The following is a 72,089-nucleotide window of genomic DNA, read 5'->3' as shown; positions in this document are numbered from 1 at the left end:
CATTGCCATCCATCCTGCACAAAGTTCGTCACCACTCAATGGCAACCAATCACCGAGCTCGTACTATTACCAGAATGGCAATAATGACGACGGTACCAACGGAATGATGATGAACAACGGTATTTCCTATTCTCCGCAAGGTACGCCCCCGATGCACTTGCCTCCGCATTCAGATCATAGCATGATAAGCAAGAATGGAGATCAGCAAGTCGGTAGTATTTGGTTAGATACCCCTACATCCAATTGTTCAAGTGACGACGGTACATCAGAAAATGCTTGTAAACGACAACGAGTCTCCCCAATCAGTTCAGGAGGTTCTTCACCGCTGATCAATTCTTCAGGAATGAGCGAAAGCCTTCAGACATCTGGAGATAGTGCTATGAATGTGTCGCCCACCTACCACTATCCAGGTTATATGCCACAGAATCAACATCATCAAGTGGCGATGCCAGATTTTCCATACTATGGTGACTTTATCCAGCCAGCCCAGGCACATGCATCGATGCCGGGAAGCTACCAACATATGCAAGGTCAGTCAACTCAGGCGTACAATGGCGTAAGTGCAAATGGACATGAATATCTTGAAAACTCAAAGTTAAGACAAGAAATATAGTTAATGATATGGCTTCTTTGGCTGTGCCAAATTGGTGTATTATTCACTGCAAGCATCAAGAAGACGATATAGGTGTCCAAAGGTGTTCACATTACAAAATACACTGTAATAAAAAGTATTCACATTTCTAATCTTTTTCAAGACTGATCTGTAACATTTACGTGTATGTACAGTTGTACATAATTTATAGCGATGTTTTACCAACTTTCAAACATATCGTGTGGTATTGCATGATCAAGCATTTGAAGAAAGTTATTTTTGGTACTTGTAAGTATAATTCTTGTAAGTTGTAGCTGTACATTATTCTGTTGACCAGTTGTAATAATGTTATAAAATACTTTTAAACATTCCATGTAAAGAAATGATGTACAAAAAAAGTGAATTGGAGAAAACAAAATTAATGTTCTTTTAATTATGAAAGAAAAACATTAGTCAAACATGTTAATAGCCTTCTATGTTTATAAACAAATAAATATCCTGTACAATTATAGATCAATGGTAGAGGAATGTCATTTTTAAATGCAGCATATTGTGTACTCTTTGCTGATTCTTGAAACAAGCTACAATCAAAGAAAAAACTAGTTGATATACGCTTTGAAAATGTTGGAACTCTCTGCACGTTCAGTGATATAGTATAACTCACAAGTAAGTACTCTACAAGATTCCTATTGGGCCGCCTGCACAGGTACACCGTCGACATACTGTGCAGTATACCAGGGGAGTACCAGTGCAGATACTGCCATTAATGGGTCCTGTGCAGTTGCAGCATTGGTACTACTAAGTACTTTGTGTGCACCAGTCAGATACTTTGGCGACGGTGTACCTGTGCAGGCGGCCACAATAAGAATCTTGTAGTGATACAAAATCGAGTTGAGAAGTAAAATCCTGCCCTCTGTCCCCTTCAATCAATGTTGGAGAGCCAAATGCCAAAGTGCTTTCGTCAACATTGAATTGGGGGATCGACTGGTGGCGATTTACATTTAGTGTGCCCAACATTTTCCTTGATTGTACAATGTAGTCCAGCTCGCCTGATGCGTCATAATGTAGCAACTTGGTGCTGTTGCTTTTTTATTTCAAAACTTCCGATAACCTAACCTACCTACACCAGTATGTACACATTATTAACCTCATTGACAAATGATGTAAAAATTTACTCAAGACCATGATGTGTTCACTATCATGACATTTTGTTTCTACCGATTATATAAGGATATGTTATTTGTGTCAGTACTGTAAGTTATCTTGCCTTGAAATTGCCTTGAAATAGAAACATTTCAAAAAGGTGCACAAAGAAATGTTTTATTCACCTTGTATTAAGTCTCAGGTTAATATAAACTGTAGTATTAGAAAAACGAAATAAACGTGTAAATAAGTATACATAATGTTATGTATGTACAAACATTTAAAAGACGCAAAAGAAATGCAATTCGCCTGCGAACTGAGGAAGGTGGGCATATATAAAGTGATAAGTAAGTTTGATATTGATGTACAAAATGTTTTTCAATGTGATGCATTTTCAGTGTTAAAATTAGTTTCAAAACCTCCCAGGATGGAGACCATACCTTTATACCATACCTTGTCGTACTCTTAACAAGAGCATAAAGATTCCACAATGTGAATGCCTATAATGAAAACAACATAAGGCTAAAGATAGTATTTACTATGTCGGAAATACTGAAAAAAGAATAGACTATGTAACCGGTTGTCAAAAATTCAAAATAGCTCGTATAAACAGGGCCTTATTGTTTAGAGCAGGATCGTCACGATCGTGCATAAAACTACATATTATGAGCACTCGTCGATTATTTATGTATATATTAAACAAGAGTAAGACGTGCAGGGACTGAAATGATATGCGAATATTTGCCCAATACACATTCCTCAAAAATTCAAAGCAAAAACGAAGCAAAATCTATAATACAATGTAAAACCATAGATTTGGGTAAAACACATTAATGCAAATATGCAAGGCGAATTCGAAGGTCGACTTGTCATTTTTTTAGGGTCTTATATACTGTTACCCAGCAAACACAAAAACGTTTTTAAAACGTTTTAAATTAATAAGTTATATTTTGGGTTTTGGTTTAGGTAAAAACGTTTTAATAACATTAAAATGTCGGGTTATATAAAGGTCATGAAATCGTTTGAAACGTTTTGTATGAAAACACACTACAACAATATTTTTAAAATGTTTTCGAAATGTCATTGTAAACTATTTTTGCAAACATTTTTGGCCAAATATTTTGTCAACACTTAAATAACATTATGGTAAAATATTTGAACCTAGCAAACACAGAAATGTTCTTAAAATGTTTTTTTACAAAACGTTTTAATAACATTTAAATGTCGGGTTATATAAAGGTCGTGAAAACATTTTAAAAACGTTATTGTAAATATTTTGGGCAAACATGTTTTGCAAAATATTTTTTCAACTCCAAAATAACATTCTGTTTAGAATGATTTGTACCAAGTTTTCAAAAATGTTTTTGGAATGTTATTAAAACGTTTTTATACCCTTTATATAACCCGACATTTAAATGTTTTCTGTAAAACATTTGTGTTTGCTGTGCAGTAAATTACCAACAAATGTTATTTAATGTTATGAACACGTTTTATACCATTCATGTACCCTTTATATAACCCGACATTTAAACGTTTTCTGACATCCTTTTATAACCTTTTGCGAATGATGTCGAAAACGTTTTGTGTTTGCTGGGTAATTACCTCAAAGTCAAAAGAGTTGCACTCAATTTAGGAAATTACACATTTGTTATATGCTGGTCTTAAGACTGACTCACTGGTATGATGGGAAGGAATGATTAATTAATTATATGCTGTGATACCATAATGCCGGATACATTGGAAGAATTGGATCTTGATGTTAATGGTGCTGGTCACGGAAAGCACAAACGTGTGTAAACATTATAGATTTAAGGTTATGTGATGTTTTATACATGATTTCGATACTTAAATTATTTGATTTCATTTGTGTTTGCTTTTTGTTCTTATTTACTATTTGTGATTTATATAATAAGATTATTTGCTTTTTGTTTTGTGAAGACATTACAACTCAAACGAGAGATAAAATTAAAAATTGTGAAAATGTCACATTTTGTTCAAACAAGTAGTGTTCCTTTGTTCTTTTATATTGTTGTCCGCTGAATTGGGAGTGCTACATCCGAGGTGCATTTTAGTCAGTTTCAGGGCGCAAAAGAATTAAAACGAAAAAGTGTATTTCGTTTTCTTCCTTGGGTTAATTCTCAACCAATTTCAACAAATGAGGTCTACAATCTGAGCTAAGGGGTAGGCCTACAGCTATTGGCTGTTGCTTAAATTTTGACATAGTTGTCTTTGTTTAGGATATACAGGGGTGAACATAACTGGTACCTTAATTCTTTTGCACACTGTTTTCCATTTACCCAACTTCTGAGATTCATAATATACTTTCATCTTCTCAAAACCAAATGTTATTTACTGACCTGGTTTTGACAAGATGACAGTGTATTATGAGTTTCTACAAACCTAAAATGAGCCTCTTCAAGAATAATTATCAGATTATTGACGTAAATGTAGAGGCCCCACGTTCTCGTCTTTTTCTAATAGCGTTTTTGGTAAGTGCTATATTGATGTATTAAAGCCATATTAAAACATTTGCGGAGGAGAACGCCCTCAAAAAAACTGCGCAGCTCCGGAAGACCCCTGAATTTGGTCAAAACAGCGCTGAAATCCCTCTGATTTTGATAATGACAGCTCTAAAAAGACCCCTAAATTGCACATTCTTCACATTTCTGTTTTTAGGCGATTTTCAACCATAAAGTCAAGAAAGGCCCTTAATCTATACTGCGCCAATAAAGTATCCTTACACTTGGAAAAATAATCACAATTTCAAAACTGAACAATATTGGGGTAAATTTGTTTTTTAATAGATGCACTATCTAATCCTGCACATTATGACACCACATTGAATCCAATGCGACCTCAAGAAGTAAAGTTACAAGCAATTGAATAGACGAAGGTCCAGTTTTAAAAGTGATTATTTTCAAGAAGTTGAACGAAGGACAACCCGTTTTTGAGTGGAAAACAATCGGAAAATGAAAGAAAGTACATTTTCTTAAGGCAATATTCACTCTTTTGAGAGTATACAGATTTCTATATATTTTCAATCCTTTTAGAGTTAAAAAATTCCACTCAAAAAGGGGTTGTCCTCACTCTTTCACTCCTTTTCCCCACTTTTTCTTTTGAGAGCCCTAACCAACCCTAGCCCTAACCATGAGAACTGGGTTTTCTGAGTGGCGGGTTGTCTGAATAGAGGGTGTGATTCGATTCTGCAAAGGGCCCGTTCAACTTACCAGCCTTCTGATTAACGGGTCTTCTGGTTACAGCGGGTCATTTTAAATGAAAGAAAACAAGCCCGAAAATCAGAATTCTGAATAGCGGACCATCTGGGTGACGGGTTTTCGGAATAGTGAGCCTTCTGAGAAACGGGTCTTCTGAATGACGGTAGCCCCACTATGTACACTGTCAGATCCAAATATCCACCATCTCCGAATTCTGGGAGAACATACCCACCAAAAAATTGATGACGTGCATGCACCCTCAACGCTCTTTCTGTATAAGGAATAAAAAAAGATTAAACTAACAAAGAGACATGTACTCGCGTGTGAACAGGAGTCATCCCCCGAGATCTGGGAAAAGGTGCTATAGAAAATCTGAAATTTATTAATTTATTTATTTTGTCTCCATTACATAATTATATCTTTCATTACACTACGGTTGAGTGCGTAGCATCATAGAGCTGTGTGAGATTCTAGCTGGAAAATAGGCCTCTGTGATTGGTTTGTCTAAAAACCTCAAGCGTTCCCTTCATCCAATCAGAATTTTTTTATATCGAACGAAAGCTAACACATCCCCCTAAAAACACTTTTATTCATAATTAGGTCAACAGATAACGCAATTCAATGTTTATAGCAAGACAAATGTGGTAAATTTTGAAAACGACCTTTCCAAGCACGATTTTTGACCAAAATGTAGGTTTTAAAAGTCAAAACCTCAAGTGTTCCTTACAAAAAAATTGATGATGTGCCCCCTCCAAGCACGCTCTTTCTGAATAAGGACCACAATAAAAAAGGATTAAATTAACAAAGAAACATGTGCTCACGTGTGAACAGGAGTCATCCCTTTAAAGGGATTTGCTTTCTGTTTTAAAAGCAAGAACTATCATATACTAGTAGAAGTGCACGTTGAATATATTGTATTGGGGTATAGCTCAGTGGTAGAGCATTCGACTGCAGATCGAGAGGTCCCTGGTTCAAATCCGGGTGCCCCCTCAGTTAATTTTTTCACTTGTGTAGGTTTTTTAATGTTCAATTTGCAGGAAACACCCTTCTCCCATGCAGGACATTCTGCGAAGCCCAGTTGTTTTTTGAAAACAATGATGTCGCCCGTGTTATGAGACAATAGATATGCACGACAGCGGCTAAAAACAATACATTTATTCTCATACTTAAACACTTCAATTCAAATAAAAATAGCGTAAGTAGGCCTATACCAAATTTTAATCAAATTAAATTAAATCTTACATTTTTCATGATTACCCAGCTGGGCTTGAAATCGATCAGTCCCGCTGTTGATATGCGCCTCCATTTGGTTCTAAGCGATTAGGCCTACGTGTTTAAGAATGAAGTATGTAAGTATGAATTCCTGATTTTCATTGCATTTTTTAAAATATTTAATCGCTTTCGTGTACTATATACTGCATTATTTTGTTTTATAATTGTATGAGGACCTCAGTAAAGAAAGATTAAACTATGAACAAAAGACATGTGCATAGTGCACTTACGTCCACGGCGAATTCACCGTGACCTTTCCAGCCATAAACCCGCTTATTGAAGATTCAACCGATATATGCAGTACTAAACCATTATATAGTAATCTATTGTCCAATGCAAATTTATAACCACCTGATAATATTGATCCAATGAGCGACCGAATTGTCCGCTACGGACGACTAATCCAATCGATAATGACTCTATTGACATGTACGAGCGGAGCTCCACTGACCGAGTTTTGGGATATTTTTCACTGGTTTGCAGCTGTTTGCTGTCATTTACTCATCAAGGTGGACCACCGTTATTATAAGACTATGCCAAATATTTAAAGATTGACATGTAGAGAATAAGCCATAATTGATTAACAGAAAGTACTAAATTACTTATACCTATGACGGTTTTATGACACCAATCTTCAAAATACGATCAAAAAATGGCTGTCCGGTGAAGTAAAATGTGCATTGGAATAACACGGCGAGTTTGGATAGATGGTAGGATTTCTTTTTAATAAAAATGTATGTTCCACCGTTATTAAAGCTTGTACCGGGTTGAAGATTCAGATATTTGGAAAAGAATAAGTAATTGAAACATAGAGAAAGTACTAAAATCATAGCTTTTACACTTTTTGATATATGATACTAACTAGTTCATCCCCAATAGCTACAACACAGCGCTACCAGTAGGGTTCAATTGCCTATTGTGAGTGGCCCTGTGTTGTGTGCATGCATGTAGTTAACAATAACTGCATGATGGCTCGCGTGTGAACAGGAGTCATCCTTTTTAAGGGATTTTGTTGTTGCTTTCTGTTCTAAAAGCAAGAACTATCGATTAATTGCTCGTTGAGTATACTGTATTGGGGGTATAGCTCAGTGGTAGAGCATTCGACTGCAGATCGAGAGGTCCCTGGTTCAAATCCGGGTGCCCCCTCAGTTTATTTTTCCACTTGTGTGGTTTTACAGGAAATACCACTCTCCCATGCATTCTGCTGTAGGCCAAATTATTTGATTTTTTTTTTGCAACTACTATCACAAGCCTATTTAAAATAAAATAATATACAAAAATGAAATAAACAAGGAATGTTCTCCTAAATAACTTTTTATGGGAAGCACCATTAGACTTCAAGGAGGAGGGGGGGGGGGGTAAGAAAATTGGGGTCGGGGCAATTTTTTTTTGTGTCAAACAACATCCCCCTTTCCACGGTAAGATTTTGGGGAACTAAAACCTTAAATTGTGTTATCATATAGAGGAATCCAAATCCACGCATTCCTACACCTGACTAGCAGCCTTTAGTTGGGTAGCCGCCGGCTACAATGCACCCAAAATGTGAAATGATTCGGCCTTGGCGGAAATTTTAAACTGCATTCCATTACTCGTTGACTGCCGATAAAACGCCCAATAAAGACTTAGTCACCGGACCGCGCCGGCCAGTTAAAGTACATGCCCTATCACACCACTCCACACCATACATAAATTCTCCCAGTCACATTTCCCAAATATGAAATTAAAAAAGTCAAATTTTAATTTACTTCTTTTAAAGTTTGGCAGAGGCGGGTTCGAACTCACGGCGCAACGCTTAGTACTCTATGAGCCTAGCGCCTTAGACCACTAGGCCACTTGTCTTCTTGTTATTCAGCTGAAACTTATTTAAAAATATAATCGCAACTTCAACATAGGCCTACCACGTGACAAGCAAAGGCAGAAAACGTATTATATTTTGGAATTTTATCTGCTTAAAACATTAATGTGTATTATAATAGAGCTACCATTATTTATATTGTTGAATTCTCAAGCGCATAGAGACAATTAATACGAGCGTCCTATGATACATACACAATACATAAAATCGATTTTGATCTTCGCTCGTTTTACACCTTCCGCGAAAACACAGGTGGACAAAAGAATGAATAAACAATACAGTTCCCTTTGTCAAAACACACAGCTTCTATATTCTCTGTTGAAGTGATATAATAATCGGATTAACTACACGCGGTATCTATGCATTGATATACTTGCGAACAAAAGGACTATGTATGAATAGATGCGACGGGATTACCTGGGGAATTATCTATATTGTATATATTATTCTATTAACCCCCCTCGTCCTTGCATCTTCTATAGGTGTTAGGCGGCTTTTATTTGCACAATTGAACGCTCAAAACACCAGGTTGGTGCTAGCGGCTACCCAAAGATGTCCGACCAAATCCTGACCATGACTTGGCTCGTATAGACGAATCCAAATCCACGCATTCCTACACCTGACTAGCAGCCTTTAGTTGGGTAGCCGTCGGCTACAATGCACCCAAAATGTGAAATGATTCGGCCTTGGCGGAAATTTTAAACTGCATTCCATCACCCGTTTTACACCTTCCGCGACAACACAAGTAGACAAAAGAATGATTAAAGTTTACAACACAATAGGCCCTATAGTTCCCTTCGGCAAAACACACAGCTTCTACATGGTCTATTCGCTGTTGAAGTGACATAATAATCGGACTAACCAAGGAGTTTATATAGGAAGGAGAGGAAATAGATTATGTAACGCTTATTGTTCCTTTGTGCCAATTGGAGTTCCCGACACGCTATTCATCGAGAGGTACCTTTTGTTCGAGACAAAGGGCTTCCGCCATTAAATCGGTAACTGACCTGACCAGCGTATTAACGCTATAATAGGCAGGCTACTGTCAATAAGTGATGAAACGAAAGTCACGTAAAAGCGCCTATACGAACGAGAGGTACCTTTTGTACTAGTCCATCCCAAGGGTGTGCGTGAGTTGTCGCATGCACACAAAACAGAGGTTCACCTACAATACAAACCTATTGCAGCGCCCAAATTGGTTTGGGCGCTCATTTGATTATACTCAGTGAACACGCTTTGCTCTACCATTTTGCTACGGACAGTTCAGCAGCATAGGCAAAGTGTGCGCTCTGTGTGGCGGATATAAGAATCTTCACAAGTAAGTTGTCTACATTGTTTGCCAATAGGTCTACATATAAGGATTTGAAGTAATTATGATATCATTCCTACTGTAGTATTTGTAAGGACATTAGCCGCGGTCCACATGGTGTTTTATTATGTATAGGCCTACCATAGTATTTTACATGAGCATCGCGTATTATAGGAGTCTACCCTGGACCTCAAATGTGATATATTTGCTGATAACTCGAGATGCATAGCCATACTATTTCTGAATTAATCAATAAAGCAAAGCAAATCATACTTGTAGGCCTATAATACTATATTAAATATAATTGCGGACCAACCGATACAGCTCGATACGCCCAATGTATGAATAAAAGCACCTAACAATAAAGTCACCCAATTGAACAGTTGTAGGTGTCGATCGCACGACTTCATTAATATTGATTGGCAACATTTTCCAATGTCATGTCAGCGCTCAAATCGGACACAATAGAACAATAGACTCGTCAGTGCGTTGTGACTAACTACACCAACGCACTGAATGGTCTATTGTTCTATTGTGTCCGATTTGAGCGCTGACATATTGGAAAATGTTGCCAATCAATATTCATGAGAGTGTACATTCAACGTCCAATTTCCAAATTGGGTGACTTGTGCTTGGCAGGTGTAAAATACATCTGACTAGGCGTTTTAAATACGTAACGCATAAAAGGCATTGGCATCATCGAATGGCTGCCTATAGTGCTGTTAGTGTTAGGCCTGTGTGTGTGTGTGTGTTTGTGGGCGGGGGGGCTGTGTTTAGTTTCTATAATAATTATTATAAGGCCTACATTTATTTGTCATTCAATTCTTTTCCTTTCTCAGTACTTGCTAAAGTATCACTCCCTCTTCTTATCTCCCTTCCCTTCTCCATCCCCTCTTACGTTTTGTCCCCTCTCATTCCTATCATTTTCCATACCTTTTTATTTATTTCCGTCTATTTATTTATTTCTCTTTATTTCTTCCTCTTTCTCTCTTCCTCCAGTCCCTCTCATTCTTCATATCCCTCCTTCAACCTCATCCCTCCCAAGACCTCTCACAGAAGACCTGCCCCCCCCTCCAGTACGCCACTGATTATGACATTCTCCTTCTTAAAATAAAATAAAATAGAATAAAATCTCAATTTGTAAAACAACTTTTATATAGGCCTATACCGGTATACTTATTATATGTTACATGTATACGTAGCTCCCGGGACGTAGCTATTTAATACCATTATAGACATGGCAGCCATGATGTGTAATCATTCAGCAGGCGCATTCAATTTATTTAAATGAAGCACCTAATGTCAGTGGGGTGACAACGAACTATGCATTAGTGGCTAATGTGTGCCTTTTGTGCTTACGGCTACTCAATCACACCCTTGGGTTTATGTATAACAATAGGTACTTTTCATTCCGTTAAGCGCTTTCACGCGACTTGCATTTGATCACTTATTGACAGTAGCCTCCTAGGTAAAGCGTTAATACACTGTCGGGTCAGCTTACCGATTTCATGGTGGAAGCCCTTTGTCCCAAACAAAAGGTACCTTTCGATGAATAGCTTGTCAGATTTCAAATCGGCACAAGGTTTCAATGCGTTACGTAATCTATTTCCTCTCCATCTTATAATAGCTCCATGAACTACACCATATCAAACGCTACAAATGGATGTACTTGCGAACAAAAGGATTACCTGCGGAATTATCTCTATTGTATATATTATTCTATTAACCCTCCTCGTCCTTGCATCTTCTCTAGGTGTTAGGCGGCTTTTATTTGCACAATGGGGCGCTCAAAACACCATTGAGGTTGGTGCTAGCGGCTACCCAAAGATGGCCGACCAAATCCTGACCATGACTTGGCTCGTTGGATTCGTCTATGGACCTAATGCGATCGTAGTGAGCAGGATATTTTGCATACCGTATTTGAACACGCTCCTAAAGTTTTCCTATCGTCTAATTTAGGGAGTAATATAGAAACGGTGCCCAAAAGCCTCATGCTGACCTGCAAAAATAGCCGTCCCCTCTTTCGACCGTGCCAAAATGGGCCCCTCTGTATAATTGCACCTCGGGGTACACATGATTTGCACCACCCGTTAATAATGATAAATAATTATTAAAATAATATTTTTAGACCAAAAGCGTGCAATGTTTTCGGGATAAATGGGACAAACTTGACAAAAAGTTGTTATTATCACAATTGTTGTGAACAGGAGGCGGCCCTTTTAAGAGATTTTGTTGTTGCGTTCTGTTCTAAAAGCAAGAACTATCGATTAAGTGCACGTTGAGAATATTGTATTGGGGGTATAGCTCAGTGGTAGAGCATTCGACTGCAGATCGAGAGGTCTCTGGTTCAAATCCGGGTGCCCCCTCAGTTTATTTTTCCACTTGTGTGATTTTACAGGAAATACCACTCTCCCATGCATACATTCTGCTGTAGGCCAAAGTATTTGATTTTTTTTTGCAACTACTATCACAAGCCTATTTAAAATAAAATAATATACAAAAATGAAATAAACAAGGAATGTTCTCCTAAATAACTTTTTATGGAAAGCACCATTAGACTTCAAGGAGTGGGGGGTAGAAAGTTGGGGTCAGGGCAATTTTTTTTCGTGTCAAACAACATCCCCCCTTTCCACGGTAAGATTTTGGGGAACTAAAACCTTAAATTGTGTCATCGTATAGACCTAATGCGATCTTAGCGAGCAGGACATTTTGCATACCGTATTTGAACACGCCCCTAACGTTTTCCTATCGTCTAATTTATGGAGTAATATAGAAACGGTGCCCAAAAGCCTCATTATGACCTGCAAAAATAGCTTCCCCTCTGCGACCGTGCCAAAATGGGCCCCTCTGTATAATGCACCTCGGGGTACACATGATTTGCACCACCCGTTAATAATGATACATAATTATTAAAATAATATTTTTAGACCAAAATGGTGTAATGTTTTCGGGATAAATGGGACAAACTTGACAAAAAGTTGTTATTATCACAATTGTTGTAACTTTTTGGGTTTCATGACTCGTTAGGGTTAGGATTAATAAAGCCCATTAGTACGAGGTCATTCAGGTAAATTAGGGTTTCATGGCATGTTAGGGTTAGGATTTATAAAGCCTATTAGTACGAGGTCATTTAGGTAAATTAGGGTTTCATGGCATGTTAGGGTTAGGATTTATAAAACACATTAGTACGAGGTCATTTGGGTAAAGTTAGGGTTTCATGGCATGTTCGGATTTATAAAGCCTATTAGTACCGTCGGAGGTCATTTGGGTAAAGCTATGGTTTCATGGCACGTTATTGTTATGATTTATACAGCCCATTATAGTACGAGGTTATTTGGGTAAAGTTAGGGTTTCATGGTATGTTTGGGTTAGGATTTATACTCAGCCCATTAGTCATTTGGGTAAAGTTAGGGTTTCATGGTATGTTTGGGTTAGGATTTATAAAGTCCATTAATACCGTCGAAGGTCATTTGGTAAAGTTAGGGTTTCATGGCATGTTAGGGTTAGGATTTATAAAGCCTATTAGCACGAGGTCATTTGGGCAAAGTTAGGGTTTCATGGCACGTTAGGGTTAGGATTTATAAAGCCTATTAGTACGAGGTCATTTGGGTAAATTAGGGTTTCATGGCATGTTAGGGTTAGGATTAATATTTATAAAGCCTATTAGTACGAGGTCATTTAGGTAACGTAGGGTTTCATGGCATGTTAGGGTAGGATTTATAAAGCCCATTAGTCCGAGGTTATTTGGGTAAAGTTAGGGTTTCATATGTTAGGGTTATGATTAAAGCTTATTAGTCCGAGGTCATTTAGGTAAGGGTTTCAGGGCATGCTAGGGTTAAGATTAATAGGGTTTAATGTTAGGGTTAAGATTAGAGTTAATCATATAATCGGGGTTACGGTCAGTGTTGATGGGATAAGGCTTAAGGTTTAAGTTATAGGTTAGGGAGTCAGTCCGAGTGTTGTCAAAAAATCCTGAAATGTCAAAAAAGAAATCCTAAAAAAATTTACTTTTGTCTACTACATTGATACAGGATCATCCGAGTAAAATTTCCTGAAACCAGGACATTTCCTGAAAAGTGTCTTCTTTGGTTTGGGTACGGAATACGGAGTAGGGTTCATAATTAACAACCCTTTTGTTTTGTTCTCGGACAAATGACCCTTCGGGCGAACAAACTGAACCAGGGAACTGCGGCAGGGACGTGATATACTCTGCCATTTCCCCTTTAAGACTAACTGCCATCACTAGCATCGACCATCCATTATTATTAATTACATAATCATACAAATCACTAACACTACCAGTAGCGTTAAAAAAATGAAGGAGAAAAGTGTCTTCTGACATCGACCAAAATGAAAGAGAAGGCAAAGGAAAAGAAAATGGGCAAGGAGCCCTGTGCCTCCCTGACAAAAAAATGAAAGAGAAAATTGGCAAGGCTAAGGAAACAAAAAGGGACAAGGAGCCCGTTTCCCTCCCCTTAAGTGCACCGATCATAGGCCAAAATAGTACCAAATTGTGATTTTCCAGATAATTTTTTTAGAAGGTTGGCTTTACTTGTATAGTCTCTCAAAAGAAACCCCTAAAAAACGAAAACAAAAACCGGTGTACAGGGTGTATCAAAATAAGGTATACAGTTTGAAAAATGGCACTAGATAAAAAAGTATGAGGTATTTGGTCAAACGAATCGACATCTTGTCCTTCCACATTGGCTTGTGACCATTAAGTCATTCAGTGGCCATTTTTTGAGCCGTGTAGAAAATGAAGAAATGAACATAACATGAAAATCACTGATTCACCACTTTCTTAACAGCACGTGACGGGACGCCTTGTAGAATATTGTTTGTGGCAATCGTGTGATTGTTTTGAAGCACCAAGTGAAACGGCTCCTAAGATATCCAGATCTCCCACCCTGGATTTATTCTTGTGGGGCTATCAGAAATCAAAGGCTTTTACAAGTCCTCCGGCTTCATACCTTGATGAATTTCAGAGACACAATTGCACAAGTTGACATCCCAAGGCATGGCACATATAAATGGTGGCCATGTGGAAGACTTGTTTGTTTGTTTGATCTTGTTCCAATGCATCCATGGTCAGGCACCTCTCTACTTGAGTGATCTAGTTGATGCTTTCACTCCGGATAAAGCTGGATTGAGATCAGCGGACAGTGGACGCCTGCTGGAGCTTCGCACAAGAACCCTATGGGGAGATAGATCCTTCGAAGTTGGTGCACCTAAACTATGGAACACACTGCCTGTAGCAGAACATGTGGCAATATCACAACTTTAAAATCTGCACTAGACCTATCTGTACAATGAGGCATTCAAAGAGTGACTCTTTTAGTCACTGTGACTGTTTTTCTTATGAACTGTGTCACCATGTTGATATACTTTTCTCAGATCTTTTGAACTTGTTGTGTCAAGCGCCATTGAGCGTCGAAAGGCAGGGCGCTATATCAAATCGTCATTATTATTATTATTATTATTAAGATTGTCAATTACTTTAAAGAAAGAAGTTAAACATGTGATTTTCATGTTGCTTTGATTTTAATTGACTTTGCGCAACTGCATTTTTTACTCGGCTCACAAAATTAGCCACTGAGTCCTTATTAATAGTCACACACCATTGATTTTACAGTTATGGGAGGGCAAGATGTTCATTCACCTATCAACTATGCCTGTTTTTTAATCTGCTGACATTTTTCAAACTGTATACTTTACTTTGCTATACCATGTATGTATTATCACACCGATAAAAGATGCAACCGGGAAATATTTTTGTCTTTGGAATTTTATTTTGCCCCCCCCCCCACCAAGAACGCTGGCTAAGCCCCTGCTAACAACAAAACAATGCTACCATCTTTGCATATTATTCGCATATTTTATTTCTATTTACTGATAATGTCATAGATATTAATAAAAATTACACATATTTTTACAAAGTTAGAATGTTTTGTAATATAAAACAAAATGATATTAATTAAATTGGCAAGGTTACTTTGTAACATGAAAGTCAGCAAGTTCAACATTAAACTACCATACATGCATTAAATCATTAAATAGAAGTTTGAAATAATGTTTTGCATTAAAAATTCAAAAACCTGTAATGTAGTACATAAGTGGTAATCAACCAACAATTGTATTTTCAAGCAGCATAAAGAACATAAATGTAATAATAATAATTATTAATTGATCTGTCTTTGACACTGCTATTTCCACTTTCGATAAAGTTCCTAAAACTGTCCAAAATTAACTTAACCCTCAATTCCACCTTAACCCAACCAACAATTTTACGTTGTTACAACGTCGTATAAAAGTCATCCAAGGCTTACATTAAGCAGGCACCCAGGCTTTTTTTACCCAATGGTTGCCCAATTTTACCTCCTGGTGTGTCCAATATTTTACACTGTCAACAATAGAGGTTATTCGTGTTCTATAAGTTACATATCCTATCAGCGACTCCTATACCTTGTTTAGGACTTTCACAAGAAGCACCTACATGTGCAACCATGACTGTTTCAAAATAGCCCACCAAAGTCATGCAGGTAACTCCAAGTCGTGCATTGAATTGGTTTGAATGAGGAATACTACGGAATCAGCACCTTTTGTTAGAAGTCACACATGACTAACACGGATAACCTCTATAGGACCAGGAGCCATCTTTGGGAACAGGACTAGGAGCCAAATACTTAATATAAGGCCTGAAGTCATCTATGTTATAAATACGTAAATTTGTGAACTTGTGTTGTGACAATGTTATTTCGGATGTTGATTTTTGGACATTGATATAACGTCATTATGACGTTGTTTCGACGTCAAGTTGTGAACGTATTATTCAAACGTCCCTATTAAGTCCGGTCAATTGTTGTTACAACATATGAATTTCAGAAAGTTAACCTCGTACGTGTTTAAGACGTAAATACCACGTCATTACCGAATGTTTCAAAAAGGCTTTTTAAAATCATGTCCAGGTACGTCAAAATAACTTTGTAAATACGTCACTCTGCAACGTTACCTTATGTACATGTACAACATCAGCAAACGTTGTGAAAACATAGTATGTTGGCTGGGAAGGGAGAGTGGGGGAGAGTAGTCAGGGTACTCGCCTCTGTGCATGAGGTGCTGGGTTCAATCCATGGCAGTGGCAATTCGCTAGAGTGTTGGCAAGAATTATTTGGTTTTTATATTCACAAACGTGCATGTCAGTCACACAATATGCAAAGTGCAGTTTGCGTAGGTGCTGCGCCCAGGTGTGTGTACGCCATTCTGTATCAATCCATGTTGTTTCGAGTCCAAACCTATTATAGGAGCTGATCAGAGTATAATAGAATCCATGATAGATTAGATTCAGACTTCTTCCGTTCTCCCCAACATGCATTTAGAATTGGGTAAATGAATTACGAGTCCATGAGGGCACTCCATCCTTAGGTAGGGATGTATAAGCCATCAGTCATGCATACACAGAGCCATGCCTGTTATAGCAGTCTTGCATTAAAATAACCACTGACTGTCCTCATACATGTACGTGCCAGTGCTGTTTGGATATACACAAATGTAATTATGTGCACCACATGCCAACGGTAGCACTCATTGAGAAAGTGAATTGATTTTCAATCCTGGCCCCCTTGATTTTATCTACAGTGGGGTTTTAAGATGTTTTTAACATAAAATGTGCGGAACAAACGAGCTATATAGTAATAAATACGAGAATGATTATCTCCTTTCTTGTGTATCAGGGCAGTACGAATGATGAAATAGAGTACCGAAGTGTGACGTCATAAAATTTTCTTTTTTGCATTTCAGCATTTTCATGACCATATTTCAGTAGAACATGATGAAAAACATCCACAGTCCAAATTTGGTGGGAATCGGATCATGATCCCATTATGATATGATCCCGAGATATGGCCGCATGAATACCTAATTAGCCCCATTGAAATCAGGTATTCATGCAGCCATATCTCGGGCCCTCATGATCCGATTCCCACCAAATTTGGACTGTGGATGTTTTTCATCATGCTCTACCGCTACATCATACATGGTATTCAAAACGCTGAAATGCAAAAAAGTTTTCTGTGACATCATCACTTCGGTACTCTATGTAATGTAATGGTTGTAATTAGCATTTTACAACATGTAAATTCACCAAAACACTAAATTCTCATCTCATTAATGATCAGTCAATTTAATGTGACCATTAATTATTTTAAACGTTGGAAAAGTGAAACAGAATAAGAAAATAATATGCTGTATGAAAAAATAACCAAGCATTCAGGGAAACAAACAATGACATAAACAGTGAATTATATGGTATTCACATTCAACAAAGTCACATGCCCTTACATTACATTTTACACTTGTATATTGAATTATACAATATTGAATACAATAACATTCAAATATTTACCAACAATAAAAATATGAGCATTATGAACATTTCAAATATCTAACATTAGACAAATTGTTTTTTCCACATAACAATAGATGTGATGGAGGAAATAAAAAAAGAACAAAATTCAACCTTCCGCCATTTACAGGCCTAAGTGCACTACCAACACCAGTGGCATAGGGTCATATATATATATCACTAGGAACCAATATAGTCAAGAAAAAGTTAAGAAACGGAAGTTTTGTTGATAAAAATGAACTAATATGGATTTTCTCTTGAGTTTTCCTAAACAGACCTCTGTGATTTGAAAGGTTACTATAATTAGTTCAGATCCATTCCACAAAAGTTAAGATTCTTGGTCCCAATGGTATGTTTTGAAATTCAACTGTAAATTGACCCAGAAAGTGGTTCACCTCAAAAGATGTTGGCAAACTGTGGTATGCTGTATGTGGGTGAAAAGGTCAAGCTGGATTGAACTGTGCACTGCTGTGCAGTACTTTATGGTTTACACAAGTTTGTCTTTATAGATTTAGTAGTAGTGCATAAACAGCAATATACTATTTATAGGCAAAAAAAAAAGTTGGTCTCAAAGCTCGTGCGCATTTGTAAAATCGTGATTTAAAAAAAAACCATTTTAAAATCATTTTTTCCGGAAAAATTCTGCGAAAATCAAAAGTCGTGAATGGAAAAAAATAAATCGCATTTCGCATTTGTTTTCAAACCACTCATGAGACAAACCTGTATTTTTTTGTGGCCTAACATGTGCAAACATCCCTTTTAATACATTCATTGCAACCGATGGATAAGTTAAATATTAATTCAGGTTAACTTTTTAATACAGATAGAACATACAAAGTAGATAATTTAAATTAGTATGATAATTATGGTGTTAACCAAATATAATGTTCTTTCAGTATTCTCACCTTTTTTCATAATTATTTTCTATTAAAGTTTCATTCCTATAATTTAGTAAACAGTTTTAAGTTTTATAGTTATTTTTACAAGTGAAGTCAAGTTGCATGTGGGTCATACAAAAGCTAACTAAATCAAATGTAAATTTGGGGGACAGTAATGTAAGTGATTTTCAGCCAGTATAGTATATGCATATTCTACTTTCACTTTCTGAAGAGAACTTAACTTTTCTGACTTTGTACTTTTCAAAAAATATGCATTTTACTTTTCAAGCAGCATAAAATAAACAGGTAAACAAACAGACAAACAAGCAAATAAAAATACACATAATTAAACAAACAGAAATCCATAGTAAATATACAAGTACTTCATCCTACAAAGATCTGTATTAATAAAAGTAAATGATATTTAATGTAAAATCTGATATGCCTGTGTAGTATGTGACCCAGTCATTGGGTCTACTGGGAGGCATTTGGGGTATCATTGCTGGGTCATTACCAGTGCACTGTCACATTTTGTGGTTTTTCTAACCAGCCCTGTCAAGTACACTAATATGTCTTTGACAGGTTAATGTATTTACAAGCTACTACAACCATAATAATTTGTCAATGAATGTTTCATAAAAGTTAAGAAATAGGTTTGAGTTGACCCTAGCAATTCCCATAGCAAGACTAGTTGTGATTAAGATTAGTTCATTTTTATCAAGATTTATCAAGATAAGTTCCGTTTCTTAACTTTTTCTGAACTATATTGGTTCCTAGTATACAGGCACAGGGATATATTCCCCTAATCCAATGGTGTAGCCAGTGGGGGATTGGTACCCCATCCAGAAATCATGGACTGTCGGCACATCACAGCTAGGCGGTGCCCGGGCAATGAATGTGTAACAACAGTCCAAGGGAATAACCAAACTACAAATTCAATTTGCCAAAATCTGCGATGTGTTGCTTCCCTTTCGCCTGTTTCAATCCAAAATTTTGGCACATTTAAGCATTTATTTAGTATTGTAATTGTTCGCATGCTCAGCTAACACTTGGCCCATAAAGTCATTTTGTCAGTACATTCACAAGTGTGTGCCCCCTCCCCTATTCCAAAAACCTGGCTATGCCACTGCCTCATGAGTCAATATTTCACAGAAACATTACCCTACCATCCTCTTTTCAGAAAACCACCCAATCTATAGTATTATTGGTATACAAGTCCACATAGCATTATATATATGTAATGATTCAATGGCATAATGAGTCATATACTGTTCGTTCATGCAATAATATTATATTCAACAAACTTGATAACCGTCAAAGTTTTCCATTTTTATAATAAACAATTGATGGTTTATTATCAATATTTCAGCAATTAAGGATAACTTTATCAATGCAAACTTACCATTTATTGTATAAATAATGATAAATCGACAGAGATTATACCTAAATACAGACTCAAAATTGCTGTGTTAACGCTGTGATAAATCCCCCTTTTGGTTTGTCACTCATGGAGTGCAAATAGTGTAACATCATGTATTTTTCAGCTAAGAGCCTGAAATCTGAACAATAATTTGTATTTGTATTTGGATGTTACAAATGCGAACAACAACGTACTTTGAATCACAAGTTTGCCAGGCACATGGCAAAATTTTCCAGTGGTACACTGTTCACCCACCATGAGTGACACACAAACATGGCAGCTAGAGTTAGTACTCTTTGGTTCTACCTCAGTGATAAACAGTGTCTTTTCTTATCAATATGTCTGCCCTATCAAGTGAAACTATATCATCTGCAAATAAATATCAAAGTAGATGCTATCCTTTTACTATACTGTGTCTCGTCTCAACTGAGAGCTGTTGAGAGTGGCTCAGAGTCCATCAGTGTGTGTACACGATTACTTCACCAGCATATGGACAATTCACTCATCTACATGTGTGTATACACCCTGTGGGATTAGGCTAACATGCACAATTTGAAACTGCCACTGATAAATCCATCATGGCATTACTCTTAACTTGAGACGAGACCACTATAAAGTATCAGTGTGTTTGCATTTATCTTGGAGGGCAGTAATGTTTAATACCAATCAGGTAAAATGAGAACAATGTTGGGGATTATAATTTGACATTCAAGATGTGATAGAATATTGGTCTTATCAACTGCAGCTTGATCTACATTGGGTTTCAGAGAAAAATGGCAGTCCCTTGCTCAGATTGACCCAAGCACCCTGTTAATGAGCAACCTATGTGGAACTTTGTGTTCCCTTCAAGAGCGCTGAACCTGGCCGACCAACGTTTTGGCGGGTAATCCGCCAATCAGATTATCGGTCTATCAATATTATTGTCAGACGATTGAATCAGCCAATCAGAACCCCACCTCTGTGTTTATGCTTTGCACGCTCTCAAAAAGTAAACAACTGCCGTTTTTCTCTGACAAAAACCGTAATGTCTATCATAATAACATTACATAATGGGCAAGTTACATTGCAGAATAGTACCATTTATTTCAGCATGTTAATTGTAGTGACATTATTTGTACAGTCCAACCTCTTTATCCGACCATGATATAATTTTGCATTCAATGTTCAAAGTGTTGAAATTGACAAGGAATTATATACAGTACATTATATGAGATAAATGACATTGCAGTATACACAAAATAGAAATGTCCTCCAATACTTCAGAGCATGAAAATATGTGTCAACAAGGCATTGAAAAACATGATTTGCTTTGAAGATCATTCTGTTGGACCACAGACGGATCTTGATAAGGGAGGTTGGACTGAAGCTCACACATATAGCAAAGGAAATAAATACAGCACTAAAAAGATTTAACAATCAACATGGTAAATATAAACACTATACAGGATGCGAACAAGCATAATGATCATTCTAGTATTATTCCAGTGTTGTAAAAATTGATTTTGAGATGCATACAAAACAAATATGCAACTCCTGTGGGCTTTTATCATAATTGTCAAACCTCATCAACAACTGACGACTGTTGTGGGAAAAAAACCCAAAACAATCAAACAACTCTATGAACAAAGTTTACTAAATATTTTTCATTTCTTCTAAACCTAATGAATCTATTCAACACATTATATAGTGTCTACAATGTGCACATTTTTTATAGATTTTTTATAGTTAAAATCAAATGTATTTGATGTCAAAATGATTTTCCTTGATCGCATCGCAAACATTTACATGATACAGACAAACATATGAAACACTGGTCACAAACAATAATGCAACGATCATATTAAACTTTGTTTGAAATGCTCTCCTGCAGACCAGCATGACCTGCTGAAATTTACCCAAACAAGTCAATCAGGATATTATCACTCTCGTCAGCTCTTTCTAAGACCCTGTTAACATTAGAAAATTTCTTCATTCAACAAAGATAAGTTAATCTTGATTAACTAATTAAGCATGCATACACATTGCGCTGAACGAAGATCGAACAAGACATTGCACCATACACATTTCATGAAAATTAACGAAGCTATTAATGCCCGACTTGTCTCATGATCACTTTCCTTTGTCGAACGAAAGCGAAAGCGTACACATTACAAAATTAGCCGTCGAACAAAGTATTCCTTCCTCGAAATAGCCTTTTTAGCTTCATTGAACAAAGCGATTTTTAATCTTTGTTCGAGGTTCGTCGAAAGAAGAAAATTTTCTAATGTGAACAGGGTCTAAAAGTCAGGCTCTATACCATTATCTGTTGTTAATCTGCAACCTTATATGTCACAACCTTGAGATCTGGCCAGCAAAAACAGACAAGAGCACATTGCATCTTGTGGCCCAAATGACCCTTTACCATTAACTTATTGCAGGCACACATCAGCATATAAACATATTTTAGTTTAGCTGCTAAGCTCCCAAAGTTGGTACAATTGTGCACTTTATAAAAGCATGAGTTTCCACACATGAAGTACATGGTCCAAAGTTTATTATTTTTAAGATGTGGAGGCATTTTGGATTTGACCTCTAGTGACCACTAGAAGTCATACATGGGTAAAAAATTGAAAATGCTGCAATCTTGCTGACAGTTACACCAAATTATTTGTCTGATCACAAGGATGTCAAAACTGTATAGTTTGTTCTATCTACAACCAACCGTTATTCTACAAAAGCCTCATTTTTTGGTCAAAACGGCACATTTTAGGTTGTAAAGGGGTAAAAATTTCAACATGCTCTGATTTTGGCAAAATTGTGATCCATGTGATCAGACAAATAATTTGGTGTATCGGTCGACAAGATTGGAGCATTTTAATATTTTTACCCCTGCGTAACCCAAGAGGTCACTAGGGTCAAATTCTTTATGCCTCCACATCTTAAAATAAACTTTGGACCATGTACTTCGTGTGTGGATACTCCCATGCTTTTATCACAAAGTGCACAATTATTCAGCTTAGCAGCTGTACTATTGATATTGAAAATGCATAAAGCCAGACTAAGAAAGCATTATTATAAAAAGTATGCTGGCCTATTATTTGGAAATAGAGGTAAGAAAAGGAGGCCACTCCCAACAATCAAGTAACAATTTAGCTCTTGGGTTCAAGAGATACATTGGAAAATTTCTTTCTTTTCTTTCCATATGAAAGTCAGCATGCTTAGTTATATAGCTATTTTAGCCTGGCTAGAGCATGTTTTGCTTGAGTCTGGTCCCATCAGGACCCATGTGCCTCCACATTGAGTGCCCATCTAAACACAGGGCCTCTTTTTATCCTATCATGATATCGTATTTAAAGATATTTCTTTGTTAATTCATTACAAATTATTGACATCAAGATTTGAAGTAGTAACATAAAATTTAGGTAAGGTGATGAAGTAAAAAAACCTGTTCTACAGGTAGACAGACTTTCCAAGTAGGTCGGTCAGGATTTTTTCTGGAAGAAACTAAATGAGCCTAAAACACAGAAAAAAATGGCTGTTTTTACTTGCATACAGCTAAAAAAAATCCTCCAAATGTAACATTTGGGTTGGTCGAGCCCGTAGAACCTTTTTTTTCATCGCCTAATTATATGAGTGAGACAATTCCTTTACATTTTGATTACATTTCCAATAAATATGATTTGTTCAATTCTTTTCAATGTTTCTTATATAAAAATGAACATTAACTTGTTGAACATTTTGTATAATGTTCAATAATATTTAATGCCTTTACAAATCCCTCTTTGGCAAGTATCACTGAATATTGCACTCTTTAGATCGATGTATGGCTTGTAGCCATCTACATGTAGTCATCAAATCTTAACAATCAATACCACTAATTGGACAATTCCAGTTGAAATCCATACCCCTTATGGAAGACATAACCTTTATCACTCCCACAGGGAGTGTTAATTTCAAATGGAATTACCTGAAAGGGTGATTCCATTTGAAATTCACTCGCCCTGTGAAGAAGACTTAGGTCATGTCTTATGGGGTATATGGATTTCAACTGGAATAGCCCAGCTGTGATGTAGCTTGTGGCAAAGTTTATCACAAATATGGTTCCAACTTACAATAATTGAAATATTAAAATCAATTTCAGACCTCAAAATTATGTTTTTAAAGAAGTTGTAAATGTGATCTCTACAAATTTGGAAAGAAAGGCAAGAATTTTAGTAATATTTATGAACACACAAGGTCAAGAAATAGATTAGCAGTCGCATCAAAATCAGAGATCTTTTATAGCATTGATATTCGCATAAAGTATATGAAAACATTTTCATTTTCAGATGTTTAAAAAAAAAATTCATTAAGATAATGAAACATTTACACCTTTCAAAATAAAAGGTAGCTGGACTAATTACAGTCGTGAAAAGCACCCTTATTTGGTATGTAGAGTCCATGAATGATTTTGTGGTATGGACCCTTTATTACCAGGAACCACTGCCTGTATCATATATATCACACCAAGTGTATGCATTTATTACGTTTTCTTGAATCCAAGTGTGTAAAAATATTGGATCCAAAACATAATTATGATAATCCTTACGCCCAATATTTATTGGTCTCGCTATGTGTTTTAAAATATTGGACTCAACTACGTCTCGTCCAATATTTTAAAACTCATAGCTCGACCAATAAATATGGATTCAATCGATCCAATTTTATATCACACATAATATTGATCACCAATTCAACAATCATATTTCCAGCCAAAGATACTGTTATAAATTATGGCGAGTTTACAGGATCAATCTTGTTTAATATTGTACAAGCTTCCAGAACAAATGATACCCAAGTTAATACTGTAGAGCATGATATTTTCATGTTATAAACTGGTCGGAGCAATTTTGCAGTTATTTGTACTCATGATTACAAACAATTACACATTAAAGCCTATGGGTACAATTATATTTCACAGCCTTTTAAATTTGCGGTTTAAAATTAACCGCAAAAATAAAAAACTTGCTAAAGTAGATGGTGACCATTAAATTGACTTAAAACCAAAAACAAGACGTCATCTCATGGTGTACAATGCACACTCAACTTGTCTGCCATTTATCTTCTTTTCCAATCCTGATGTGGAACATTGTCTTCGAGTTGGCTTCCAGTGATACATGGTGTTTACAAGAGCTGAAGCTCACCTGTCACAAGGTCAACATCAGGAACACTACCAAATATGGAGAGGACTGTCACTGACCCTGCAGGGATCTGTGAGTAGAAAAAGTAAATGACTGAGGTACATAACAATAAATGATCGAAAAGAGCAAATTTAAATGATAAATGTTAAATGTGTCTGCCAGTAAATAATCACTGTGTTAAACTGCAAAAGGTCCAGGGATCAGCTACCAAAACACACCTTCCCTTACCATGTATACTATTAAGGATCTGTTATCACTTGAGCAATTTAATGGGCTGTTCTGATTCTTGAAATCCATACACCCTCTATGGAAGACATGACCTTAATCTCTGACACTTCAAATGGAGTTATCCATTTAGGTAACCCCATTTGAGATTTCACTTCCTGTGTGGAAGATTAGGTTGTGTCTTCCATGTGAGTGTATGGCCCAATCAGGAATGGTCATGACCAGTCATGACTAAATTCAAAGTGAAAATGAATAAAAAAATGGGCTCGTGCAATGTCCCTGTCAGGACTACATATACTGCGCCAATAAAATATCCTTACACTTGGAAAAATAATCACAATTTCAAAACTGAACAATATTGTGGTAAATTTGTTTTTTTAAAAGATGCACTATCTAATCCTGCACATTATGACACCACATTGAATCCAATGTGACCTCAAAAAGTAAAGTTATAAGCAATTGAGTACACGAAGGTCCAGTTTTAAAAGTGACAAACTGGCCTATACAAGGCGCAAAAAGATTCCAACAAGCGAAACAAAGAGACAACACAGTTTCTTCAATGAAGCGTTATTTAAAGCAGTTTTTACTTCTCTGTACTTTTCATAACTTTTATTTTCATTTTATTTGTCAGTTTCTTTGTTTCAGTTTTCTTTTGTTCCTTTTGTTTTAAATTAAGCCAACGCATAAATTAGCCATTCACCACTCTCAAACCAGATGTCTAGTCCGTGGAGTTTTGAATAGGCCAGTGTGTCACTTTTAAAACTTGACCTTCGTCTAATCAAATGCTTGTAACTTTGTTTCTTGAAGTCACATTGGATTAAATATGGTGTCATAATGTGCAGGATTAGATAGTACATCTATTAAAAAAACAAATTTACTCCAATATGGTTTAGTTTGGAAATTGTGATTATTTTTCCAAGTGTAAGGATACTTCATTGGCGCAGTATACATCGATTTGCACTCAACTTGTGTGTGTCTCAGCCCACTTCTGTTCATGACTGGTTTTGCCCTAGAAGTAATTTGTATGATGAGTTATTTAACTTTTATTTCATTTACAATGCTAAACATAACTGTTTCAATTTGCATAGATTTAAATAAATATACAAAGAAAATTTTTATACCACCAGGTCATTCAGTCTGAAGAGCAAGATATGTTTGTATTTGATGAGCTTGATAGGAAAAGCATGGAGTATAGATGTATTGCCCCAGAAGTAATTTGTATGATGAGTTATTTAACTTTTATTTCATTTACAATGCTAAAAATAACTAATTCAATTTGCATAGATTTAAATAAATATACAAAGAAAATTTTTATACCACCAGGTCATTCAGTCTGAAGAGCAAGATATGTTTGTATTTGATGAGCTTGATAGGAAAAGCGTGGAGTATAGATGTACTTGGTGAAGATTTGATAACTTAAGATACGTTACAAGTCAACCCAGATGATTACTTCAAATCCGATAAAACAAAAGTCTCAGGAGAAATCTCAGATGAGGAAATGCCAGAACACTTTGTCATTGAGGGTGTCCCACACATGAAGATGGACAGGAATAAAATATTGAAAACCAATCCACCCTAGATCGGAATCTACCAATCAGATCATTTTACTTACTTGCCTATCCCGATTTGTAAAATACCAAAATCATGTCCAACACTCCTTGAGAAAGAAATCAGTGCACCCTCTATAATTGGCAATTATCAAGTTGGACTGATAAATAGTAAAAACTGGTTCATTAGATTGCCACATGAAGGCATTTTCCCCAATTCCGATTAAGATCAGAAAAGACCAATATTGGACCGATTCGGAAGGGAGTGACCTGATTGATTCTTCTCTACAAAAAGGACAATACAATCAGCAGCAAGAGAGCGATCCAGAAGAAAATAAGTAACTCTGGGTTATCATATATTGGAGAACAGATGAGCCGAGACCCATTCAACTTCTACATCCTAAATGTAGAAGAAACTCGATCTGTCAGCAATTGCATCATTGTAAGATGACAGAGGAAGACAGGGAGGGAAAAAATCAGATTCAATAAACTAGCTGACTTGCAAAAACACAGAGAATATTACAACCCCTCATGTCGAGAAAAGTAAACAAATAGTTCTTTCCATTGAAAAATGGAAACGGCAAAATTAGAATTTGCCGAGTCACCTTTCTCAATACGCTGAGCATGAGCGACAAATTTATCACAGTTGCATGCGCTAAAGTAACTTTTGCAGAAATGCTGGAAAGAGAAGCTTGTGGAGGAAATAGAAAGAAATTGAAATATAAAAACTCTGGACAGAGATTAAAAATCATATTGATCACAGTTAACAATGGTGGAGTTATATTCTTTTACATTTTTTATTGACTAACATCAAGTTATTCGGCTCCTATTACATCAAGTGGAGATGTATTGTAAAAGTAACATCCGAATAATTTCAATATTACTTTATGGAGCGTACATATGTATTGTAAAAGTAACATCCAAATAATTTCAATAATACTTTGTGGAGCGTATTGTAAAAAGTAACGTCTGAACAATTTCAATATTATTTGTTTGAATTTTGTTTCCTTGATAAACATGGGGTTAATGCAATGCTATGATGTGTTTGGTATTATCTAAATAACGCAGATGGGAAGGGTTATGGAAAAGTTAATTTCCTTGCATTATAATGGCTGTCCAGGACAAAACAAAAACTCCATTCTACTTTTCTGTTTCATATCAAGACAATTTCCTTATTATTTAAAACACATCATGGGCAGAATGAAGGGGACTCGATACATACATTTATAGTGTCATTGAAAGGGCCAACTATTAATGCCTTCACAACTGGCAATAATCACTTGATTAGCTCAGAAACAGCAGAGGTCATATCATGTCCAAGAAATGCAAACATCAGACATCCTTGATTGGAAGCAGATGGAACAAAAATCTCAGATTTTCTGAGTCAGACAATAAGATAAAGGGGTGTGGATTGGACCAAAGTAAAGGCTACATGTAAGCCCAAACAGCCACGCTGGCGAATGTACACATGCAACAAAACAACTTCACCAGGACCTGTGTATCCTAGAAGCTCACCCAGATGCACAACCATTAACTACAAGATATTTAAAGGAGAACTCCAATATTGTCCAGGCAGGATTACAGGGACTTAAGCAAAAACCTTCCCCATTAAGCTTTAAATCAGGTCCTTTCAAGTGGCCAAATAGCAGTATTTGGTATTTGGCAATAAGGTATTTAGTAGTTCTGTATTTTATGGTATCATTAGGATTAATGAAAATGATCACTAAATGATGTGAGACAGCTGACATACCTGTGTTCTACCAGCATCCTGTACCATATAGTTAGGCAATCCAGCTGATGTGGCTTTACCTCTCAGCTCTGTTAGATGATCTGTATTCAGTCCACCTAACACAATTTTGGTTTCCCTGTGGAAGGAAAATAACAATGTTGCTTAATGTTATATGGTGATCGCTGCATTGAGAAGAGCAGTCGGGATAGCTCAATTGGTTAGGCATTAGATTCTGGTGCATTAGTGTGTGGTGATAACTGATACGCATTTAAAGGAAATCTGTACCATAAACTAATCAATGGCTAATATAGTTATATACCCCTAAATTAAACATACCAGACGGTCTATATGGATTTCGGAATATTCCTAACAAAGAAAAAGCACTTTTAATCCTTCGTTTCTGCGATTCATGGAAGCCGCCATGATAGCTGATGCTTGCGAATCCTTTCTGCCACAAGCGGTAGTGTAACCTTTCACACAGACCCGTGGCGAGCGTGTGTTGCTATGGCATTCGTGACCCCCACAGTGAATTTAGGTTTTTAGTGCTGTTTTTACTTTTCGATCTCAAAAGACATTGTTGATCATACATATTACTTAAAATACATTTTTTTTTGTTTTTCTGTAGTTTTATGGGTAAAAATTGTCGCGTTTTCTTTTGAACGAATGTTGAATCTGAACTTTGGTAGTATTCGCTTTGTGTCACCAAAGTTCACGAGGGACGAGGCTGGTGGCACGGATTTCGCTGGTTTCAAAATCGGGGTACCGTTACAGCGTAATAAAATACATCGGGTATCAATATGGCCGCCACCATGGATTACAAACTGATCGCTGATTGTCGTAAGGCTCCTTTTGGATGTATATAAGCTTGGGACTTTTTCTGTTTGTCGTTTTTATTATTACTGCAACTATATAGCCATTGATTAGTTTATGGTACAGATTTCCTTTAAGCCCCGGCACAGTCCCTGTTTATTCTTATGAAAAATTTGAGCCAACATAAATTCCCTTGGGAAAGGAACTTGATTATCTTGTTTTCCCATACGAGACCTCAGGGAGCTGATCCTGGCAGTGATGGTTTATTGCGATATGTATTGGATGTGTGTTTCTTAGCTGCAAGTCCTTGATTGTTTATATGGCGTCATCTTTGGCCACGGTCAGTGAACAAGCCTTGTTGGTTTATGCACTTAGGTACGGCTCTTCATCTTTATGGCCCTTATCAGGAGTTTTACGAAAATCACAGATCATGCACGACCATGAATATATTTTCAACCAATCAATTTCTGGCATTTTTATTGCATATTTGACCATGCAGTGGGCACTGCTTTCAATATATGCTGCACCCATACCGCGGAAACATGGCATGTTGCCTCAGGGGATCAACGCTAAGTCAGGTACCGCGTGAGCAAACTCAAATATAAGCGCAAACAGCGCGAAAGGCATACCTAAAAGAAACTTCGTAGCGAAGATAAGCGATGTCGCCAGGTCTGTACGCTGTACCGGCGACAGCTGAATTCGAGTACGCTTAGAGGGCACAGGCATGGAAAATTCCAATCTGTGTATTAATAATCTAAGGCTGCACCAAATAAGACCATCACGGTACATGATTAGTGTGATCAATCATACCATGTCACTTAGGGATTCAATCATGTTTCACCGTTGTTCATCACCGATTAACAACGATGCGTCCGCATCATCTGCATGGTTTACTTCGCAAGGGCAGCTTTAGCTGCCCGAGCGAAGTAAACCATGCAGACGCGCCAGACGCGAGTTGTTAATCGGTGATGAACAACGGTGAAACATGATTGAATCCTTTCAACAACGAAAAGAAGCTAAAGATCGTATAATTCACAATTATTTTACGAGGAATGTCAGTCAATCATTGCCATTCAGCCTTACAAAAACTTCGATGATTTCTCTGTTGATATCAGCAATATAACTACAGAATAAAACGGCAATGTTTAGCCGCTACCTGAAAAATACTGAATTCAAATTGAAAGTTTGCATACACACAAAGGTTCCAGGCATGACAAATTTTACGCGCTCTCGTGTAACGCGTAGTCTCGCTCGCGTTCACGCTACGGTAAAAGTGTGGATTCATCATGGATTAACAACGGTTGGCTCCTGTACAAAGGTATAGGAAGAGTTGTTGAAATGCTGATCAAACATGATGTCACCATTGTGCAATTGGTTGTGGTGTTTTTGTTCACCACACATGACATCATTCTGAACTAATATCTGACAATTTCTGAAAAAGTCTATTTCCACTGTGTGTGCGTGTGGGTGTGTGTTGTGTAAAAGTAGTAATATTGAACCCTTCACTCTAATTCTAAGATCTTTCTATAAAATGAAGAGATTTGATCAAAATAGTCAATTACTTCAATAACATTATCTGAAAGTCTTTCACGTCAAATCCTCAGCTTGTTTGAACTGTGTTAACTAGAATAAACCAATATAGGCCTTAAGGAGGCACACAGGATCACTAATTATCCATTATTATTCACCTCATAACTCGAAAACTATTTATGTAAAGTATATAAAAGTATACATTTTTTGAACGGAAATGAGCTCATCAATCCATTTAAAATGTCAGTTTTGGGTCAAAAAGTACAATTTTCGAGAAAATCCCAAAAAACGGCTTTTTTGACCAAAAATTTTTGGTCCGCCATAAAAAAATTATTTGAAAATCAAAAACTGTAAAACATGAATTTTATTAATTTAGACAAATAAATCTAGAAAGTGTTTTTTTATTTTTTCGTAATTTTGCTTAGTTTTTTAAAATATAGGCAAAAGATCAGTAAAAACGTATGACCCGTGTTCAAATTTTTGAATCATGGGTGATAAAAAAAGTTCTAGGCCCTAATTTAAAAAAATGAAAAAACACTTTCTAGATTTTTGCCATATCTAAACGTTTGACTTAAAAACTTACCTCAGTGATGCTTCATTTAGACGCTATGGCGGACCAAAAATGGTTAAATGTGGTCAAAAGTGAACTTGCGAAAATCGCGATTTAGACAAATACAGCGGATTTTAGGTCCATTTTTGAAGATTATTCCATAAATATATAATCCGTGACTTGTGACGTTTGGTCAAGTTAGAAAATGAGAAGGGCGTCCAACTGCAGCAGATTGGCATTTTTTGGTGATTTAGAAGGTAAAATATACAATTTTACTAAATTATCCGTGCACATTCGGCAGATATTTATCCACATGTTGTAATCATTTTATTTACTGCAGTCTTGTTTCCATGGTGCAGCAGAGCTTCCGGCAAGGCAGCGGCCGCCGTGGAGTCGCGTCAGCGTTTGAGGAGCGACAGGCGCCGGACAGACAGACAGGTTACGCGAATAAGTTGCACAGTGCATGGTAGTGTTGCCATGAACGAAACCATGATTATTTAAGCACAATTTTGTCCTGTTCCGTACAAAAAAAGATCATGCTCTGTATTAAAATTTGCGGACATCAGAACATTAAAAGTAGCATAGAATAACTGACAAGCAATTATTTTAGCAGATAATCAGGAAGTTTTATGAAATAAAAAATAAATTGAGACATATTATAATTGTGATTTCTGTTTTGTCCTAATTTTCTTAATTTTGCTTTAAAAATGCAATGTTTTTAATTTATCGTTTTTGGTGATTTTCTTTCCTTTTTTTTTGTGTTGACAAATATTGCATTTTATGTTCATTGTCCTTTTCTGAACCGCAAACATGATGTTGTTGTTGTTAGTTGGTGCTTGAGAGGCACCACTACGGCCCGTCCGCGCCAATGAGATTTTAACGCCCGTATAGCTAGGCCTACACCACAGGAATCCCAAGTAAAATTTGAAAAGATTCTGATGTGTCGCATTACTCAATATTCCGTTTTTGTTATTGTAATTGTTTGTTGTTATCATATTTTATTTTTAACTTTTTACGGAATGTCAAACACGTACAAAGGTCATAGGCCTAAAGCTACAATAAAGTTGTAAAATATTTTGTACCGCATAAAAAGTGAATAAAATAACAACAACAAACAAAAGTGTGTCTGTTGTTGTTTTCAATCAAATAAACGTGTAAAAATTGGGGTAAAATTTGTAATATGTCTTGAATAAACTTCTTTTAAAACGGACAAAAAGTAGGCCTATATATTATGTTAAACGGGCAAAACACGGAGAGGTCACAAGAAAACTGAAAAACACGGAAATTGACATAGCCTAACAAAACCGAATTTCAAAAGTAGAAAACGGAACACTTGTGGCTTTAAATTAGATTGTGGTTTATGCAGTAGGCCTACCGTATAGGCATCATGCTATAAAGAGCGTTTTAAAACACTGCATGAAAACATTCACGAAAAATGCTTTAAAGCAGTTTACCTTTTAAAGTATGCAGAAAACATTATAAGCGTGAAAGTTGAAAACCAGGCAAACATTGCAAATAAAAAGGCATTCGGCCAAAACATTCGCAAAAAGTGTTGTAAAACCAAAAGCTTTTATCGCAATCATAATCAATCAGGAGTAGAGAACGTTTGGAAACGAATCTTAAATCCGTGTTTTAATAACACTTTGAAACATTATTCAGGGCCTTAGGTATCTAATATAGGCCTACCGGTAGTAACTGCTTGCCTATTTTTATGGTCTTCAAAATTAAGACGAGACTGAACGACCGCAGAGAGGCCCCCGAACCAAGGCTGGGACTGCATAATTATAAGCTAATATAATAGGCCTATATTCTTGTCCAACTACACCAACTTGGTAAATCAAATAATAACAATGAAATGAATGAATGAATGAATGAATGAATGAATGAATGAATGAATGAAATAAAACTAATTTTTAAACATAAAACAATAAGCCTAATGATGTACGGGCTAAGTCTAGCCTACTAGCAAAATATTTAGGGCCTACGTTTTCTATCGTATCTACCAGATTGCGTCATCATTACAGGGCTTCTTACGGGTAACTACTTCTTACAGATAAATTTCATCTTTTCAAGTTCAGAATGAAACTTGAAAAAAAATAAAACAAACAAAAATTCACTAAATTATGTTCATATAAAAAACCTATAATTTATACCACTATATCAGCACTTTTTTTTTGGCGAAATTTATCGAGTAGGCCTAGTGATTCTAGTTTCGCAATGCAATGGTGCAAGCTTTACCTACCTTGGAAGAGATCAATACGATAAAATACGGTAGTGATCGCGATTGGCGACTCCAGCGCCTCAATCAGCAATCACCTCGCCCATCCAGTTTACCATGTGTGCGTGTCTTTGCTAGCTGTATCGCCGCAGCACGCGTTTCGAGAACGCGATATATATTGGGAAAACAATGATTTATTTGCTTTTTGCATTTTGACTAATTTTTAATGAAAAAGGGTCTTTAAAATAGCTTTTCTTATGGTTCAAATTTTAAGATTTCTTTAAAATCTATTAATGACAAGATAAAATACGGTTTGAAGATGACATTAGTGATGAAAACTCAATTTTGGCCATGCAACACTTCAGTGATCCTGTGTGCATCCTTAACCAAGTTTTTATGAAGTATTAGATATGACTTCACTTAAAACATCAATGTTCCCTCATGAAGTAGAACAAATCAATATTAACCTGCAAGGAAGAAATATCAATTTGATTTGCAATGAGTATGAAAGATCAATCTAAATCATAGTTCTCTGTTAGCTAATTCATATTTAATTTGGTTATTGTGTTTGTTTCCAATGCACATTATTTGATGGATCGATCATATTTTTTTGAATGTTTAAATGATGACATTCAATCTAGGTTAATCAATCATCCAGTCAAACCAGTGATGCTTTACTAGGACAGGATGTCATAACATCAGACTGGCATCCTTTTTCTTATGCATTTCTAGAATCAAATAACTACATTTTTATCCTGAAACCATAAACAAACTATAATTGTTTCCGCTACATTTCATTTTATTTGATATTTGTGTTTGATCAATATTACATAATGTGACATGATCAAGGGGAATGAGTCACATGTCGACCCTGGTCAAAAATGACTTAATTACAAATGTTTCTAAAGAGGACATTTAGAGCTTTCAGAAACTGTAAACCCCATGTTGATACGACTTTTCTTTGCAAAGTTACATCAATTAATCAATCGCTGAAAACAATATAAAACAAAAGAATTTGAACACTGTTAATGCCAATATCTCAAAATCAATATTTGCGACATCCGACTCATTTCCCTTGATCGTGTCACACTATATTTGACACAGAAAAATACATTTGTTACCATGTTGTCACAGACAAGGTTTTGTCAGCCATGCACCTCTGTATACAACTTTCCCTTTTCAAAATCATTAAGCTTTAAACAAATTCACACTAGTGTGTACATATGGCATGAAAACATCACATATGACATCATTTTTTAGCATTCACTATGGACACAACGTAAACTACAAAAATAAAAAGTTGTAAAAAGATATGACCTTTGGTGCAAATATACAGTTTCAGTTATAAATGCTGACTTCGAATTGAGATTTTGATAGTTTTTAAAATCATGACACTATATCGGTCAATTGCAAATGACAACTTATTTCCCTGTACGATCGATAGTTTTGTCTATTTTCATTACAACATCACCTTTTTATTCAAAGTGTAGGGTAATAAATAAAATACTAAAGTCTGCACAAAAAGAAACTCAGCTGTTATAAACACGCTTATAGCTTCAGAACTAATTATTGTTTCCACAATATTTCAACATAAAAAGAAGGATTAATAATTATTTACGCGCATTTTGATATCAAATTTGTCAAATGTCGTTCAATATTAACAACACAGTAGTGCTTTTGAAGAAAAATATCCTAATTCAAAAGTTGCAGTTTGCATCGATCATTGGTTATTATGCCAGCACGGTAGCACGTAAAGCCCGCCATTATCTTCACGCTTATTTTCAAATCAATACAAATAGCTGCAACTTTTAAATTCGGGTATTTTTCTTTCAAAACACTGCTGTATTATTAATATTGAATAAAATTGGACAAATTGGGTATCAAAATGCGCGTAAATAAATCATCCTTCTTTTTATGTTAAAATATTGAGAAAACAATGATTAGTTCTGAAGCTACAGGGTGTCCCAAAAAAAGAGGCCCCTAATTGCGCCCTCTTTTTCGCCTATTTCTGAAAAGTTGATCAAATATTTGTTGGTATGTAAAGAAACCTTTAATTGTTAGCTTTAATAAACCAAAACAATTATTTCAATCGGCTCACAACTTTTGAAGATATGCCCTTTTAAAGACAAGTACCCGCTTTCACTCTGTCCACGGATAGCAAACAGAGTGGTTGGGATGGGTCATGCTGTGGAGTGGCCTGCAAGATCACCAGACCTCACACCACTTGATTTCTTCATTTGTGGCAAAATCCAAGATCTTTGCAAACGATTACTGCTATATTCAACGCAATTGATGCAATGAGGACTAGGGCTGAAACCTGTATTCGTCAAGGAGGCAACGTAGAGGGCAGAGCAGCACAGTAAACTCACTTCAAAGGAACCAAAGACAAACTAAACAGCCCTTTTCAGGGCTACCTTTTATTCCAAAAAGAGAAATGACTTATGTTGTCAATAAAACGAAAGCAAGAAACATTAAAATAAGAAAGTAAGAAACATAATAAAACAAAAAGGCATAAAATAACCGAGAAAAACATAAGTAATTGCAAGTTTAGCAAAAGAAGTCTCATCCCACATCAATTTCGCCAAAATTAATGACACTTAACAAAATCCATAACCCATAAGCCCACCGGTAAAGCCCATTCCCTAAATTAAAGTTGTTATTTTAAAAAGTTATCATAGAGGAATGTTTTATATTCATGCATGGTATATGCACTTTTCAATCTTTGAAGTAGCCAAACTTCCTCCGTGGACAGAGTGAAAAACGGATATATTTCTTTAAAAGGGCATATCTTCAAAAGTTATGAGCCGATTGAAATAATTGTTTTGGTTTATTAAAGCGAACGAGTAAAGGCTTCTTTATATACCAACATATACTTGATCAACTTTTTTAAAATAGGAGAAAAAGAGGGTGCAATGAGGGGCCTCTTTTTTTTTGGACACCCTGTATAAGCGTGTTTATAACAGCTGAGTTTCTTTTTGTGCAGACTTTATATGCTTTATATTGGGGGAATTAGGGCAATTATTTTCCCTTGAGGTACTTATGATATGTGTGTGTAGCAAATACCTCAGGGAATATATTTCCCCTATTTCCCTACTAAAGTTTGTTCGGCTTATATAAGGTTGAAAAAAATAAGACTTATAAATTGTGTATTGATATAGAATGGCATGCACGCTGTTGGGCAGTGCTTATGCTAGTTGTGCATTGTGTAATGCGTGACTGGCGCACGCTTATGTGAATTTACGCCAGCGTGAGTTGGAACTTTATTGACGCGCGCAGTAACAAAAACAGAATGATTCCTGCCTTATATAAACCGAACAAACTTTAACCATGTAGTATTGGTATACTAATACACCGACTTTTACTTGCCTATTCATATACCTACCCATTCTCCCATTGTAGTAGTTTCTCACCATATGACATTTGATTCTGTAGTAACTGCCTATAGAGTCCAAGGCATGCATGTGCTACCTGGGCTGCTGTTTTACCAACACCCATTTTCAGTTCTGCATTGACGACAAACACCATCTTGACTGGGGAGGTCATGTCTGTTGTTCCAAGCCACTGAAACAAGGAAAACATATATTCTAGTATATGTAGTTTGGTAGCATACCAAGCAGCTGTGAACATGCTAAAATCTGAGATGCCTCTCATTTATTGCCAAAAAAAATCAAACCTAAAAATAGCCAGTAACAAAGCCCGCGGTGTGAGTGAAGCAGTAACGGCAGGGAGATCAGGAGACCTCCTTTGGTCAGCGCCCCTGAAGCTCCTGGATTTTAAACTTTTCAAATTTTGACAAAGGTACCAAAATCTGAATTTTGATGATTTTTAAGATCGTCAGGATGAGCAAATCACTGAATAGGCCTTTAAGGTATTTATTTGGTCTTATCTGGCATTACTGTACTGATTTGTCTAAGATTATATTTGTGTACATCCATATCATAATGATGCACTTGTCAGCTGCTACATGTGTCTCATTTCATATAATACATGTAGCTACATGTAGGAGTAAATACCAGACTCATCTCAAGTGGAGGTCACTTCAAATCATCCTAAAGTCACATGGGTAAAGAATGTTCTCTGTATTCCTATTACACTTCAGATGAGTCTGGTATTTCTAGCTAGTTTGTAAAAGGAGACATATAGCAGCCGTCAAGTACATTGTTTTGATATGGATGTACACATTTGTTAGAAATAGGTTTGGATTAATCTAAACGCAGGTTTGGATTTAAAATCTAACAAAGTTACCTATATTAATAGCAAAATAGTTACTGGCCAAGTACTTTTCAAATTCACCTCCTGACTGAAATGTTGGAAATCTATTTTTAAACCTAGGTATTATTCTTTAATAGTAAGAAGTTACATACAGACTCAAGCAATAAAGGTAAAAGAAAAACACTGCAAAATCTGAGGATCAAATTTGATGCAATAATTTGTTTCAACTTACTTGCTGCTCTTGTTGGGGTCCTTGACCACCGCTTGGATTCTCAAATATCCACGCTGCTGCAATTTCAGCCGAAGTATTCCCTGTCACCTGAAGGGCCTTTCAAAAGATGGAAATATTAATAAATATTGTAACAGGTGGGTTATGTTGAGCCAAGCACATATTAAAGGAGGGTTGCTGGCTTAATAAGGTGGCACTACACCCCTTGATAAATTTGTGACTATTTTTGCATTTTTCTCAAAAAATACACACTGGTAACAAAAGTTATGTACATGTATACTGCAGGGGCAAGGAATCCAGTTACTACACTGGAATTTCAGTGATTCAAGACAAGCGGAACGTTATTTATGATAAGAAAAGAGGTACCGGAAAGAAAGTACCGCTAGAATGCACCTCATTACTTAACATATATGTAATGAACCTCTTGTCTTGAATCACTGAAATTTCAGTGAAGTAATTGGATTCCTTGCCCCTATAATATGTATAACTTTTGTGTGTAGTTATTTTTTTGAGAAAAATGCAAAATTAGTCACAAAATTTATCAGGGGGTGTAGTACCAGCTTAAAGTATTCAAACATAAAAATAGTTATTTATAGGTGAATTTTCTTGATTATTACATTGCTATGCAGCTGGAACTGTGAAAGCATTAATTTACATTTAATACTTTTACTCTAATAAAATTTCATCAGAAGAATGCAAGAATGTCGGCAATACCTTTGCATTACATGTGATATGTTTATATGACTGTGTTTCAACTCACTGTAGGGATGGCATGGTGGTTTGGCATGAAAAAGAAACCTGCAGGGTATCTCAATAAAAATGTAACCAAAACTTCACCTTCCATAATTTGTAATTTATCAGGTTTATTCCCAGTCAATGGTCACAAATTTCTGATGCATTATTGTGATCACATCTTGATGCACTGTCCCCAGTTTGACTTCTGTGCAATGTGGTGGCGCAATTACTTGCAGTTTACATCTTAGGTCGTAATGCCAATCAATGTCTGAATGTCTGTGAATGGTTAGTGTTTGGGACCCTGACTACATGTAAACCCCTGCAGTGACTTTAATGGGAACTTTTTTCCCATTATATAGCCCTAATTAATGTTGTAGGCTAGCCTGAATTGAACATTGTGGTTTTTAAAAATATATTAATGTTTTTATTTTCATCACTTTCCTAAACTAAAAATGGATGATAACTTTACTGTTTATAACATTTAATAAATCACAATACTCACTTGAGTTGCCAGAGCTTGATCAATTCCCATCGCACACAGCATCTCCAGGAACTCCTGGTTAACTTGGCCTGCTGGTTGTCGAGGAGCAGCAGGATCATCTGGGTTTTGAGCGCCATCACCAGACATACGTTGACCTCTTTCGCCGGAACCACTCATTCTATTAAAAAAGAGAAGAAAAGAAGAAGAAGTGTGACATTTTATTACCATATTCAACATACATGTACATGTACATTACTTGTGGTTTTTGGGTCACAGTTAATAAGCAATTAATTAAAAAAATTTATTTTAAAAGATTGTACATTAATATTATATGTCAACACATCTTGTGTCTCTATCATGGAGCAAAAAACCAGAATACTAGGGATCCGTCGCTATCAGGGCTAGAAAAAATTTAAATTTCTCGGGAAGGAGGTGCAGTCAATCACAAAATTCCTGTGACTTTTTGGCATGTTATTGTACAATTTCTCAACTTTCCTGATATCAGGCATGAGACTGCACTTTCCTAAAAAAAACTGAAAAAACTGAAAATGCGCATGAAATTGGGCAAAAAGTACCAAAAACAGGCTGAAATTAAATAAAGTTGCGGAAATTTTTACTATAAAAAAAACTGAATTCAGTTTTTAAACTGAAAATTCTCATGCCTGTGATATGTGATGCGATCAAGCAAAATCAGTCAGAACTCGGATATGTTAAATTTTCAGTTCTTATAACATAGTAACAAACATTTGTAAAGCTGCATTTTGCAGAAAACCTCATTGCAATTGAACAACCAGTTCCAAAGATATGAGCAATTAAAGAGTTTCCAAAACAATAGAAATCAAAAGGAAATATTTCCTTTGTTTGGCTATATCTCAAAATCAATATTTCCGAGTTCCGACTGATTTTGCTTGATCGCGTCACATATAAAATGTATGTTGTAAAAATGTGTAATTTTTGGTTGCAATTTTTTTTAATTGGAAAAAAATTACCAACATATTATAATTTTATTCCCAAAAAGGGCAACATTGTAAATTGTGTTCACATCAATCAAATAATATTAAGAAATGGATAAAAAACAATATATTTTACAAATCCACCATTATTAGGTGCCCAGGCTATGATGATTTACTTTGAATCAGAGCCTCAGGTCTCACATGTCCACTTCAAATCTTAACATCTTCTCTGGTATGATTAGACTGTGACTGGTGGTGGGCACTTTAATGGAATTGTACTGTTTTTATGACTATGTATGTTATGGAGCACATTTTCTTTTGTATGTACATATTTTATAAGTTGAGCAAGTTGGACCATGCAAGTACTTTTTCTTCCGTGCTGTTCCAAGAATTCCAGAAATACCCTGAACATAATTCTTGTTGAAAAGCATTTGTTTTGATTCATCATGAGAATTTATTATCAGCCAATTTTACGGTCACATTTTGTAAACAAAGCAAGCTTTGAAACTACACCTGGCAAATGATATCAGCAACAATCCATATGAAGTACTAGCAACTCATGCTTTCCATGTAGGTTTTTTTTTACAATAAGTGACTTGCTCACCAATGTCATTTGTAACCAAACTTGTTTAAGAGTAGTCTTTCTATGAGGGGTGGTCAATACTCTTTTGTAGAACAAGGTACCGGTACTTGAAAGAGTACTAGCCAAATTCTTTCTATCTCACTCTTGAACATGGTCACTGCATACCTTTAAAATGCATTTTTTCTTGAAACCTTCTATGTCAACAAAATAAAAGTCTTCTGATTGCTCCATGAGCCATTTTTCAGGGAAGGCTCACCAGCATTAATCATATCTGGACCACAATCACTGAAAACTAGTGTCTATAATTCAGCAAAACGTCTAAAACTGGTTTACTGGTAGTAACAATGAGGGATTAACTATATATTATAGACACAAATATAGACCACAATTTGAGCATTATAGCTCAAATATAAACTGATTTATAGACTGAATATTACATTTGTAGACACTAAGGGTCGGTTCATAGTGCATATTCGAAGGCGAATATTCGGCTTCGAATACTTTTTGTGACATCAAAATATATACGGCAACGGATACACGCCGAGTTGAATCGGATTGAATATCGCGCAACTGATAGCGAGATACTATTGATTTATATGAAAGGCTCGAGGTCACCTGAATATCGTTCGACGAACGATGATTTCAAAAATCCCCAATGAAAATCAAGGGATCTGGAATTAGCGTTTTGAGCGTTTCGACAGTATTTTTGTGGGACATGAGAGCACATCAAACATATCGAATTACATTATGAATCTGAAGATTGTCTTTCTGATATCAAATAATTTTCATTTTTGAAATTCACGATATAATACAAACTTTATGACAAATTATTAAAATTTGATATTTTTCACATATTGATATAACAGTCCTCGAAGTAAATATTATAAAAGGTCATGTGTCATATGGTGGGGCACATTTGCGTTACAAGCACTGATTTTGATAATTTGTCCTCCTTTTCACTTAAATTGATACATGTCTAAAACTATACATTTCACACCAACAAAACTATACATTTTTGGAAAGCTTATGTTCCAAGGAATCCAACTATGCAAAAATGAAGTTGGTATACAGGGTGCGTAAGAAAATATATAGGGTGATATCATGAAAAAAATTAATTTTACTAGTAAATTCATAATTTATTGCATCTACTACTGATATAGAATACATCAAATGTAATCTAATTTTGTGGCAGGCAACACTATGAGCTTGAATAAAATTTATACTTTTGCTATGTTATGAATGACCAAAGTGGTGATACAGGGTGTGAAAATATACGTAACTTCATGCACAAAATGTTGATTACATTTTTGAAAATATTTTCTTTAGAGTGTATCCTACATTTATTTTAACTGCATATTTGGATTCCTGGGGTAAAAAGCTTTACAAAAATGTATACATTTCCTATCTTAGGGTGTATATTTCTCAAGATACAACAATTGAAAGCCAAAACGCATGTTGTGACTGAAAATTTTAACATTTATGTGTAAGTGAATAGGAAAAATTGAGGTTCATAACACTTGTGAGGGCTGTCATATAAGTCGTCGCTTCAATCATATCTTATGATATTTATATATTTATTTATTTATTTTATTTATTTATTTATATATATTTATTTATTTATTTATGAATTTATTGACTTATTTATTGACTTATTTATTTATTTTTTATTTATTTACTTATTTATCTATTGACTCATTCATTTCTTGATTTGCTTTGCAGTTGAAACCTACAAGAAGGTATAGGTCAACCTCCGCGCCTGTTACAGGCAGGTCGTAAATGCCCCAAAAAGCAAATCTTTTTGACTCCTATTCAGGTCAGGGGCGTAACCAGACCTGACCTTCCGGGGCGCAAGATTGAAAAATTTCCCAATTTCTGATCAAAAGAGGTGGAGTCGGTGGGGTCCAGGGGTCCAGGCAGGGATCAAGGGGCTGAGGCCATGAAGCTCCTGGTTTTTGGCATATTAGAAAATATCAGTGTTTCAGAGTACAAATTTCACAATGAAAGTAGTACCTAGATCTTCTCTCTTTCTTTCCCTTTTCTCTTCTCCTTGAGTCCCTTCCCTTTCTCTTCTCCTTCCCCCTTTTCTTCCCTCTTTTTTCTTTTTTTCTTTCCCCTTTCTCTTCCCTCTTTCTTTCCCTTTTTTCTCTTCTCCCTTCCCCCTTTTTTCTTTTCCCCTTTCTCTTCCCTCTTTTTTCTTCCCTCTTTTTCTCCCTTTCCCCCTTTTCCCCTTCCCAATTTTTTACTCTCCTTCCAGGTTTTTTGTGTCCGGGGCAGCTTGCACCCCCGGCCCCCCACTGGTTACGCCACTGCTCCTATTTAGACCCATTTATACAGACATTAAATCATGACAATAGTTCAATGGAGAATAAGATTTTATTAACTTCGTTAAAGAAATTCTCTAAATTTTGCTTACCTTGGTCAACGGGCAATACTTGTTAACAGTCGGGCAACGCTGTAAATTGTAGAAATATATCTTTCTCTGGTTCATAGTTTTATATTCGAAGCCGCATATATTTTGACGCCCAAAACGTATTCGAAGCCGAATATTCGCTTTGAACCAGCCTTAAGCCCGAAATAGCATTGGGTGTATTTTACACATGGATTATTTTGGGCATGGAGCTTGTTTATGTGTACAAAAGTGTCACTCATTCAAAGGGTTGGGCGATCGTGCTGAAGGACCAATGAAGTTGATTATTAATGACAACACAGAGAAACGATAGATCTTTATAGACATGTGAGTTCCTAAGGGGTGGGGCTTCTGGTTACCTTGCAGCGGCTGTGTTAAAAGTCAGCAAGTTTGATACATGGCTGGTAAAAACTTGGCACTGAATTGGGTTTTTTTTTTCTTCAGGTTTTGTAGTGTCCCTGGACCTACACCTAAATGCTAGGATCATTCATGGTTGACCTAAAAAAAAAAAAAAAATATTACATTTGTAGACACTAAGCCCAAAATAGCATTGGGTATATTTTACACATGGATTATTTTGGGCATGGAGCTTGTTTATGTGTACAAAAGTGTCACTCATTCAAAGGGGTTGGGCGATCGTGCTGAAGGACCAATGAAGTTGATTATTAATGACAACACAGAGAAACGATAGATCTTTATAGACATGTGAGTTCCTAAGGGGTGGGGCTTCTGGTTACCTTGCAGCGGCTGTGTTAAAAGTCAGCAAGTTTGATACATGGCTGGTAAAAACTTGGCACTGAATTTGCATGTAGGCCTACATGTAAAAGGCAAAATATCATAACTTTCAGATGGCACCGGTCCACATTAATGCTCGCAATGCCTATGATCATGATAGTTATTTCTTATTGAAAAAATATATATAAGAATAAATTCCCTACACAGTGATATGAGTTCCTAAGATTTTGAGCAAGTATATATTTGATACAACAGTGCTACATGTAACTAGCTAGTCGCCTATACCTTCAACTCAGGCTCAAAATTTGAGGTCACACTCTAATTACAAGGTTAGTGTGTTGCGTTACTTGCGTACACGTATAGGATTTGAAGATTTGGGTGTGTAACTGTAAATTCAAAACCCTGGGTGTGTAAATTTAAGATTTGTGCACCGGTACAAAGTATACAATGTATGTAGGCCATGTGGGCAAAAACTGGGTGTGTATTTACAAATTTGGGTGTGTAAATCACTCCCTACAGTACACGGCTGGCTGCCTTCTAAGCCCTTGTTCCCATGGCCTTTAAAAGAATATGTGACACGATCAAGGGAAATGAGTCGCATGTCGCTAATATTGATTTTGAGATATTGGCAAAGAAAGTGTTCAAATTCTGCGATTGATAAATTGACGTAACTTCGCAAAGGAAAGTTGTATCAACATGGGGTTTTCAGTTTCTGAAATCTGTAAATGTCCTCTTTTTCGACCAGGGTCGACATGTGACTCATTTCCCTTGATCATCACATAATTTAATAATGTCCGTTTATTGCAAGACATACTATATATGTAGAGCTCTACAGTAAGAAAATCCGGGAAAAGGTCTGTGCACTCGTACTGATAATTAGATGTTCTGTTAGGTGGTTTCCGCCGATCATTGTTGTTCTAAGGGCTTCATGTATGTGTATTTATAATATATTCCCATGATTAACGGGACTGAAGAAATGCGGCAATTTCTTTGTGGGCATTTTCAGACACTGAGACTTCTACAAATTCATCCAAAGGTACCCAAAGGGTTGGGGATCGCATTCTCCACTAAATGTTTTGGAGCATGGAGTGGTGACTGGTCCACTATTAAAAAGAGGACCTTTTCGGAGCTTTTTGTACATGCCACGTTTTGAACTGAGTGAAAAGCGACCATATTGGTTGAGCTGTAGTAGTAGTAGTACCATTGGTCATGTTAAGTACTAGATCCTAGCATCCTCTCAAATTCTGACATTTTTCAGTAGATACCCACGAAAAATGCTTATTCTCAAAATTTTGATTTTACGTAAGGCCAAGTAAATTAAAATACAAGTTTCTCGTCCCCGCCCGCCTCCTTTTTGGCTGCCGCCTCCTTTTATTTACTATTTACTATTCAAAAAAAGAATCAAAACTGTTTTTCTTACCCTTGCACAAACTCTAACCCATCCCTAACCTTACTACATGTATACAAACCCACCCAAGCCCAAATTAGTTAAACACCTTGCCCCAACCCCAAAGGGAATTATAGTGAATTGATTTCACCCCAAAATCGGACCTATATTTAGCTTTAAACTTAGTAAATGCATGAATATATTAATAAAGTTTCAATTACGGTACTTTATTTAGCCTCATCTCATCTTATGGCTAATTATAGGAAGGAGAAACCTTTCACATCATTTTGGAAATTTAAAAAAAATTCTAAAATTCTAAAATCCCAAAAATAAATTCAAATGCTAAAGCTTTTTTCTTCTGGGTAAGAATCTTTTTCTTACATGTAGTGCAACAGCTTTTTTCTTGCAGGTTAAAAATTTGATAACTAGGCCCATGCATGCATTTAGTAAATGATGACCTATTTATCAAATTTATAAGGTGCAATAAAAAAGCTGGGGCGTTGATGAGTAGGCCTATCATCGTAAGAGTAAGAGTAACTAAGAGAGAAAAGAAAAAAAATTTTACCCAGAAGAAAAAAGCTTTTGCACTCGAATGTATTTTTTTGGTACTGGTATTTTTAGAATTCTAGAAAAAAATTTAAATTTCCAAAATTATGTGAAAGGTTTCTCTTTTATTTTGTTAACGATAAAAATAACAATATCGATAAATAGAGGTTAAATAAAGTAATTAAAACGTTAACACATTCATGCATTTTAAAACATTAAATATAGGTCCGAATTTTTAGGTGAAATCAATTTCTCCCTTTTGGGGGTAAGGGCAAGGGTTTTGGAATAGGTTAAAGGATAGTAGGGCTTGGGTGGGTGTATATTTGGTGTGGGTTCGAGTTTGTGCAAGGGTAGGAAAACATTTAAAAAATGTTTGAAATTAAAAAAAAAATGTTCGGTACGGTACCGGACTACCGGTATCGGTATTGATTTCAAACCGATATAAACTAGGAAATTGGGTATATCGAATATGCCTATTGTCAAGCTGAACAAATACATGTACATTTTCACTGTTTCTGAATTTTGAAACATGCTTATAGCAAGTGGACTAAAAATGATACAAATCATTTGTTTTGTCATACAATGATACATTGCATCAGTATACTCAAATAGCACAATATCTAGGTATGCCAGGTGAATTCAAATTTACCATCAAACTGCATCATTTTAAATATCAAATGAAAGCCCTTGAGTAAAGAAAGCCAACACTGAAAACCTTTTTGTCATAGCACTTTCCGTAGCAAAGTTACATCTAGTCAAAGATTGACTTTCATCAAAAAGATTCAGCTAGCAAAATTCCCCAAAAAGCATTTCGGGGTGTTTCTAGATCTTAGTCTCATGACGATAGCAGCTTTTGGAACTGCTATCAAAATCCCTCTGAAATTCCATGTGCGAGTCTCTCATCACCAAAAAAAAAATCATATTTGGGTCAAGTGAAGTATAGACAACATATTTATGTAGGTTTCCTTGAGCAAGCGGTTCTTTTAAATTTCAATGTAAATTTGTATTGCTGGTTTAGGCTAGTCCAAATAATCAGACCCAGAACAAAATATTAATTTCAGACATGATCGTGTACTGGGTCTGAATTGTTTCCATATGACATCTTGATGGCAAATTGGACAATAGAAGCACATGGTTCTACGTGACAGCTTTTTAATCCCTATTCATGTTACGTGAATCGCGCTATTGTGGACCATCCTTCTGATACTTGAGTGTTTGGACAAGCGGAACGGTCTTTTGTCTACCTCTGTTTGTAAACAAACCAGGAGGTCGAAATCGTCCTCCTCGCCGAATACGAAAGTTAGCGTAATAGTACGGCACTAGGTTTAGGCCATTTTGGCTGACTAGCAAAATGTATGTGTTAAAACTGACGTTTCCCTCTCATACAGGTCTACAATACCGGTGATTAAATATATACATTTAATTCAGCTGATTTACTGATTGGTCTATTGCTAATTTAATATTAATATGTGACACGATCAAGGGAAATGAGTCGGATGGCGCTGATATTGATTTTGAGATATTGACAAAGAAAGTGTTAAAATTCTTTTGTTTTATATTGTTTTCAGCAATTGATAAATTGATGTAACTTCACCAGGAAAGGTCGTATCAACATGGGGTTTTCAGTTTCTGAAAGCTCTAAATGTCCTCTTTAGAAACATTGCAAACACCAATTTGGTAAGCTTAGCCTTAGGCTTATCACTGCTTATAAAAAAATAATCACTCATTTTTGGGCTGAATGATGAATCAACTTGCGTCCGACTGGACGCAACGGATTGATGAAATTTGTTGAACATTGTGTCCAGCAATACAATTTTGCGTCTGGACGCACGAATTTGCGTCCAGCGGGAGCCTTGATTTCAAGTATTATAGTCATACATAGTAGGCCTATACACTGCAAAATTCCTGGCGACATAGTGACTACATCGCACTGGAACTCTGAAGTCACTACCCCCCCCAGTACCGCCGTCACTGCAGAATAACCTACCCTATGGTGGCCGACAGAGTCACTACAGGAGAGTGACTACATCGGAAACAAGGCAGTAGGGCACTATGCAGCAGTGTCATCAACGTAGTGACTACAACTGCTAGCCTCCGATGTGTTACCTGCTCGATGTCAAGATCGGCGACTCATGATGTACACCACCGACTAGATTCGACAGTGGTCCACATCTTGTAGTCACATCAAAGTGACTTCCGTAGCCAGTGCCCCATGCGTCGCCTGCTCGGTGCCCAGTCGGCGAACTTCAAGGTGACTACGCTGCGAAAGGTCGTTGACCGAACCCTGTTATGAGTTCGAACACTCTGGGACGCGCGCAGATATCTACCAAATACGCGCTGATGATGACAAATACGCGTATCATGCTTGTTTTAATGCTTGTATACGCGCATGAATGGAATGAGTTGGTTTTATAATTAATTGAGTGATGCATGCTGTACAGTGCAGTGGGTCTGTGGTTCTACTGCCGTCTTTGTTTTGTTTTTATCGTGCTTTTGCATTCTTTATCATTTATATTTCAACTGTGAGACTTCCGATTCATTTTGTTTCATTTATTTACTGTTCTCTTTTATAATATTTTAATTCTTTTTGTGCTGCCTGTTTAATAATCTCATCAACTATGTGTGTTTTATTTGCAGTTCTTGTTCTTGGTTTATTTGTTTGTTTCATTTCAAAATTTTTTATTTTGTTTATTTGTTTGCTTGTTTTCCCACAAAACTTATATCATTGCTTTGTTTACTTCAGTGGTTAGATGACATGTTTTGCCTTTTTCATATTTTGCATGATAACGTTATATGGGCCTATTGAAGTGCTATTTTTTATATTTTAAACGAATTGTGTTTTTAAATGTTTTAAAAGAGATATTAATTTTCAGCCGAAGTTCGCAAAGTATGCCTATTATAGGCCTAGCATTTTCAATTTATACATTTTGATTTCCCAAAACTTTACTTATTTTGAAGCAAGAATTTTTCTGTTATATTTAAAATTGATTTATAGGCCTAGCATGCATTTTGTTTTACTTTTTGTCACTTTCCTGAAAGGTCTACTGCAAATTTATACTATTACTGCCGTAAGTTTATGCGAAACTTTGGCTTGTGCTATTTTCTTTTTCCGTTTTTCAAAATGGTGTTTTTATAGGCCTATAGGCCTATTAGTTTGATTTGTTTTTCATGTTGGTTTTTTTTACGTTATCAAATCATGCCTATAAATCGGTGTCACATAAATATAGGCCTGTTGCAATGTTTGTTTGAAATTGTCTTATTTTTTTTCAAACAAATATTAATGCTTGTTATGAATTATTATTGTTATAATTATTTATTTATTTTACACATTTAATATTTTAATTCATCAATAGGCCGACATGCTTCTTATAATATTCTTACTTTTAACTTCTTTATTTGCAATTTTTCTCAAGTTGTTTTCTTTCGAAGTGTTACTTTGTTTCTTCCATTCTTCGTTTATTGGTTTCTTCCTGTTTATTTATTTCTTAACTTTTTATTTATTTAGTTATTCAATTAACCACCAATTAACAAAAATGTATTTTATTCATCATATTAGTTTATTGAATTATACTTTGTTTACTGATCATGTTTATTTCTTTTATTAACAATTTTATTTTATTCATCTAATATTTCCCTTATTTTTAAAGTCCAGTTTGCAATTTACCCTCCCTAATCCCCTAAAAAAAAGCAAGAAATAAAGAATATTATTTGAATAAATCAAGAGCATATAAAAAATATGGCAATAAAAGCAAAACCGGCAACCCAAAACGCCGGTACTGAGCACTAGACTGCTGCCCTCAGTCGTCAACCGTCTGGATTGACGACTGAGAAAACTACGTGGAAAAAAAGTGACGGATTTTGCAACAGGATTCCTGTGGCATAGAGCATGCGCAGTTGTGTCCAAACTGACCTTTTGACCGAGTTTGTTGTTTTTAGAAGTTCAGAGCGCGATCTTGTCACAGCGGCGCGGTACAGCGACGCGGTACACGGGCGCCGCTTAGTCAGTCGCGCTTCACGGGCGCACAACCAAAGACGCATTGAATAGTTTTCAGAAGTCCGCCATGATATGGCCTGTAAGATAATCAGTCGTCACTACGAAGCATACACAGCATGCGAAGTGTAGACGGCTGATTGGAATTAGTCTAACTGAGCACCCAGGCCCAGGCGCGTAGTCACACCGGTGTGCCTCTCCTGTGAAGTCCCCGCGCCGCGAAGTCACTCTGTAGAAACCTAGGAGGCTGGCTACCCGGCTATTTCGGACCGGCGATATGGAAAACCGAGGTGTAGTTTCCGATGGAGTGACATTCTGGTGACATCAGCGTCACACAGATGAGAATCTTGCAGTGTACATGTAATAGGTATGCTAGTTGAATTCAAATTTGCCATCAAACTGCACCATTTTACATCAAATTAAAGCCCTTGAGTAAAGAAAGCCAAAACTGAAAACATTTTTGTCATAGCACTTTCCGTAACAAAGTTACATCTTGTCAAAGATTGACTTTCATCAAAAAGATTCAGATAGCAAAATTCCCCAAAACGGCATTTAGGGGTGTTTCTAGATCTTAGTCTCATGGCGATAGCAGCTTTTTTTAATGGAACTGCTATCAAAATCCTCTAAAATTCCATGTGCGACTTGATTATCACCATAAAAATCATATATTTGGGTCCAGTGAAGTATAGAAAACATATTTATGTAGGTTTCCTTCACCGACCTATTCTCGAAAAAAATTCAAATTTCTATGTAAATATGCATTGTGTTTGGGCCCCGGTCTCGGCGAATTTCGCTAACTAGCAAATGTGTTAACTAAGGTTTGCCTGGGATACCTACATGTAATTTACTATAATATAAACCAGAAAAAAAAAATCAGTGACAGTGATTGGATTTGGATTCTTGCGCATTTTCGATACTTGTTAAGCCGTTTAGCAAGTCTTTTTCAATACCCAATTACAAATATGACAAATATGTGTTATAGGAGTCTAATTACTTACATATATCTTGCAATTGGTTGTCTATACGGTGTTTAATATAGATGATCAAACAACAGGCTGGATAAAAATCGTCCCAATGGGCGCAGACATATTGGTTCACAGATGCACGATGGGAAGGGAAAGATCAGGTTGCCAGCTCATTATACAAGTTTTCACGTGGTTACCGAAATTCCGGGCTGCGAAATCCCAAGACTTTATTCGACTTTGATTTACGACAAATAAAAAAATAAACATGTTTCACGTCCCCTCCCGCTTCCTTTTTGAGGATTCTTCAATTATATTTTAATTTTTGAAATTCAGTTATAACTTTATTAAAAATATGTCTAAGAAGTAGAGATGCTTTCTATAGCCTTACTAATAGTAATAGGCCTACAAGACACTTTGGGAACTGGGTTTTGTAATAATTAGACTTAGAGGGACCTATCCCTCAGAAAACGAGGCCTCCTCCTTTTTCCAGGTATTATTATAGGAGAATAATGTAAAATTGAACAATTCTGATGTGCTTACTAACCATTGGTCATTACCAGTATACAGAGTTATTCCATATGGTTTGACAAATGCGCCTGCAACTTTCCAGAGAATGGTAAACCAAATTGTGGCAGACATATAGGGATGTGAAGCATTATGAGGATGATTTGATTGTTTACAGTCAAACTCAACAACACATGGAACAAATAACCCCATCAATTATTTAAGAAGTTTTCTGAAGTAGGCTACAATTGACAGTCAATCTGGTAAAAAGTGAGTTTTGCCATGTCACAGTTACATACTTACACTATGTTGTAGTCAAAGTCAGGCGAAACCTATCAAGCCAAAGTTGAAGCAATTGAGCAATACCCCACACCTGTAAACAGAAAGCACTTATGAGATTTCTAGGTATGGTTGGTTGGCTATTAGTTACAGAAAGTCCCGGCAGAAAGTTCTGTCCAAACTTTCAGAGATAGCAAGTCCATTGACTGATTTTGTTGACGAAGAATGTAAAATTCATTTGGTCAGAGAAGCGTGAAAATGCTTTTCACAAAGTCAAATTAATACTCAAGAATTCTACAGTACTCACTGCACCTGATTTTCAGAAGCAATTCAAGTTCGCTGTTGATGCCAGTGGCATAGGTTGTGGAGGTATTGTGATGTTGTGGGCTAGTCAGTGTTATGTGCTTACAGTCCATATGCCTTCAAAGAAAGGAATTTGTGAGCCAGACATAATCTTATGTAGTCAATGTACTGGTATCCAGTAATAACGGGGAAGACTAGAATACGTCGTCAAAGTGCGTACTTTTTCCAAGAAAGGAATATATTCTCCTGTCGACTTGCTGAAGTCTGGTTTATGAAACAACACATCTGCCAAGTAAATGGAAGCAGGGGATGCAAGGCAAACCTGTTTTCCATTAGAAATTGTGTGAAAGGTGCAAAGAGTATACCATTTTGGAGATTGTCATCTATTCGATGATTTTATGCAAAGGATATAAAGGTCTTCAGTGGATTTCGCTGAACAGTGATCTTCGCAGGACAAATGAATCAGGATATACATCAGAACCTTGTAATCAACAACAAGAGGAAGGCTGCTGGTTAAGTAACATTAGTGTATTTGATCTAACTGAATGTACAGGGTGTCCCAAAAAAAAAAAAGAGGCCCCTCATTGCGCCTTCTTTTTCTCCTATTTCTGAAAAGTTGATTAAACATATTTTGGTATGTAAAGAAACCTTTCATCGTTAGCTTTAATAAACCAAAACAATTATTTCAATCGGCTCACAACTTTTGAAGATATGCCCTTTTGAATAAAAGTACCCGTTTTGCACTCTGTCCACGGATAGCAAACAGAGTGGTTGAGATGGCTCATGCTGTGGAGTGGCCTGCACGATCACCAGACCTCGCACCACTTGATTTTTTTCCTTTGTGGCAAAATCCAAGATCTTTGAAAACGTATTACTGAATGCATTCGCAAGTATCCGGCGCACAAGGATGGTACGCATTGATGCAATGAGGACCAGGGCTGAAACCTGTATTCGCCAAGGAGGCAACCAGGTAGAGGGCAGAGCATCACAGTAAACCCATTTCAGAAGAACCAAAGACAAACCAAACAGCCTTTAGGGCTACCTTTTATCTTAAAAAGAGAAATGACTTATGTTGTAAATAAAAAGAAAGCAAGAAACAACAAAGTAAGAAAGTAAGAAACATAATAAAACAAAAAGGCCAAGAATAAATAAGTAATTGCAAGTAAAGCAAAAGAAGTCCCATTCGGTATCCATTTTGCACAAATTAATCACACTATTAACAAAATCCATTGCCCATAAACCCACCGGTAAAGCCCGTTCCATAAATAAAGTTATTTTATAAAGTTATCATTGAGGAATGTTTGCTATTCATGCATGGTATGTGTACTCCTTTTCAATCTTTGAAGTAGCCAAACCTTCTCCTTCTCCGTGGACATATTGAAAAACGGGTACATTTCTTTAAAAGAGCATATCTTCAAAAGTTGTGAGCTGATTGATATAATTGTTTTGGTTAATTAAAGCTAACGACTCAAGGTTTTTTACATACCAAAATATATTTGATCAACTTTTCAGAAATAGGAGAAAAAGAGGACACAATGAGGGGCCTCTTTTTTTGGGGGGGGGGGCACCCTGTATCTATGTTCACTCGCAAAATTATTGTTACATCATACTTGACTTTTCATTAAAGATTCAGATATTGTTAACTTAATCAAACAGTGTGTTTTGTTGTGCATTCTGGAGTGTTTTTGAGTCATTAACGACTTGCAACACTATTTTGTGCAATAGATTTTCATATTAAATGACTTTTTTAGAATGATTTAGTTTGATATGCAGGACAATCAATATTTTTGAACATTGTTTAATTAGCTATTATGATTCATAGGTTGTTTTGTTAGTGTTTTATATTTGCAGAAGAAATAAAACAAAAAAACAAACAAACAAATAAAACGACGCTTATTAAATTTTTTGTGAAATCTTTATGTGTAAAGCGTGTTTAATAATTTATAGTGAATATCATTATAAAAAGAAAAAAAGAATGATGAAAAAAAATCACCACAGTAGTATTCGTTTTATTTTACAGAGAATATTGTTTAAACTAATACCAAATAAAGTAGTAATTTGTCACTTAAACAGAGGTACCTGAATTTTCACATAATACCGCCCTCTTCTTAACCATACAAATCTCTGGATTCTGGAACATTGAGTCAAGTGTTCTTTACCGAATTTGGCAGAATTAAACTACCGGTACTACTAAAAACCCTTTTGGTGGACCCAAGTAACTGCCTAAAATGAGGCAAAATTGAAAAGAAATGGGGTTTTTATCCAGGGACTCAAATTAAGATTCTGAGTATTGATTAGAACTTCATGCCCGTGCATATCTTAGTCAATGCAAATCAGATTCGCCTGGAACGCCTGAAGAGTGCGAAAAATCCTTATTCAGCACATGGCGAAATAGCTTTTCCTGCCTCCGATTCTACCATCACGTTGCACTTTACAAGTTACAGCAGCAATTCGCTAATGGGTTCGTGTGTGACCCATAGGGGATATAGTGATGGGATCAGGTTAAAGCTAAATAAGTGTTTATTCCTCTAATGTAGGATGTCTTTGGTAACTTAGTGTGTAAGAATAAACAAATTTAGTAAACATTGATTATAACCTGATACTCAAAATATTTACCTAGATTCCTGTTTTAAAAGATCCACACTTAACCCAAATGGTAGAGATGGACGTAGTTTTACTCAAATCTTGCCATCTTACCAAATGACGTCAGGAAGAAGCTGGAAGACGTCTCGCGGATAGTTTAAGAAATTTTTTAAAACTTTCACTCACAAACATGACGAAATCAGAACCAGGAATTCGTACGTTATTTTTAGAACAGTAAACATGTTTTATCATTATGGAATTCGGGCTGCAATCGCTGGATATCCTCTGCCTCAAAACATATTGTCAATGGCTTGAAAGCCTTCTCCATTTTGTAAAATTGTTTGTTGATATTCTACTCAACTCCCCCCATTGCACTTGTTTTGTTGTCAATTTGTTAGGGTTCTTGTGATTTGGAAATAAAGTTGCTTTGATTTAATTAATTTGAAGAATAGTGAGCTCTTGGAATATAGTCACTCAGCTAACACTTTACTTGCTTTTATTCCCATGGCTAAACTTCAACTGGGATTTTGAGAAAATAAATTTGCCAAAATCTCAACTTTAATGGGGGTGAAGTGTAAGGGGGATGAGGCTGTGAAAAGGGTTACAACATTGAATATAATTTTAATCGAATAAAAAAAAAAAAAGTACAGCAACCCCGTGTTCCATGCATTGCTGGCGCTTGGTATATATGCAAAAGCGACGTGTCATGTGTATTGCTTTTGAATAGCAAGTGACATTTACAGCTTCAAACTGTCAATTTTAAGGTGATATCAACAGAAGCACCTGCCTAAGGGGTCAAGACTGAGTGAGAGACATGCTGGAAAAAATGATCAACGAAAAGGATTCATTTTTCAATGACTCTTTACTCCTTGAACTAAGGCCTGGCAAAGTCGATTTTGAGTTTCCCGTCGCCCGCCCGCACTTCATTTTTGGGCCCGCACTTGAATTCATTATTGCGATTTTCGAAAAATAAAAATAAAATCTTATCATTTTTGCAAAAAAACCCGATGAAATCCGTGCATTTTTAGTGGAAAAATCAAATTCAAAACATCGATTTCGCTACCGGCAGTAAACTCATTGCGGCCGGTTGATTGGCATCTGATAGTGATAGCCTAGATCCTGTAGGCCCGGTTCGCAACGCTTTGTAAATATGTTGACGTCGCTGTCCTTTTCCACGTGCGTATCATATACTGGACTGACAGATTAATGCTGTCATGCAGATCAATGATTCTACAGTGCTGTTCGCGAAATCGCACAATGAATAGTGATGTTTGTGCGAATTTAAAAAATATATTGATTCTGTTATTTTTGGATTTCTTTTCATAAATATCAATCATATATTTTAAAATAGTACTTGGTATCGTTTTACATTAATTTGATTGTACAAAAATGGCAAAATTTATATATTTCAACTCTGCTCTATTGTGACACTGTTGCACGAACTATGCGGTCGAACAAAAATATTTTGTTCAAGAAAAATGGCTGCTCGGCTCTGGCGAACCGAACACATCAAATGCCAATTGTTCAATTAAATTAAGTACATTTTCGACCTAATATTCCATCTCCAGTCGCTACGATATATGGTTTCATTTCTGTGTCAGTTTTGGTCCAAAACATGGTCAGAAACAGGTGCAAAAACATGCGCAAACTCGGCCAATTTCTAGCAAATTTTTGTACTTCCGGGGTCCGCGCTAAAACACGTGGTGCCACAATAATAAAAAAAAAATTATCATTTCGATTTTGCCTTTAAAATTGCTTTTACACAACGTAACAATAATATTAATAAAGGAAACGTGGATTATTTATGATGAAATAAAGTTAAAACATTAAAAACTGGATATTTTCAGGTTGTGATAAATAAGTAAATAAACATTAACCTCATGTTGTCAGGCCGCCACGCCCACGCCTGTAATACACAAAACAAAGTGTGATTTCATCAACCGGGTCGCCGGCTGGGACTGGCTGGGATTTCCCCATCAAACCATCGTTACGGAAAGCATACACAAAGTGCAAGATTTCCTGAATTTACTTCAATTCTTAGCAGGTTGGTCAAAATTTTGGGGCTTTTATTAAAAAAATATTGATAAGAATTAAGAATGGAAATTTCTAATTTTCATCTTCAACTAATGATTAAATTTCGAAGTTTTGTCTGCGTCCACATACAACAAATGCATGGGATATGGACGCAGATCGATCTGCCTTCATGTTCAATTGGGAGCACAAATTGAGCTCCTCGGTTCTACCAGGAGTGTAATTTTAAGTGCTCAAAGTTGCGCTCCTGAACAATTCCAGGAGAGCAATTAATCGAGCTCCAATGATTTCTTTAAACGAAGGACTGAATTGGTATCAATTTTGACTTTGCAGCCTCTTTGCAAGTTTATATCTTTGGTTAAACATCCTTTGAGTGAGTGAGCGGTAAATAACAACAGCTAACAACATGTTTTACACTCGCATTTTGTCATATAATGAAAGTCACGAAAATAATAAATAATGAATAATGAAAAAGTTACCTCACTTGTTTTCAAAAATTATGTGACGGGAAACTCAAAATCGATTGTTCGGGGCCTAATAGATGTTTGCTGATGGAAAGCACTGTTCGGTGTATATGAGTTTGAGCTATTTTTACCAAAGTAGTTGCTAACATGTAGGCCTAGTCAAAAAGTGTTTCAAACGAGTGATGTTTTAAACTCTCATAGCATATTATGTCATTAATGTTATCCCTGTTGGCAGGCTCACAGTTATCGCACAGCCCTTCTTCCCAATAACTCTTGGGCCTATATAATATATAATACATCCAAATCATACTGCTACTTTAACCTACATAGCTTTCCCTCTTTTCTCTCATTTGTTCCATTCGTCTACCTAGATGTAAAAAGTACATTTATAGACGAAAGTCAAAATGTGCTTTTGATTCTTCATGAAATGTCTGACCTATACTGGTTTTATAAACATCTCAAAAAACTAACCCCCTTTAAATAATGGCCATTATTCAAAAACATGAAAAAGGGCTATTGTATTACAAATCTGTAAAATGCGTTGGAAACAGAATTTATTTCTGCGCATTTTGACACCTCATTTGATACGTATACGATAGCTCAGAAAAAATAAAACACCGGTCAATTTAATGTAGTGAGGTCCAGATTTGAAAGTTGCACTTACATACAATATTAAAACATCAGATATCATTACACAGATTTACTTCCATTATACTGAACACAAAATCAATACAATTTACTGCAACTTTCAAATCTTGGGTTACATTGATTTAAATGTACGCTGTGACGTCAATTGCTACAAATGAGGTGTCAAAATGTGTAGAAATAAATTCTGCTTCCAACGCATTTTACAGATTTGTAATACAATATTCCGTTATTTGAATAATGGTCATTATTTAAGGGGGGTTAGTTACTTTTTGAGATGTTTAATTTGAAGCTATATGACACGTAATTCACATTTTCTAGAAATTCACTATGACCAATACGCACATACATGCGGAGGTTTATATTGATATCACAAAAATAAAATACATTATAATTTAACATTTTTTGAGCAGGAAACTCATCCAAATTCTCCATAATGGTTGTTTTACACCAAATCTGTTTTATGTCATTAACTGAAAGTGCACACTTATATTGTCCATACACTCTAGCTTCATTTTAATGAACAATGGCCAATTATCTTTAAATTGCAAATCTTGTGCAAAAGGTCTTTGCTAAAGAGCCCTTGCAAATTGATATGGTTTTTAAGTTGAACCCAAATACCGTACCTTCCTTCAGGTGTCATTTAAGATCAATCAAAATACCTCCATTCAGGTGGCTTTTAAGGTCAACCAAAAAACCTCCACGTAGTTGTCTTTTGAGGTGAATCCAAATACCTCCATTCTGGTGTGTTTTAAGGTCCACCAACATAACTAAACTCAGGTCTCTTTTATTAAGGTCAACCCAAATACCTCCACTCAGGTGTCTTTTAAGGTAACCCATATACCTCCACTCAGGTGTTGTTTAAGGTCAACATAAATAACTCCACCCAGGTGTCTTTTACGATCAACCCCAAAAAACAACCAAACAGGGTTCGCAGGTTTTTGCCGCAAGTGGAAAAAACCGTGGTTTTAACCGCGATTTTAACCGCTTGGCCAAAACAGTTTTTGCCGGCAAAAATGGCAAAAACTATATAGTCCATTTTTATCATCTCAAAACAAATTATTAAGTTACCAAAATAGTTTCCTGGGCGTAACAAGGCCAGGTTTTGTAATTATATAAGTACCAAATTAAGAAATTAAAGGCATGCGTTTTTATTGCTCAAGTGCATTTAACCAAAATGTGTCATATATCAAATTCATTTTTTTCCTTAGTAAGGACTTGATGAAAAAAAAATATGTTGAATAATTCATTAGAAGGTTTGTGTTACTGTTTATGAGCTTTCTGTGTTACTTTGTAATATTTGAGTGACTATATGTGAGTTTTTGCCATTTTTGCCGGTTTTAACCAGGCAAAAACTGACAAAAACAGGTTTTGTCAGTTTTTGCCACCCTCGAAATCGAACCCTGCAACCAAAACACACACAGACACCCACTCCTCCCGGTGTCTTTTAGGGTCAACCCAAATACACCCCACTCAATTCAGGTGTCGCTTAAAGGGTGGGGTATGAACGTTTGGACAGTATTTATTGTGGGACATTAGAGCACATCAGACATATCGAATAGCTTTGCTCCAAAGCCAACCTATTTTCCATCCAATTGAAAGAAAAAATGAAAAACCATGCCATACCTGGCGGCTCGGGGAGTGGGCTTTCGCGGTTGGTGGGTTTGTAGACCAATATCTTAGGGAGACAGTGATCATAGTCTTTACTGCATAGTGGCCATATACTTGTTGGTGACTTATGTAGCTTGCCAATAGCGAAGCTTGCCTTCGGCAAGCTCTGTACCATGTACATGTACTGCTGGGAGTGGTATTAATTTTTTACAGAATGGTCTAAACCAGGCAGGGATCATATACATTTTCTTTAAAATACCAGTCACTTGCTTGGGTTTATTGGGGATCACTGGATCTTCTAAGGTACTGCGAGGGCTCTGATCAAGAGCTAATATCGAATTGTATTCTGAATACGAAGAATGTCCTTCTGATATCAAATAATTTTGATTTTTTGAAATTCGCAATGTAATACACATTTTATGGCAAATGATTAAAAATTGATATTTTTTATATTTAACAGTACTCGAAGTAAACTTTATAAATCTGATGATTTATTCTTAAAGTGTATGTAGGTGGGATGAAAAGCCGACAATCAATTGAAAATTTTGACCTTTCGTATTGACGAAATGGATTTTTCCCAAAACACCAAAAACAAATTAGGTCTTTTTGGGAAAAAATCCATATCTTCAATATGAAAGGTCAAAATTTCCAATTGATCGTCGGCTTTTCCTCCCAGCTACATACACTTTAAAAAATATGTCATTAGATTTATAAAATTTACTTCGAGGACTGTTATATATCAAAATGTGAAAAAATATCAAATTTTAATAATTTGTCATAAAATTTGTATTATATCGTGAATTTCACAAAATTAAAATTATTTGATATCAGAAAGACGTTCGTCGTATTCAGAATGCAATTCGATATGTCTGAGGTGCTCTCATGTCCCCCAAAAATACTGTCGAAACGCTCAAAACGCTCATTCCAGATCCCTTAAGGTCATCATAAATAAATCCACTCAGACAGGTGTCTTTTAAGGTCAACCCAAATTCCTCCACTCAGGTATCTTTTAAGGTCAACCCGAATACCTCCATTCAGGTGTCTTTTATTTTTTAAGGTAAATCTAAATATCCCCACTAAGGTGTCTTTTAAGGTCAACGCAAATACCTGCACTATTACAAAGATTGCAAATCAAATATCAACATTTTAAAACCCATTTTGCTCATTACGTTTGATACTACCGAGCTTCATAAGGCAGTTAGCGTGTATGGATGGATATTCTGAGTATTATTTTTTTAAACAATTTTATTGTTATGACATTTTTGTCTTAAATTTGTATATACATATTTTGTATTTTAAACGTCCATTTACTCAAACATATCAAAAGGATACAGATAAAATATAAGCCTAACCACAGGGAAGAATATTTGATTTTAATAGGTTTTTTTTTATTTCTTATCATTGGAAAAACAAATCTTTATATGCAAGGGATCTGAAGTCACTAAGAACGACTCGCATTATATTAAATTGAACTCGACCAAACAGGATTTGGATAGCTTTAATATTTCGGGAGGGTTTACCGAACCACAACAGCTCTTCATGTCCTCCTATCCTGCCGAGTCAGATGCTTCCAGTCCAGTGTTGAGCACATCTACATTTAAGGGATGACAGCGATTTCTTGCTCCATGTTTGGATCATAATTATTTGACATTTAAATATACCAATTATAAGAGCAGATATATTTTCTTTCAAAGAAACATCAACGATGCATTCGTGTAAACTTGCACGTATTTTAGGCAAGCGCAATAAATAAACTCTTGCCGCTTTAAGATGTACATGCATGTAGTTGTTTAATTCTTCGATAACTTCACGAGTAATTACTTATTCATCATGTTCAACTTGACATTTTATTTTTAAATCATTCAAAACCTGGGCAAAACATATTGATCTCAGTCAAAACACTCAAGTTATGAAATGCCAACGAGGAAATACTAAGAAAACACATCTCACTTTACATGATGTCATACAGTCAACAAGCATGTTCAGTATTAAGTTCGTTCTTACATTCCAAACGAATTAGCCTAAAGGCGTACCCCTCATAATTCCTAGAATATTAGCAGCACATGTTTCTAAAGGCGAGTTTTGGTCTATTTCTGATCGGTTAGCCACATCATGACCCGGTCTTTATTTGGTACGAAACCTTCAACAGATGAAAACCACAATTGAATATATATATGAATACAAAAGCCACCCAAGTCCATACTTTGGCCAAATTGAGTTAAGCATGGGAAAGTGTTGCTATACATAGGCCTGTCATATGTTTGAAAGAACAACTCAAATTCATCCTATGTGTCTATTGAACATGTGAAAAATAGCATGTATGAAAGAATCAACCCAAGTCCATGATTTGAGTCTTGTAACACATTGATTGAAATCCAGTATGTATAAAAGTCCACTTGTAACATCTTCATTGCTGGAGAGGGACTTTTGAAAAATCAAGGAAAGTGTGTGGTTTATATTACATGGCAGAATGCTTATCAACATTATACATAACTGTGTGCTAGTTCTCTGTAGACAAGGGGTAGTCTTCATTGAACGGCTCTTTTCAGAGCCACCAAAACTTACAAAATCAGCAGATAGGCGAGATCTGCTAGTTTCTGTTGACAAGGGGCAGTCTTCAGCAAACGGCTCTTTTCAGAGTCATCAGTAGACAAGGGGCGGTCTACATGTCTCATTCTTAGGTACTTTGTCCTGAAGAAGTCAGAGCTACTCCTGACGAAAGCTTGACAGTTCTAAACTTGTCCGACGGCGAACCCGCTAAAACCTACTAATTGTTATGAATTCCCGTCGTAAAAGCCTATCCCACAATGTGTGCTTTATTTTGTACTATCTTACTAGTGGTAATATCATTCCAACATTATTGTCTTTGTATGTATATGATTCAAAAAACCACCCAAGTCCAGAATTTAAAATGAACCCCACGAAGTCCCTGAAATGCTAATCGTCATACCTAATGGGTGGGTTTTGGATTCATGTATTCAATTGTTTGTTTGGTCTGTCGTTGTTTTCAAATCCCGGTTTCAAATGCAATTCTCAACAACGGCTCAGATGCTTTCGCAATCATCTACCAAAACATTTCATGTTAAACAATGTTACGAATCATTTAAATTATAGAGAAAATAGTATGATTAACCCAGATTATCATTTATTTATATACATTATTTATATACAAAAAATAAAAGATACAAAGGTCTTCAGTGGACTGAACAGTGATCTTCGCAGGACAAGTGAATCAGGATATACATCAGAAATGTGTTGCCAACAAAAGAGGAAGGCTGCTGGTTAAGTAACATTAGTGTATTTGATCTAACTGTATGTATCTATGTTCACTCGCAAAATTATTGTTAAATCATACTTGATTAAAAATTCAGACTATTGTTAACTTAATCAAACAGTGTGTTTTATTGTGCATTCTGGAGTGAATATGGGGAGGTGTTTTTGACCTTGAGTCATTAACGACTCGTAACACTATTTTTTGCAATCTGTTTAATTAGTTATGTTGGTTCATAGGTTGTTTTGTGTTATTGTTTTATCTTTGCAGATGAAATAAAACAAAGAAACAAAATGACGCTGATTATATGTTATGTGAAATCATTATGTGTAAAGTGTGTTTAGTCATTTATAGTGAATATATATTTACGAAAAACAGAATGATGAAAACAAATCACCGCAGTACATGCAGTAGTGTTCGTTTTATTTTACAGAGAATATTGTTTAATAATACCAAAGTAGTCACAGGAGGTACCTAAAATTTCACATAATACCGCCCTCTTCTTAACTTTACAAATCTGAGTCAAATATTGAGTTAAAGGCCCATTCAGTGATTTGCTAATCAGAGCGATCGTACAAATCATCACTATTCAGATTTCCGAAGTAGGCTACAATTGACAGTCAATCTGGTAAAAAGTGAGTTTTGCCATGCCACAGTTACATACTTACAATATGTTGTCGTCAAAGTCAGGCGAAACCTATCAAAGCCAAAGTTGAAACAATTGAGCAATACCCCACACGTGTAAACAGAAAGCACTTATGAGATTTCTAGGTATGGTTGGTTGGCTATTAGTTACAGAAAGTCACCGGCAGAAAGTGCTGTCCAAACATTCAAAGATAGCAAGTCCATTGACTGATTTTGTTGACGAAGAATGTAAAATTCATTTGGTAAGAGAAGCGTGAAAATGCTTTTCACAATGTCAAATTAATACTCAAGAATTCTACAGTACTCACTGCACCTGATTTTCAGAAGCAATTCAAGTTGGCTGTTGATGCCAGTGGCATAAGTTGTGGAGGTATTGTGATGTTGTGGGCTAGTCAATTTTATGTACTTACAATCCATATGCCTTCAAAGAAAGGAACTTGTGAGCCAGACATAATCTTATGTAGTCAATGTACTGCTATCCAGCATGTCCAGTAATCACGGGGAAGACTAGAATACGTCGTCAAAGTGCGTACTTTTTCCAAGAAAGGAATATATTCTCCTGTCGACTTGCTTAAGTCTGGTTTATGAAACACCACATCTGTCAAGAAAATGGTAGACTATGCCATAGTCGATTTTTGATAATAAAAATATGTTATTAATCATGATTGAACGCATTCAGTTGAGCTCGAAATTATACTGATATTTATTACATCAAAATACTAGTATAAAATGGTTATGAAAAAGTTTATATAATTATATTTGTGACAGTAAAAGTAAAGTATACGTAGGCTTATATTATTGAATGCAACGTATCAAAATGACATAATTATAATGGCACTTCAATACTGAACAATTCTAATTTTAGAATCTGCCAGTTTATTATCCGAGTTAAAATCGACTATGGACTTTCACTTTTAAGCAGAACTTTACCCCGGGACTTCGTTCTCTAAAACCCACTGTCAATCATACTTGTTTATCAATCAAATCTAACCACAAGACTAAGCATGGCGGTACAATACGCGCTAGATGCGTACGTTCGTCCACCAACTTTCGCGCCAGCATAAAAGCGCCGCATTCCATAGATAGTTGTGTACCATGTATAGTTAATGGTAATGGTACGTGTCGGGAGGATTTAAACAATAACGAGATCTGGGCGACCAATCACAAGCCAGATTCATTTAAAGATGCATTACATCATGACCAATTTTAGTTAGGCCAGACATTGGCCCAACTCTCCATAGAGTCCCGTGTTAAAAATGTTAACCGCAAGTCAAAGTCAGTAGTCCACTTGGGAAGCTAACAAACAGAGGGAGTGCGGTGACTAAAAAGATCAGATGTGAAAATCTATCAATTGTGCACAAATAATTGAATCAGAGTTTTAATCTTAAATGTAATAGCCAGAGTATGCACAATTGGCAAGTGGACTACGGAGAAGTCTAAGTAAATGGAAGCAGGGAATGCAAGGCAAACCTGTTTTCCATTAGAAACTGTGTGAAAGGTGCAAAGAGTACCATTTTGGAGATTGTCATCTATTCGATGATTTTATGTAAAGGATATAAAGGTCTTCAATGGACTTCGCTGAACAGTGATCTTCGCAGGACAAATGAATCAGGATATACATCAGAAATTTGTAATCAACAACAAGAGGAAGGCTGCTGGTTAAGTAACATTAGTGTATTTGATCTAACTATATGTATCTATGTACACTCGCAAAATTATTGTTACATCATAATTGACTTTTCATTAAAGATTCAGATTTTGTTAACTTAATCAAACAGTGTGTTTTGATGTGCATTCTGGAGTGAATTTGGTTTTGAGTCATTAACAACTTGTAACACTATTTTGTGCAATAAATTGTCATATTGAATGACTTTTTAAAATGATTTAGTTTGATATGCAGGGCAATCAATATTTTTGAACATTGTTTAATTAGCTATTATAATTCATAGTTGTTTTGTTAGTGTTTTATATTTGCAGAAGTAATAAAAGAAATAAACAAACAATTAAAAGGACGCTTATTAAAGTTTGTGTGAAATCTTTATGTGTTTAGTAATTTATAGTGAATATCATTATAAAAAGAAAAAAATTCACCACAGTAGTATTCGTTTTATTTTACAGAGAATATTGTTTAAACTAATACCAAATAAAGTAGTAATTTGTCGCTTAAACAGAGGAACCTGAATTTTCACATAATGCCGCCCTCTTCTTAACCTTACAAATCTCTGGAACATTGAGTCAAGTGTTCTTTACCGAATTTGGCAGAATTAAACTACTAGTATATAGTATCCCAGCAAACACAAAAACGTGTTAAAAACGTTATAAAATAATAAGTTATATTTTGGCTTTTGGGTTAGGTAAAAACGTTTTAATAACATTAAAATGTCGTGTTATATATAGGTCATGAAAACGTTTTATATGAAAACACACTACAACAATATTTTTTAAATGTTTTTAAAAATGTTATTGTAAACTATTTTCGCAAACGTTTTTGCCAAATATTTTGTCAACACTTAAATAACATTATGTGAAAGAGGCAAACTGAAGATAAACAAATACATGCACCCACACGAACCCTTAAGGGATCGGATAGCAATGTTTGCACAGTATTTTTGTGGGACATGAGAGCACATCAGACATACGAAGAATGCCCTTCTGATATCAAATAATTTTAAGTTTTTAATATTGGCGATATAATATACATTTTATGGCAAATTATATAATATAGATATTTTTTATTTTATTATATTTAACAGTCCTCGAAGTAAAATGTAATGGTATGTGTATGTAGCTGGGAGGAAAAATTAGATAAATTTGACCTTTTGTATTGAAGATACACACAAAAAAATGTATATCTTTTTAACAGTCCTCGAAGTAAAATTGATAAATGTAAAAAATATCAATTTTTAATAATTTGCCATAATATTTGTAAAATTATTTGATATCAGAAGGACATTCTTCGTATCAAGAATGCAATTCGATATGTTTGATGTGCATTCATGTCCCACAAACAATATTGTGCAAACGTTGCTATCCGAACCCTTAACATTTTTGGAATTTCAATGTTGTGCTGTTGAATCTATGCGATGCTAATGTGTGCTTTTCATGCACTGCGTTGCCAATGAATATAATTTGCTTAAAGTACAAACCATAAGGTTTTGCAGATACCAAAAACAGGCAGACAAGTAGGGTTAGGAACACATTGATCGAAATAAAGTGCAAGCAATTAAACAACTAATCATGTTGTATAGCGATTCCTATTATAATCATCTTTATTTTAAATACAGGTTCAAGTACACCGACAGATCTACATTTTATGTTGGTTATCGCGTGCGAAGTGTTACACATCAACATGACTGTTATCGATTACCTATTTCACATTCATCATCATGTTCAACTTTTAGAGTATGGACCGCGCCCTATCTTCCCAACCAGGCACCGAGCAACGTGAGTTCTAATTCTTACCTTTCCCTAGTCACTTATCTATCTTTGTTTTTATCCAGGGACTCAAATTAAGATTCTTGGTATTGATTAGAACTTCATGCCCGTGCATATCTTAGTCAATGCAAATCAGATTCGCCTGGAACACCTGAAGAGTGCGATAAATCCTTATTCAGCACATGGCGGAATAGCTTTTCCTGCCTCCGATTCTACCATCACATTGCACTTTACAAGTTACAGCAGCAATTCGCTAATGGGTTCGTGTGTGACCCATAGGGGATATAGTGATGGGATCAGGTTAAAGCTAAATAAGTGTTTATTCCTCTAATGTAGGATGTCTTTGGTAAAACTTAGTGAGTAAGAATAAACAAATTTAGTAAACATTGATTATAACCTGATACTCAAAATATTTACCTAGATTCCTGTTTTAAAAGATCCACACTTAACCCAAATGGTAGAGATGGACGCATTTTTACCCAAATCTTGCCATCTTACAAAATGACGTCAGGAAGACGTCTCGCGGATAGTTTAAGAATTTTTTTAAAACTTTCACCCACAAACATGACGAAATCAGAACCAGGAAATCCTACGTTATTTTTAGAACAGTAAACATGTTTTGTCATTATGGAATTCGGGCTGCAATCGCTGGATATCCTCTGCCTCAAAACATATTGTCAATGGCTTGAAAGCCTTCTCCATTTTGTAAAATTGTTTGTTGATATTCTACTCAACTCCCCCCATTCCACTTGTTTTGTTGTCAATTTGTTATGGTTCTTGTGATTTGGAAATAAAGTTGCTTTGATTTAATTAATTTGAAGAATAGTGAACTTTTGGAATATAGTCACTCAGCTAACACTTTACTTGCTTTTATTCCCATGGCTAAACTTCAACTGGGACATTGAGAAAATAAATTTGTTAAAAACTCAATTTTAATGGGGTGAAGTGTAAGGGGATGAGGCTGTGAAAAGGGTTACAACATTGAATATAATTTTAATCGAATCTGAAAGAAAAAAGTACAGCAACCCCGAGTTCCATGCATTGCTGGCGCTTGGTATATATGCAAAAGCGACGTGCCATGTGTATTGCTTTTGAAAGGCAAGTGACATTTACAGCTTCATATTGTCAATCTTAAGGTGATATCAACAGAAGCACCTGCCTAAGGGGTCAAGACTGAAAGACATGCTGGAAAAAATGATCAACGAAAAGGATTCATTTTTCAATGACTCTTTACTGCTTGAACTAATAGATGTTTGCTGATGGAAAGCACTGTTCGGTGTATATGAGTTTGAGCTATTTTTACCAAAGTAGTTGCTAACATGTAGGCCTAGTCAAAAAGTGTTTCAAACGAGTGATATTTTAAACTCTTATAGCATATTATGTCATTAATGTTATCCCTGTTGGCAGGCTCACAGTTATTGCACAGCCCTTCTTTCCAATAACCCTTGGGCCTATCTATAATACACCCAAATCATACTGCTACTTCACCTACATAGCTTCCCATCTTTTCTCTCATTTGTTCCATTGGTATACATAATCGTAAGAAGTACATGTACAGACGAAAGTCAAAATGTGCTTTGGATTTTTGCATGAAATGTCTGACCTATACTGGTTTTTATAAACATTTCACAAAAGTAACTAACCCACCTTTAATAATGGCCATTATTCAAAAAGGGGCTACCGTAAACGTTCGCCTAATGGCGCTATGGGCTCCCTTGATACAACTGGAATTTTAAACACAAACTAAAATGGCCCTCCCATAGAAACCCCACCAGCAAATAAGGTCACATACCCTTAATTCTTGTTGGGATTTTAAGAAGAGGTAGCTCTCTATTTGTACATGAAATTTACTCGAAAGCAAAGGAGTCCAGGGGCGCCATTAGGCGAACGTTTACGGTATTGTATTACAAATCTGTAAAATGCGTTTGAAGCAGAATTTATTTCTGCGCATTTGGACACCTCATTTGATACGATAGCTCAGAAAACAATAAAACACTGGTCAATTTAATATAGTAAGATCCAGATTTGAAAGTTGCACTTACATACAATATAAAACACTCAGATATCATTACACAGATTTCCTTCCATTATACTGAATACAAAATCAATACAATTTACTGCAACTTTAAATGTACGCTGTGACGTCAATATTTAGTCATTGTTTTTGAATAATGGTCATTATTTAAGGGGGGTTAGTTACTTTTTGAGATGGTTAGTTTGATGCTATATGACACGTAATTCACTTTTTATAGAGATTCACTATGACCAATACGCACATACATGCGGAGGTTTATATTGATATCACAAAAATAAAATACATTATAATTTAACATTTTTTGAGAAGAAAACTCATCCAAATTCTCCATAATGGTGTTTTTACACCAAATCCTTTACCTTTACTACATGCATGTCTGAGAGTGCACAGCTGCCTTAAGGTCAACCCAAATACCTCCACTCAGGTGGATATGAAAAGGTTTTACTACAAAAACAATTCTCTTATAAATCCATTTACGCACAGTTTCCACCTTACTCCCAATTCCAAGCACAGCGGGTCTAGCCTCTGACGCAGTTATACTACACGGTTGAGTGCATAGCATCATAAGAGCTTTGTGAGATCTAGTGGAAAATATGCACCTGTGATTGGTTTTTGTCAAAACCTCAAGTGTTCCTTCATCCAGTCAGAAATTATTTTATATTGAAGTTTCCCCCTAAAACACCTTATTTCATTAGGTCAACAGATAACGCAATTCAATTTTTATAGCAAGGCGAATGTGGTAAATCTGTTGAAAACGACCTATCCCAACAGAATTTTTTGACCCAAATGTAGGTTTTAAAAGTCAAAACTTCAAGTGTACCTAAAATATTTGTTAAATTTTATGTCATTAACTGAAAGAACACACTTATATTGTCCATATACTAGCTTCATTTTAATGAGCAATGGCCAATTCTCTTTAAATTGCAAATCTTGTGCAAAACGTCTTTGCTAAAGAGCCCTTGCAAATTGATATGGCTTTTAAGTTGAACCCAAATACCTCCATTCAGGTGTCCTTTAAGGTCAATCCAAATACCTCCATTCAGGTGTCTTTTAAGGTCAACCCAAATACCTCCACTCAGGTGTCTTTTAAGGTCAACCCAAATACCTCCACTCAGGTGTCTTTTAAGGTCAACCCAAATACCTCCACTCATGTGTCTTTTAGGTCAACCCAAATACCTCCACTCAGGTGTCTTTTAAGGTCAACCCAAATACCTCCACTCATGTGTCTTTTAAGGTCAACCCAAATACCTCCATTCAGGTGTCTTTTAAGGTCAACCCAAATACCTCCACTCAGGTGTCTTTTAAGGTCAACCCATATACCTCCACTCAGGTGTCGTTTTAAAGGACAACATAAATAACTCCACTCAGGTGTCTTTTACGATCAACAACCCCCCAAAAAACCCAAAACACCCCCATACACACACCCCCACCCCACCTCTCCCGGTGACTTTTAAGGTCAACCCAAATACACCCACTCAATTCAGGTGTCGCTTATGGTCATCATAAATAAATCCACTCAGGTGTCTTCTAAGGTCAACCCAAATTCCTCCACTCAGGTGTCTTTTAAAGTCAACCCGAATACCTCCATCCAGGTGTCTTTTATTTTTAAAGTCAATCTAAATATCCCCACTCAGGTGTCTTTCAAGGTCAACCCAAATACCCCCACTAAGGTGTCTTTTAAGATCAACGCAAATACCTCAACTATTACAAATCAAATTTACCCTTTTCCTATTTCAGATGTTTTAGGTCAACCCAAATACCTCCACTCAGGTGTCTTTTACTGTGGTTTGAGTAATCATAATCAAAGTACCTGTTTTCATAAAGAAAGACTTAGATGTAATACATGTAACCGTTTGGGTCACAAATCTAATTATTGTAAAGTAGAAAATGGAAATCGTTCCCAATATTGAGAAAACGGCCATGATGATGATGGTGCCGATATATACTCTTGTGATAAGGATGATGATGGTAATGAAAATATCTGTCATAATGCAATTCCTGTTGATTTGCCCACATGTAGTATTTACGGTTCTTCTGATGAGTCTGCTTATGTTCAACTAAATCAGGGTAAAGTGCCTAAGTTTAATACTAAAGGTATCAAATTTGGTCATATAAATGTCAGAAGCCTGATTGGCAAGATTGATGAATTTCGTTATATGTGTACTAATGTTTTTGATGTAATTTGTGTAAATGAGACTCTCTGTGATAATACCATAAGTGATAGCGAACTCCATGTACCTGGTTATAATTTGTTAAGGCGCGACAGGAAAAGAGATGGTGGAGGGGTCGCTTTGTACATAAAAGATGTTTTTAATTTCAAAAGGAGAGATGATTTGTGTATTGATAAATGTGTTGAATGTATTTGGGTTGAATTGACACCACCAAATAGGCGTCCTATATTTGTGTGCGCTGTTTATAATCCCAATGGAAAAGACTATGAATTTTCCAATAAATTATCTGTTATGTTGTCAAATGCTTCTGTCGGAGACAATGAAATTGTTCTCCTAGGTGATTTTAATTGTGATTTTACTAATAATGTATATTCTAAAGAAGCTGAAAATTTGAAATTCGTATGTGATATGCATCAATTACATCAATTGATCGATTTACCAACAAGAGTTACTGATCACAGTGCAACAATAATTGATCTGTTTTTCACCTCTCAACCTGATTTGTTCGTGGACAGTGGAGTTATTCAAACATCCATTAGTGACCATTTTATGATATATGCAGTAAGAAAGAGTAAACCGATTAAAGGTATGCATAAAACTATTGAGTATCGGTCTTATAAGAATTTTGATGAAAAGTGTTTTCTTGATGAGCTTTTAAATGTTCTGTGGAATGATATAACAAATTGTGAAAATGTTAATGATGCATTGTATATGTGGCAGAAAATGTTTAATAATGTTGTAAATAAGCATATTCCTAAAAGATGCAAGCGTGTTAAAGCTTCCCCCTCCCCATGGCTTAATAGCAACATCACAAAGCACATGTCAAAACGTGATTATTTACATCGTAAGGCTATTCGATCTAAAGCAACTTCTGACTGGGAGGCGTTTAAGTCATATCGTAATAAGGTGACTGCAATGATCCGTGAGTCTAAGAAGTGTTATTTTACTAATACTGTGCAACAATGTATGGGTGATTCTGGTAAGCTGTGGAAAACGTTGAAAAATATTCTTCCATCTAAACCATCCACAAACCCT

General features: G+C 35.9%; 2 protein-coding genes and 3 non-coding genes across 5 annotated transcripts in view; 4 read left to right on the top strand and 1 right to left on the bottom strand.

Moving 5' to 3' along the window:
- The window catches only part of LOC140158465 (T-box protein 1-like), a 14,287-nt gene extending 13,674 nt beyond the window's left edge, over positions 1–613 (top strand). The window contains exon 6 of the mRNA XM_072181559.1: positions 1–613. This exon is cut by the window's left edge and continues 264 nt beyond it. Within this exon, the coding sequence (XP_072037660.1) occupies positions 1–613 (613 nt within the window).
- Positions 614–5,868: 5,255 nt separating this feature from the next.
- Trnac-gca (transfer RNA cysteine (anticodon GCA)) lies at positions 5,869–5,940 on the top strand. Its single transcript has one exon. It is a non-coding gene; the product is annotated as a tRNA-Cys (tRNA).
- A 1,356-nt stretch (positions 5,941–7,296) lies between these two features.
- Positions 7,297–7,368, top strand: Trnac-gca (transfer RNA cysteine (anticodon GCA)). Its single transcript has one exon. It is a non-coding gene; the product is annotated as a tRNA-Cys (tRNA).
- Positions 7,369–11,680: 4,312 nt separating this feature from the next.
- Trnac-gca (transfer RNA cysteine (anticodon GCA)) lies at positions 11,681–11,752 on the top strand. The gene has a single exon. It is a non-coding gene; the product is annotated as a tRNA-Cys (tRNA).
- Positions 11,753–24,313: 12,561 nt separating this feature from the next.
- On the bottom strand, positions 24,314–51,234 carry LOC140158585 (probable peptidyl-tRNA hydrolase 2). Its single transcript, XM_072181726.1, has 6 exons — positions 51,111–51,234; positions 39,532–39,688; positions 38,298–38,393; positions 37,236–37,414; positions 28,767–28,881; positions 24,314–25,314 (listed from the first exon to the last, which is right to left on the bottom strand). The coding sequence occupies exons 2-6, from the start codon at positions 39,685–39,687 to the stop codon at positions 25,228–25,230; spliced, it is 633 nt and encodes a 210-aa protein (XP_072037827.1). The 5' UTR covers position 39,688; positions 51,111–51,234; the 3' UTR covers positions 24,314–25,227.
- Between the last annotated feature and the right edge of the window lie 20,855 nt (positions 51,235–72,089).

The sequence above is a fragment of the Amphiura filiformis genome, chromosome 8, assembly GCF_039555335.1.
Source record: "Amphiura filiformis chromosome 8, Afil_fr2py, whole genome shotgun sequence".
In the NCBI taxonomy this organism is placed as follows: Eukaryota; Metazoa; Echinodermata; class Ophiuroidea; order Amphilepidida; family Amphiuridae; genus Amphiura; species Amphiura filiformis.
Note: the sequence above shows the minus strand (reverse complement) of the source record. Positions and strands in the feature narration are given on the sequence as shown.

What these genes read in the sequence shown, in the direction of transcription:
- LOC140158585 (XM_072181726.1), bottom strand. Translation starts at nt 39,687, where the DNA reads ATGAGTGGTTCCGGCGAAAGAGGTCAACGTATGTCTGGTGATGGCGCT. An exon ending in CTACTACAATGGGAGAATGG is followed by an intron (nt 28,882 to 37,235) that starts GTAGGTATATGA and finishes TTCCTTCCACAG; the next exon opens with GGAAACCAAAATTGTGTTAG. An exon ending in AGGATGCTGGTAGAACACAG is followed by an intron (nt 25,315 to 28,766) that starts GTATGTCAGCTG and finishes TTCTACTCACAG; the next exon opens with ATCCCTGCAGGGTCAGTGAC.